Genomic DNA, 58996 nt, shown 5'->3' with positions numbered 1-58996 from the left:
TCATACTTTACCCTCTAAAATATAAATTTAAAATTTAGAGGATCCAAATTTAAAAGGGTTAAGCATTTAAAGTGAATCAGCAAAAATTGTAGTTACCAATCAGTAGTATTTTGATTTAAAGTATGCGAATTGTAATTGAATCTAATTTCGGCTTGTGAGAGAGGGCCACAGAGTCACTACCTACCTAACTAATGCTTTTTCATAAGGTAGTTAACTTGATCTATTAATAAATCTTAATTTGAGCAAAAACAAGATAGTAATGATGTCTTATCTGAAAAACACATGATGCTTTAATTTGCATATAAAAACAAGACGCTCTTAGAAAAAAAAAAGGGGTTAAGTTTTTACGCTTTGTTTGATTCAAAAGAATTTGTAAAGAAAGATAAGAGGAGAAAAAAAAAGATAAAAAATTCAAATTTTCTCTCTTTGGATTAGCAGTAAAATTGTATGAAGAACAAAAAAGTGTATGTGGAGTCGGTTTAATTTTTTCTCCCCAAAGATGCAAAGAAATCTGAGACTGAAATGTAAAGATGGGTAAAAGTACATATTTACCCTTTTTTAGTAATAGATTAAAATTTCTAATTCACTATTTGAAAAAATGAAAATACGTCTCTTCATCTTTTCTTTTCTGTTTTGCCGTCATCTTCAACAGCGTAACCGGAGCTTCCTAACGTCGTTGACATCGCTACAGCAATTTTGTTATCGTGGTGACAGCTCCACCGCGCATCTTCATTCCTGCATCTTCAAGCCAAATGTGTGTTCTTTTTTCGTTGTAGTCATATATTTTCCTAAAAATAAAATGGAAAAATAATCACGGTAAATATTTTGTATTCTTTTGTTTTTCAACTGAGATATTGTTTTGACTTTATGTTCTATATATGATTCTTATCTTTGTAGTGAAAAATTAATACATGCTTTCTTATCTATTTTCAAATGGGTCTCTCATCCTAAATGAAAAATCCAACCATATTCAACTTTATATTTTGCTGCCAGTTTATGTTTGGTCCAAAAAAATTTTTTAACGCATTAGAATTTGATGAAAAATATTAACTTAAAATATTAATTAATATTAATAAAAATATTAACCGTGTAATATTCTGCATCTTTTATTCAGTATTATAATTGGGTTTCATAATAACCCTCCATGCAACTGTCTCGTATATGAAATGTGCTAGTAATAACAGAGTAATAGAGATGTGGTAAGCATATCACAAAATGAAGATCATAAGGTCTTCTTTTTTATTTATGATTTATGATAATATTATACAATTAAAGTAACTAAGTCTGAGAATAGGGAAGGCTCTTATCCAATTCGGTTTTATGCTCTGATTGTTCGACTTTGAACTTGAGATTTTCTAAAAATTCCACAATAAGATTGTATATGGTTGTATATAAGAACCAAAAGGATTCCACAAACTTCACTTTAGTTCATGCATCATTTGCTTAGTGAATTACGTACTTGCTCTGTAGATGATTTTTTTTTATAAAACTAAAAAAAGATTTTTTTTAGATCAGTAGTGAAAAATTCGATAGGGAGTACAAAGTTCTAATGTCAAGTGATTAAATTTAATCCCCCTTTGTCATTGCCATCAAGGACCAAAATCAACTATAAAGTACAGATTAAACCATAGACGTAAAACTAATAAACAAGTACACAATACACACAGGACAAATCGTTCCTCAAACGTAATACATTGAATTGAATCTTTTTTTGTGTTCTTCCATCACGTGTACTCCATAAGAAGCCAATATACTCACTTTTTTCACTTTATCCATCTATAGTCTTCAATTATTGTCCTTGATTCTCACTCTTTTCTTCACTTATATTCACTTTCTCCTTTGAACTCCGCATTTGTGTTCTGAAATACATGTTTTAAAACTAAAAAAAAAAAGATAATTGGGATAAATTTTCCATTGCACATATTTAGAAAATTAACATGAGTCAGAATTAAATTAGTTTAATCAAAGATTGGTGGTGAATAAACCATGACAATTACAATTATTTTAGTTAGTAAGTATTAAATTGGAGATATCATAAAAATTGATTATAGTCTGTCTCTTGTATATGTCATAGAAAAAATTCCTATAATAATCCAAATAGCTTGGGGAGATAAAAAAAAGTATAGTATTCTCAACATAGACTAAACAGTTTGCAGAGTTCATAGAATATGTACACATGGTTTAGGCATTACTAATGTTTAAATAGCTAAGCCCACTAAATTTTGGTGCTAAACCAATGCATTAATTAATATATCATGTGATTTATATTTTTTGTTTATCATTTATGACATTGAGATTTGGAATCGAGTTTGGCATTTACGAGTTTGCGATAAGTGACTCATAACAAGGTATTTTTATATTGCGTAACGTGACACCATAATTTTATATAAAACTTTAGTTTCAGTTTTTTTTCTCACAATTAATGAATTGCTAAAACGTGACAACATATGTTACTTTCTAGTTACTTTTATTATTGAAATGTTCACTCAACAACTTATACTTTCATAGATGACTAGCGAAAACATCAAAGATGTGAATGTAGAAGACAAAACGAACGTCATACCTGACTCAGAATTTCAAGTAAATCAAGCCACTTCTACTGATCTGTATCATCCTGAACTAATACAAATCTTAACTCGTGTCAGGAAATATTTCGAAAATAGGCATCGCATTTGTGTCACATCTTTTTCATGTGTTACGGTGCATGTCTTTGGAATTTTTATCACAATATAGGCCTAGGCAAATTAATTACAAAAAATTGTAAAGAGAAAATAGGCGTACGCAGTTAATGACACAGTTACTAATGTCTGAAAAATGTCGAGAAGTTGTACATTTGGGCCCTGAAGCATTTAGGCAGTTATGTCAAAAGTTAAGAGGAGTTGGTAGAGTAAAGAATTCAATTCGCTCTACCGTTTAAGAGCAAATCGCTAAATTCCTACATATTATAGGCCATAATGTGAAAACTAGAACCATGTCTTTCTTCTTCCATCGCTCAGGGGAGACAATTAGTCGTCACTTTCACAATGTCATACATGCAATTCTATCGTTAGAGGAAGAGTTCTTCAAGCAACCATCTGGTGAGGACGTTCCTTATGAAATACATAATAATAGTTGATTATATCCGTGTTTTAAGGTATTAACTCTTTTAATTCAGTTAGTGACATTTATAAATTGTGGAATAATCATAAAACTGTTATGTTAATATGACAATATACTTTCCAAACAAGGACTGCATTTGAGACATAGATAGAACTCACAGTCGTGTGAAGGTATCAAGGGTGGAAGCCCCTCGTTTTCGGGGAAGAAAATATCACCCCAGAAAAAATGTTTTAGCTGCCTGTGGGTTTAATATGAAATTCACTTATGTCTTGTCTAATTGGGAAGGAACTGTCTCTTGACTCTAGAATTTTGAAAGATGCTTTAAGTAGGGAACATTCTCTTCGAATACCTGAAGGTCTATGATAGTGTTATTTATGAAATTGTATATATAAAGTTAAATTCATAGTCACAGTATGTAATACTTTAATTTGTTTGTGTAACTGGTGTAGGAAAATATTATTTAGGCGATGCTGGATTTATGCTAAAGCCTGGGATACTAACACTATATAGAGGTGTTCAGTATCACTTGAAAGAGTATTCAGTACGTGAGCCACAAAATTTTAAAGAATTATTCAACCACCGACATTCTTCATTAGGAAATGTTATCGAAAGATGTTTCGGAGTTCTAAAGAAAAGATTTCCAATTATAGCTGCGGCACTGAACCTTATTATTCATTTGAAACTATGAGAGACATTTTTTTGGCATGTTGTATACTGCATAACTTTTTGATGGGTGTCGATGTTGATGAATCTATAATTGATGCGGTTGATCGAGAATTGCTACAAGAACACAACATAGATAGATCACAATCAAATCAACCACGTGATGAGTAATATAGACATGCATCATTGTTAAGAGAAAATATTGCATTCGAAATGTGGAATGCATATCAAATATTTTGAGTGATTATATGTTTCACATATGTGAATATGTATATATATGTGTAGTTTACACTCAAAATTGTTTGATTGGATTTTTTAAGAGATTGTTACACGTTAGATAATGCTGAATAAGGAAAATAAAACAGCAGAAGCCAATCAACCTTTGAAAAACAATTTAAGATGGTCTGATGATATGGATGAAGTTTTGCTAAATGCATTAGCAGAGGAATCATCGAAAGGTAATAGTCACGATGGCTCGTGGACAACTGAAGCATATGCCATGTTGTGAAGACTTTGAGCATAGAAATAGGTCTGCACATAACAAAGAACCACATAAAGAATAGAATAAAGAGATTAAAATATTATTTTGCTGAGGCATACGACTTATTTCATCACTTAAGTGGATTTGCGTGGAATCCTGTTACTAGAAAGTTTGATGCTGAAGAAGAAGTATGGCAAGGCTTTATTAAGGTATCTTAAACTTTGCTTTTATTACTTATACTATTGATGAAGTTAGTTAAAAAATAATTTTTACATTTGTTTATGTAGGCGAAACCACAAGCAGAAAAATGAAAAAAATTGCAAATTAAGCATTATGATATTTTGAAGGAGTTGTTCAGAGCTGATAGAGCTACTAGTAAAGGGGCTGCTACTTCACGAGAAAGGACTCAAGAACTTGATAGAGATCACATTGATCTGAATGACTCGTTTGAAAATATTGAGTTTTCTGACATAGATGTTAATGTGGGACATGATATCCCAATATTTTCTGCTAATATAGATTCACCCAGTGCTCCGCATACTCAGCCAATTCAATTAGGAGGGACTTCAACTGCAAGAGGTACAAAGCGTAAGGCTCCAATGAATGATTTTTTGGAGGCACAATATGAAAAAGTTACTTTGGAAATTACTACCATGGTCGATGCTATAAAAGAGAGTAATAATATTTCTAGCAAGCTACATGACATAGCTGAGAAACAAGCTTCTATTGCTGAGAGGCAAGTTTCGGTTGCCGAAAAACAAGTCTCATTAATTGAAAGACAAGTTGCAATTGTTGAAAAAGAGTTAGCTATAATGCAACAAAGTTGGTCTCGCCTTTATAGCGAATCAGATGTATGGGATATTTTGACTGAATTGGGTTTGATAGGTTCATATCGGATGCAATGTTATCAACTCTTATGTGAAAATGAGCAAAAAAAATGCCAAATTTTTGGTATCCAACCTGAACTGCGACTAGATGCTTTTTTTCATTTCATGACTGCTGCTGGTATTCACCTAGGAGATATGGTATTTCCAAAAAATATTCACCATTACAGGTATGAAGGACTTAATTTATGTGAAATTTGTAGTTATTGTTTTCAACAATTGATTATTATATTTTTATTATCATAATCTATGAGTATATGTCCATGTGTTTGACCAAGATATCATTCTATGTTTTATTTATTTTAAGACATGGTTACAAATCACTATTCAGTGATATCATTCTTTGAATAGAAAAATGTTAAAAAAATAATTTATTATGATCCACTCTTTATGTTAAGTAATTTCTATTTGTTGTGTATACTTGTGTAGGGATCATAATACTTAAAGATGTTTGTGAACAAGTATACTACTTAGTACAAGCAGAAATAGATCATGTGTTAATATCTTTAACTAGAAAAAATATTCTTTTTGGAAGTAGATATGTACAAATGGCTCTAGCTATGTGGAATTAATTTTTTGGGAAGTAGGCATACGCTGGTAACTCTAAATATGAAGAATTACCCTTTTTAGAACTTGCGTGTAGTATTTAAATATTACTCTTCTGGAGTCCTGATCGTTATTATTCTTTGGTATTTTATTATATGGTTATAAGTAGGGCTAGGCAAAAAAAATCCAAATTTTGGATTTTAAACCAAATCCAAATCATTTAAAAAAATCAATTTTAAATAAAAAAAATCCAAGCCAAATTAGACCTCTTTTATAATTTGGTTTTCTAATCCAAATCACTTAAACAGTTTAAATCTAGATCCAAATCCATATCTAAATTAAAATCCAAAAATTTTAAAAATCCTAATCTAAGACCGAATAAAAAAACTGCATCCACTTTTTGCATACATATCACGAAGTGCATTTTTCACGCAGACAACAATGTGGATTCCAAGTTATAACATCATAAAATTTGGATCAGAGATAATGTTCTAACTCATTATAATTACCATTGGTTATCATCCCAATTATATTTCGATATTACAATGAAAATATTTGAATATAAATCTTTATAGTGTATGATTTATACGGTGACTACTATAATCTCAATTTGGTATTATTATTAGTTGATGCAACTTCTTTGTCATTCTTGTTATAATTCTGTTTTAAAGAAGATTGGCCTTTTATTTGTGTCTTATTTTTATTTTTGGTTAGAACTTAGTGTTCATGCTTCTGCAGACTTATGTAACGCTGGTTCTATTTTTCTTTGACCTTAGAATTTAGAACTTTTTGTCTTTATACCTCGGGAGAGGCATCACTATTAAGGTTGAAAAAGTTTTATTAATTTCTTATTTATTATAAAATATCTATAAGTTATTTTCATTGAAACATTTTTATTAAAAATTATTTCAATAGACTTGTATATACAAATAGTTAAATATATTGAGAACACATTTACATTAATACTTTAATTTAAGAATCTTAAAAAAAATTGGTCAACAAATTAAAGAAAGAAAACTTACATCTAACACATTTAGCTATATATCTATTTTTGGTCTATATGTTCCCTAGTTAAACCTCATGTTTTTATATAAACAAGTCCAAACTTCTCTAGTGTTGACCTTTATTTTAAGTATTATTATTTATGTTTTGAAAATAATTAAATGTCTTGTAAATTAACTATTGTCATTAGATTTATAAAGAACCAAATTCTAGTTGTAATGTACCTATGCACTTTAAAATGACTTTAATATTAATTTTACTTTAAAAAAAATTATGATTTGAAAATTGAATTTCTAAAAACTGGCTTTAAAAGTGAATTTTTTGTTAAAAAATCTGGTTTGGAAATTGGATTTTTAAAAACTAGTTTTAAAACTAGATTTTTGGTTGAAAAAACTGGTTTTAAAACTGAATTTTCAAAAATTGATTTAAAAAAACTGGATTTTTGGTTAAAAAATCTGATTTTAAAACTGAATTTTCAAAAAAAAAAAACAAATTTTAGATTTGGTTATTAAAAAATAGGATTTAAAATCGGTTTATAAATAAAACTGGATTTAAATTCTAAGACTACTTTAAAATTGGTTTTTGTTTTTTTAAACTAGTCTAAAACCGGTTTCTCTCTTCAATCCAGTTCCGGTTAGATTTTATGAACCACAAAACTGGTTTGGAAGTGGATCCAGTTTGGATTTTTAAAAATCCAAACCATGCCCAACCCTAGTTATAAAAATTGTATATGGTTTTTCGTCGCTTGTAGTAAGAAAGAAATGCTAGCAACTTTTAATGTTACTATTTTATTTTTTGGAAGATGATCTAGTGATATTTTCGTAGCAATATAATTAAAGAAATTAATGATGTAACCTATGAGTAATTTTTATTATTCTTTTACACAATTATTTATTTGTATGTGTTTGAAAAACAAAGATATATCTTTTCGTTTATGACATTTAAAATTTTGAAAATTCATTTGGATGATTTTTTTGTATTGGAAAAAATTTAAATACATTAATAAATTATAATATGTATATAATATATGTAAAGGTAATAAGGTAATTATACTCCATGATAATTTTCTCCCTTCTTACTTTTCTATATATCCAAACAAAAGAAAATTTTCTTCTTATTTTCTTTCCTTTCATTTTCTCTTCATCCAAACAACATACAAAGAAATTCACTTTTTCTTTTGTTTTCTTTCCTCTCATTTTCTTTTCTCTCATTTTTCATCGTACATCCAAACATAATGTTACACTTTGTTTGGTTCAAAAGAATTTGTAAGGAAAAAAAGGGGGGAAAAAAGGAGGGGAGAAGAAAATGGATGGAAATCTTAATTTTTCTCTGTTTGGATCAGCAGTGAAATTGCATAGAAAACAAAAAAAGTGTATGTGGGGTCCAATTTAATTTTTTCTCCCCAAAGATGCGAAGAAAACTGGGACTGAAATGTAAAGATGGGTAAAAGTACATATTTACCCTTTTTTAGTAACAAATCAAAATTTTCTAATTCACTCTTTGAAAAGATGAAAACACATCTCTTCTTCTTTTCCGTTTTGCCGTCATCTTCAACAGCGTAACCGGAGCTTTCTAACGTCGTTGGCATCGCTACAGCAGTTTCGTCATCGTGGTAACAGCTTCACCGCATCTTCATCCCTGCATCTTCAAGCCAAAGGTGCGTTTTTTTTTCGTTGTAGTAATATTTTTTCCCAAAAACGAAATGGAAAAATCATCACGGTACATATTTTGTATTCTGTTGTTTTTCAACTGAGATATTGTTCTGATTTTATGTTCTATGTATGATTCTTATCTTTGTAGTGAAAAATTAATCCATGCTTTCTTCTCTGTTTTCAAATGATTCTTTCATCCTAATTGAAAAATCCAACCATATTCAACCTTATATTTCACTGCCAATTTATGTTTGGTCAAAAAAAAAAGGATTTTTAACGCATTAGAATTTGATGAAAAATATTAACTTAAAATATTAATAAAAAATATTAACCGTATAATATTTCGTATCTTTTATTCAGTATTATAATTGGGTTTCATAATAATCCTCCATGCAACTGTCTCGCATATGAAGTGTGCTAGTAATAACAGAGTAAGAAAGATGTGATAAGCATATTACAAGATGAAGATCATAAGGTCTTCTTTTTTATTTATGATTTATGATAATATTATACAATTAAAGTAACTAAGTTCAAGGTTAGGGAAGGCTCTTATCCAATTCGGTTTTATGCTCTGATTGTTCGACTTTGAATATAAGGTTTTCTAAAAATTCCATAAAAAGATTGTGTATGGTTGAATATAAGAACCAAAAGCATTCCACAAACTCCACTTTAGTTCATGCATCATTTGCTTAGTATATTAGGTACTTGTTCTGTAGATGATTTTTTTTATAAAACTAAAAAAAGATTTTCTTTAGATCAGTAGTGAAAAACTCTACCCTTTTAGGGAGTACATAGTTCTAATGTCAAGTGATTAAATTTAATCTCCTTCGGCATTACCATCAAGGACCAAAATCAACCACAAAGTGCATATTAAACCATAAACGTAAAACTAATAAATAAATACACAATACACATAGGACCAAATCATTCGTCAAACGTAATACATTGAATTGAATATTTTTTGTTGTGTTTTAACATCACCTGTACCCCATAAGAAGCCAGTGTACTCACATTTTTCCACTTTATCTATCTGTAGTCTACAAATATTGTCCTTGATTTCCACTCTTTTCTTTACTTGTATTCACTTTCTCCTTTAAACTCTAGATTTGTATTCTAGAATACATATTTTAAAAAAAAGATAATTTGGATAAATTTTTCATTACACATATTTAGAAAATTAACATGAATTGGAATTAAATTAGTTTAATCGAAGATTGGTGGTGGATAAACCATTACAATTACAATTATTTTAGATAGTAAGTATTAAATTGGAGATATCATAAAAATTGATTCTATAATTTGTCTGTCTGTTGTATATATCATAGGAAAAATCCCTATAATAATCCAAATAGATTGGGGACATAAAAAAGGTATAGTGTTCTCAACATGGACTAAATAGTTTGCAGAGTTCATAGAATATGTACACATTGTTTAGGCATTACTCATGTTTAAATAGCTAAGCCCACTAAATTTTGGTGCTAAACCAATACATTGATTAATATATCATGTGGTTTACATTTTTTGTTTATCCTTTATGACAGTGAGCTTTGGAATCGAATTTGGCGTTTACGAGTTCGCGATAAGTGATTCATAACAAGGTATTTTTATATCGCGTAATGTGACATCATAATTTTATATAAAACTTTAGTTTTAGTTTTTTTTCTCACAATTAATGAATTGCTAAAACGTGACAACATATGTTACTTTCTAGTTACTTTTATTATTGAAATGTTCACTCAACAACTTATATTTTCATAGATGGCTAGCAAAAATATCGAAGATGCGAATGTAGAAGACAAAACGAACGTCATACCTGACTTAGGATTTCAAGTAAATCAAGTCACTTCTACTGACCTGTATCATCCTGAACCAATACAAATCTTAACTCGTGTTAGGAAAGATTTCAAAAATAGGAAACGTATTTGTGTCACATCTCTTTTATGTGTTATGGTGCATGCGTTATATTCAATGGAAATTTTTATCACAATATAGGCTTAGGCAAATTAATTACAAAAAATTGAAAAGAAAAAATAGGCATACGCAGTTAATAACATAGTTACTGATGTCTAAAAAATGCCAAGATGTCATACGTATGGATCCTGAAGCATTTAGGTAGTTATGTCAAAAGTTAAGAAGAACTGGTAGAGTAAAGGATTCAATTTGCTCTACCGTTGAAGAGCAAGTCGCTCTATTTCTACATATTATAGGCCATAATGTGAAAACTAGAACCATGTCTTTCTTCTTCCACCGCTCAGGAGAGACAATTAGTCGTCACATTCACAATATCCTACATGCTATTCTATCATTAGAGGTAGAGTTCTTTCAACAACCATCTAGTAAGGATGTTCCTTATGAAATACATAATAATAGTCAATTCTATCCGTTTTTTAAGGTACTAACTCTTTTAATTCAGTTAGTGACATTTATGAAATTGTGTATGAAATAATCATAAAACTGTTATGTTAATATGTCAATATACTTTGCAAACAAGGACTACATTGGAGCCATAGATGGAACTCATAGTCGTGTGAAGGTATCAAGGGTGGAAGCCCCTCGTTTTCGGGGAAGAAAAGATCACCCCACACAAAATGTTTTAACTGCTTGTGGGTTTGATATGAAATTAACTTATGTCTTGTCTGGTTTAGAAGGAACTGCCTCTGACTCTAGAATTTTGAGAGACGCTTTGAGTAGGAAACATCCACTTCGAATACCCGAAGGTCTGTGATAGTGTTATTTATAAAATTGTCTATATAAAGTTAAATTCATAGTCACAGTATGTAATACTTTAATTTGTATTTGTAACTGGTGTAGGAAAATATTATCTAGCCGATGCTGAATTTATGCTAAAGTCCCGGACACTAACACCATATACAGGTGTTCGGTATCACTTGAAAGAGTATTCAGTACGTGAGCCACAAAATTCCAAAGAATTATTCAACCACCAACATTCTTCATTAAGAAATGTCATCGAAAGATGTTTCGGAGTTCCAAAGAAAAGATTTCCAATTATAGCCGGCGACACTGAACCTTAATATTCATTTGAAACTATGAGAGACATTTTTTTGACATGTTATATTCTGCATAACTTTTTGATGGGTGTCGATGTTGATGAATTTATAATTGATGCGGTTGATCGAGAATTGCTACAAGAACACAGCATAGATAGATCATAATCAAATCAACCACGTGAAGAGAAATATAGACATGCATTATTGTTAAGAGATAACATTTCATTCAAAATGTGGAAAGTGTATCAAATATTATGAGTGATTATATGTTTCACATATGTGAATATGTATATATATGTGTAGTTTACAGTCATAATTGTTTGATTGGATTTTTTAAGAGATTATTACAAGTTAGATAGCCGAATAAGGGAAATAAAACAGTAGAAGCCAATCAACCTTCGCAAGACAATTTAAGATGGTCTGATGATATAGACAAAGTTTTGCTAAATGTATTAGCAGAGGAAGCATCGAAAGGTAATAGACACAATGACTCGTGGACAACTGAAGCATATGCCAATGTTGTGAAGACTTTGAGCATAGCAATAGGCCCACACATAATGAAGAACCACATAAAGAATAGGATGAAGACATTGAAAGATCATTTTGCTGAGGCATACGACTTATTTCTTCACTTAAGTGGATTTGCGTCGAATCCTATTACTAGAAAGTTTGAAGCTGAAGAAGTATGGCAAGACTTTATTAAGGTATCTTAAACTTCACTTTTATTACTTATACTATTGATGAAGTTAGTCAAAAAATAATTTTCACATTTGTTTACGTAGGAGAAACCACAAGCAGAAAAATGAAAAAAATACAAATTAAGCATTATGATACTTTGAAGGAGTTGTTCGGAGCTGATAGAGCTACTGGTAAAGGGGCTACTACTTCACGAGAAAAGATTCAAGAACTTGATAGAGATCACATTGACTTGAATGACTCGTTTGAAAATATTGGGTTTTCTGACATAGAAGTTAATGTGGGACATGATATCCCAATATTTTCTACTGATATAGATTCACCAAGTGCTCCGCATACTCAGCCAACTCAATTAGGAGGGACTTCAACTTCAAGAGGTACAAAACGTAAGGCTCCAATGAATATTTTTTGGAGGCACAATATGAAAAAGTTGCTTTGGGAATTACTACCATGGCCGATGCTATAAAAGAGGGTAATAATCTTTCTAGCAAGCTACATGACATGGCTGAGAAACAAGCTTCTATTGTTGAGAGGGAGGTTTCGGTTGTAAAACCCGGTCAAACCATAATTAATTAAATAGTAAATTAAATGTGAGCGAACATGGTTAGAAAATTTAGCAATCGGAATTCGATAATAATATGATATTTGGACTCAGTAGATTTTTCTGAGTCAGAAAACATAATTTTCTGGGTTAAAACGCGTACTGAAAATTTGACCGACAGTACCGGCTGAGATCTGTCCGGTACTGCAACTAAGAAAAGTAATTATAAGTGAATAAGGTTAAGAACTAAGAATTTATAATTTGGGAGGATATAAATATTTAAAATACGATTTTAAACTCTAACCTTAAAGGTTTTGGCCTAAAATTGGGCCAACGAGCTAAACCAAGTGCATTGGGTCCAATTGGTCCTAAGACCTAACATATATATAGCCTTATTAAGGCCATTCAGCAGCCACAGTTCCCCCATTTGTGAGAGAGATCCGAAAATAGAGAGGAGAGGGAAGAAGAGAAAATCCTAACCCCTCTTGATATTCAAACCACCATAACTTGAGCTATGGAGCTCCGATCGATGAGCTGTTTGCAACCACGCATATCTTCTCGTCCTCTTCAATTCTATATAGGTATTGTGGTGAGTATTTCATTCTTCTCTGACCAGTTTTGATTTTTTCCTCTAAAAATGTGATTGGTTATGGGTGTTAAGTGATTTTATGATTTTGGTTGTTTAGGAGTGCTCTAATATAAGCCATGGGTGATATTCATCACGAACTTCAGTGAGTTGAGATAAGAAATCACTAACCCTTGTAATTTACTAGATTTTGTTAAACCTAGGTTGATGTATGTATGATATTTGTTGTGTTAGAGTTGTTGGGTGAGATTTTGGTACTCTTGGAAACTTGAATTTGGCTTGCGGAACTCTTGTTGGAGTTTAAAGCTACGTGCTTGGTGGAAATTTACAAGGAATGATCAAATTATTGTGACTACAAGAGGTACGGTTTAAGTTTCATTTAAGTACTGTGTAGTGTGATGTGAATTCCTATGCTAGATGCCCCTAGGATTAGGTTTGAATTTTGTGTCTTGATTGGAATTGATGTATATAGATATTATGATGTGGAAATTAATGAATTGGAATGAGTTTTATATGAATGAGTGTGTTTGGTATGTTGTGGAATTGAGGAATTGGATAATGATTAATGGTTTGTGAAATGTGTATTGAATTATGAATTTGGGCCGGAGGCCGGAAAAAGGTAAGGACGGTAAGGGACGATTGAATTGTGTGATAATGTATGAGATTGAATGAAGGGTTGGTATGCATTGTATATAAATGTGATTAATTAATGAAATAGTGAAAAATGAGGTTTTTAAAATGTGAAATTAGGGGTGGCAAACAGGCCTAAATCCGCCGGGCCGGCCCGCGTAACCCGCAAAAAAAGGTGGGCTGGGCTGGAAAATTAGGACCGCCAAATAGAAAAAGCCCGCCTAACCCGCACCGCTTAAACCGTGGGCTTTGGCGGGACGGGGTGGGCTTCCCCGCCGGGCTTAGCATTTTTTTGCCAGGGGTATTTTTATAATTTTTTTGCCAAAATTCAACTTCCCCCAACCCAACTTATAAGAGAATGAAGATGAAAATTGAGTATTTTGGATTATGTTTATTTTGTTTTAGAGACAATATTTATAATTATGTTTATTTTTCTTTGGGAACAATATTTATAATTATGTTTTGGATGAAAACTTGGTTTATAATTATGTTTATTAGATATTTATAATTACAAAGACTTTAATGTTTGCGAATATAAAAATTATAATTTGTTTATACTTTTAGAAATTATAATAGTTAAAAGTAAAAAACAGAAGAGATTTTTTTTATACCTTAATATATATGTTTAATAGTTAAAAGTAAAAGAAAAAAGAGAAAATTTGGCGGGCTTAGCCTACCGGCCCGCCAACCCGCTGTTAGGCAGGGCGGGCTGGGATTTTGGGACCGCCTCACTAGGCGGGGCGGGCCAGCCCGCCAAAGGGCGGGCTTCTAGCGGCGCGGGGCGGGGCGGATTTCCCCGCTTGCCACCCCTATGTGGAATAGATGCAATTTAGGTGGAATGTGTAAAAGGAATAGGATGGGAATTGGTTGTGTGTAAATAGATAATTTGAGTTGGTCTAGGTTCATTTTGTTGGTTGAAAAATGATTGAGACTAGTGAATTATTGGAAAATTGGTAAATATGTGTTTTTGGTAAAAATGAGTTTTAGGCTAATTTTGACGGATCTTATTTGGAGCTGCCATTTTTGAAATTAGATGGATTTTATATCAAATTAAAGAATTTTCAAAGAGCTTTAAAACGGTATAGATTTTGTAGAAATCTGAATTTTGTAGAGAAAGATATGATCGTTGAAACTTGGTGTCAAAAAATCTAAATTCTGTCATGTTGCAGAATTTGTGATTTCTGGTTTGTGTGCACACGCACACCCTTTGTATTTTGAACTCATGCGGCGCACGCACTCACAGGGATATGTCTACTGTTGGGAGCGCTAGCATGCTCTGTGCGCATACACAACCTACGAAGTTTTGCAAGCTGTGCGCACGCACACGCGGGTAGGTGCACTTTGTTGAGGGCGTTCGCACGCATCGTGCGTATGAGCAGAATGAAAATTTGTACTTACTGTATATACGCACACCTCTATGCGTACACATACTTCTTGAAAATTCTTCTGGGCGTGCATACGCACAACCCTATGTGTACGCACACTGCCCTGTTTTTCAAAGAAAACTTTGCTTTTAACTGTTTTACCTTCCCGACAAGCTTGCAACCTTCTGTAACACTTACTTAAAACTTTTTTACCAGTTTTAGAGTATTTAATCAAGGGGAAGAATAGTAAAAGAATAAAAGGGATAATTGTGATTATGAGTTTAGAGGACGGTGACTTAAGCTTGGTAAGTTCTGTGGATGACATAAGAGAAGAATTAGTGATGAATCATGAAAATAATGATGATTATGAGATTGTTAGCGAGAGTGATGATGATGATGAGATGGTTGATGAGAATAATAATGATTAAGAGACTAATAGAGAGAATGATGATGATTATGAGATTGTTAATGAGAATGATAACGATTAAGAGATTGATATTAAATATGAACCTGATTGAGATATACCTGCCTGGGTAGATGCAGTGGAGTGATTCCACTTGCTCTGGGTTTGGTTTGAGACTCTTGAGGTAGATGCAGTGGTTAGCCTCCACTTGCTCCTAGTCGAGGTTGATTTAAGATTTGTGAAACTATCTGAGTTTCAAATTTTCTTGGGTAGATGCAGTGGGTCGGCTCCACTTGCTCCAGGTTGAGATCTGAGATTCTGTTGACCCTGCGTCGTAAGATGTGGCCGAACACTTAGACCTTTCTGGATGAGCTCTCCCCCATGGATATTTTATTTTATTGGTTATGACTTTGAGCTTGGGGATGCGCACTCGCAGGGACTGTCCAATGGTTAGCTACCAGGACATGTCAGGTTGGCTTTGTAACCGACAAATAATATCATCGGCCATAGGGCAGGCATTCATCATTTTGCATATATTTGATTTGTTTGGGTTTGCTTATTTGTATTGGTTTGCCTAATTGTATATGCCATACTATGTGATTATGTGCTATTTACCTTACATAAATCTACTTGTGTATTACTTGTTTGTATTGCTTGTGTTTGTACAACTGAGAGGTCCCTCATGCTGGTGTCGGTTGACGTTGAGGGATGTTCTTATTGAAATGAAATGATGAGATGATTGATTAACCATGATGAATATTAAATGAGATGATTTGAGCTCCCTGGGTAGATGCAGTGAAGTGATTTCACTTGCCCCATGTGAGGATATGAGGTATTGATATAGAATTGTTGAGACAGAATAGCTGGTGATGGTTTTGTTTATGATTCTGATTCTGATTTGTTGGAGAGTTAGAAAGCTGGGAAGCAAGAGGAAGATGAATTAGATTTAGCATTCCATTATGACAGTTGCCTATTTATGGATTAGCGAGAACATAGGATGAATATTTGGTGAAGTGAAGTTTAGGATGCTTAATGAATTTTTATTATAGTGCATTGTATTTATTTGGCACTTTTACCGTACTGGAATCCCATGAGTCGGGGATTCTCATTCTGTATATATCTCTTGTTTTTTAGATACAAGTCCAGATGCTTAGCAGTGAGTTGTGGTTTATTTGAAAGATGGCGAAGATCGTTGGACTCTACTTTACTTTGTTTAGAATCTCTCCAAACTTATTTTGAAAACCTTTTGTTATGTATTTATTTTCCTTTTGAAAACTTGTATATAGAGGCTTTGATGTATATAATGGGAGAGATATAAAAATTACTGTTGTCAACTGATTTTATTACTGTACCCTAGTCGGCGTAAGTTTCGTAGGTGGTGACTAGTGGCTATTATATTTATGTCTATATACATATATGTGCCCTATCCTTATTATATTCTTCCTTATCGTTATACCTTATTCTGGTTCGCTATCCGAATACGTTTTATCTTCTTTCCTTCGATACAGAGTGCTACCGAATGGATTTTATTTTTACTCTTTTCAGACTTCTCGATTAATACTCCTTTCAATTATACTTATAAGTTATGTATTAAAAATCCACCTTGAGAGTTGTACCACCTTATTATCATTGATTTATGACTCGAGCATAAGGGTTTGAAATATTAGGGTGTTACATCGGTTGCCGAAAAATAAGTCTCATTAATTGAAAGACAAGTTGTAATTACAGAAAAAGGGTTAGCTACAATGCAACAGAGTAGGCCTCTCCTTTATAGCGAATCAGATGTATGAGATATGTTAACTGAATTGGGTTTGATAGGTTCATATCAGATGCAATGTTATCAATTTTTATGTGAAAATGAGTAGAAAAAGTGCCAAATTTTTGGTATCCCACCTAAATTGTGTCTAAATGCTCTTTTTATTTCATGACTGCTACTGGTATTTGCCTATGAGATATGGTACTTCCAGAAAACATTCACCATTACAGGTATGAAGGACTTAATTTATGTGAAATTTGAGGTTATTATTTTTAACAATTGATTATTATATTTTTATTGCCGTAATTTATGAGTATATGTCCATGTGTTTGACCAAGATATCATTCTATATTTTATTTATTTTAAGACATGGTTACAAATCACTATTCAGTGATATCATTCTTTGAATAGAAAAAATGTCAAAAAAATCATTTATTATGATCCATTTTTTATGTTAAGTAATTTATATTTGTTGTGTATGCTTGTGCAGGAATCATAATACTTGAAGATATTTGTGAACAAGTATACTACTTACTACAAGCAGAAATAGATCATGTGTTAATATCTTTAACTAGAAAAAATATTCTTTTTTGGAAGTAGACATGGACAGATAGCTCTAACTATGTGGAATTAATTTTTTGGGAAGTATGCATACGCTGATGACTCTAAATATGAAGAATTACCCTTTTTGGAATTAGCGTGTGGTGTTTAAATATTACTCTCCTGGAGTCCTGGTCGTTGTTATTCTTTTGGTATTTTATTATATGGTTATAAGAATTGTATATGGTTTTTTGTCACTTGTAGTAAGAAAGAAATGCTAGCAACTTTTACTGTTACTATTTTATTTTTTGGAAGACGATCCAGAGACATTTTCGTTGTAATATAATAAAAGGAATTGATGACGTCTTATGAGTAATTTTTATCATTCTTTTACAAATTATTTATTTTTATGTGTTTGAAAAACAAAGATATATCTTTTCGTTTATGACATTTAAAATTTGGAAAAATAATTTGGTTGATTTTTTTGTATTGAAAAAATAATTTATATACACTAATAAATTATAATATGTATATAATATATGTAAGGGTAATAAGGTAATTTTACTCCGTGATAATTTTCTCTCTTCTTACTTTTCTTTATATCCAAACAAAAGAAAATTTTCTTCTTATTTTCTTTTCTTCTATTTTGTCTTCATCCGAACAACATAGAAATTCACTTTTTCTTTTATTTTCTTTCCTCTCATTTTCTTTCCATTTATTTTTTCTTCTCATTTTCCATCATACATCCAAACATAGTGTTACACTTTATTTGGTTTAAAAGAATTTGTAAGGAAAGAAAAGGGGAGAAAAAATGGGTGGAAAACTTAGTTTTCCTCTGTTAGGATCAGCAATAAAATTGCATGGAAAACAAAAAAGTGTATGTAGGCCAGTTTAATTTTTTCTCTCCAAATATGCGAAGAAATCTGGGATTAAAATGTAAAGATGGTAAAAGTACATATTTACCCTTTTTTAGTAACAGATCAAAATTTCTGAATCACTCTTTGAAAAAATGAAAACACGCCTCTTCTTCTTCTCCGTTTTGCCGTCATCTTCAACAGGGTAACCGGAGCTTCCTAACGTCGTTGGCATCGCTACAGCAACTTCGTCATCATAGTGACAGCTCCACTGCATCTTCATCCCTGCATCTTCAAGCCAAAGATGCGTTCTTTTTTTTTGTTGTAGTCATAGTTTTTTCCAAAAATGAAATGAAAAAATCATCATGGTATATATTTTGTATTTTTTGTTTTTCAACAGAGATATTATTCTAATTTTATGTTCTATTCTTATCTTTGTAGTGAAAAAATTAATCCATACTTTCTTCTCTATTTTCAAATGGGTCTTTCATCCTAATTGAAAAATCCAACCATATTCAACCTTATATTTCGCTGCCAGTTTATGTTTGGTCCAAAAAGAACGACGCATTAGAATTTGATGAAAAATATTAACTTAAAATATTAATTAATATTAATAAAAAATATTAACTATGTAATATTTCGCATCTTTTATTCGATATTATAATTGGGTTCATAATAACCCTCCATACAACTGTCTCGCATATGAAGTGTGCTCGTAATAACAGAATAATAGAGATGTGATAAGCATATCACAAGATGAAGATCATAAGGTCTTCTTTTTTATTTATAATTTATGATAATATTATACAATTAAAATAACTAAGTCCGAGATTAGGGGAGGCTCTTATCCAATTCGGTTTTATGCTTTGATGGTTCGACTTTGAATATAAGGTTTTCTAAAAATTCCACAAAAAGATTGTGTACGGTTGAATTTAAGAACCAAAAGCATTCCACAAACTCTACTTTAACTCATGCATCATTTGCTTGGTGTATTAGGTACTTGCTCTATAGATGATTTTATTTATAAAACTAAAAAAAAAAAATTTAGATCAGTAGTTAAAAATTCGACCCTTTTAGGGAGTACAGAGTTCTAATGTCAAGTGATTAAATTTAATTTCCTTCGGCATAAGGACCAAAATCAACTACAAAGTACAGATTAAACTATAAACATAAAACTAATAAACAAGTACATGATGCACATAGGATCAAATCATTCCTCAAACGTAATACATTGAATTGAATCTTTTTTGTTGTATTCTTCCATCATCTATACTCCATAAGAAGTCAATATACCCACCTTATCCACTTTATCCATCTATAGTCTTTAATTATTACCCTTGATTTTCGCTCTTTTTTTAACTTAGATTCACTTTTTTCTTTAAATTCCACATTTGTGTTATGAAATACATGTTTTAAAACACATTATCATTTATACAAACATAATAATATCTTTTTATAAATTAATTGCTCTTATTTTTACAATCAAATTTACTATCATTTTTATTTTTGGAGGAAAATATTAACCCATTCGCTCCTCTTTTTTTCTTAACTTTTTGTTTTAATAAACCAAATAAAATATAAGTATTCTCTAAGTTAGAAAGAGCCAAAGTTTATTTGAGGAATAATATAAATACGATTATTTAAATTGGTTTTGCACATCCATTTAAAATTTAAAATTATTAATTTTTAATTTAAAAACTTTATATCATTATTTTTTAAAACTTTATATTGTTATTTTAATTCATACTCTATATAATTAATAATTTTTTATGACATATTATTATCATTAATATAATTAATTTAACATAATAATTAATTTCTCATATCATATTAACATAATTAATAAAATTATTTTTAAAACTTTTTAATTTCTTAGATTATATTACTATAAATAATAAAATTACTAAAAAAATAACTAATTTCCTAAATCATATTACTAAAATCTATAAAATTATTTTAAAGAATTACTAATTTCATATAACATCTTATTATAATTAATAAAATTATTCTCCATATCATTTAACTATAGTTAATAAAATTAATGTAACAAAATTACTAATTTTTAATATATATATATATATATATAATTAATCAAGTTACTCTAAAAATTACTAATTTAGAATTTAGTGTTTAAAATTTAGGATTTATGATTTATGCCGTAAGGTTTAATATTTAAAGTTTAAGATTTAGTGTTTAGGATTTTAGGGTTTCTTTTCCTTCTTCTTATCCTTGGTATACGTTCATCCTTTCATTTAAACCTTAGAATTTACTACATATATATTTTTTTATTTTTGATTTATTCTCCAATTCAATCCTATCAATTTAACATTGTTCTAAAAACCGAATCGGACCGGCCGATTCGATCGGATTAACCGAGAATCGGTCATCTGGCCGATCCGGTTGACCCCCAAAATTTTTCTGCAAAAAAATGGTTAAAAACCGGTTGAACCGGTGGTTAACCGGTGACTGGACGAACCGGGTGAATTTTTTTGAAGTTTCGGTTTTTAAAATAGCCTAAAACGGGGTGGTTTTGTGACGCAAAAACAAAAAACAAAACAAAACCTACGACCCACTAACCTAACCCACTCCCAAATCATTTAGTACTCAGTTGTCACCACACGCCTCCCTCAACCCTACTTTCCTTTTCCTCCAACGAGCAGAGGGACTCCACAATCGATGCCGGCAGTGAGCCAGTGACCACCAACGGTTGCCACCCTCGTGGTTTGAAGCGTCTAGCATCATCGTCGTCTGGTCTTCAGAAGAACACACACGACACACCCCACAACACATCTGTCAGCAGTGTCATCGTCTTGAACTCTGAACACTGAAGCTTCTGGTGTCCCCGTCGTAGGCTTGTCATCGGCTTGTCGTCAACATCGTAGTCGACTAGTCGGGCATCTATTCTGCAGCCGTGAATCGCAGTGAGTTCTTGGGTTTTCAATTAGTTTTTTTATTTGGTTTTAATTAGCTGTATGAATTGCTGGTTGCTACAGTGAGGAATTTAGTTCTTATTCTGCTTTTCAATTTTTTTATTTTGTTAATTATATGAATTAATTGGTCTGATATAAGTTCAATTTTGGAACTCTAAATTTTGAATTTTGCTATATAAATTCAAAATTTTGCCCTATTGAATCAATCTTCGTCTTCTAATTGTGCAAAAACTATTCTCTTTCGTTGCTGTTATTGATGATTACTTTTCTCTTGATTATATTTGCCAAATGAGTTTTTATTGATTTTATTTTTAATTTTTCTTCCCCTTTTTTTTCGACCCAACTAAAAAAGTTGAAATCATTTCCAATATCCTTTTCCATTAGTTCATACATTTACCAGATTTGAATAAGAACACGTGTGAAATGAAAGATAATAGACTATAACAAATTCTATTGATATCGTAAAAAGAAATTTTGCATTAAAACAGTAGTGTGATGTTAATAATTAACTAGAAGCTAGCAAATTAGTCGCTAAGAGTACAAATTGTAAACACACAAAAACAATCAACAAAATACAGAAATTTGAGTAGTTAGCTAGACATTTTTCTTAATAACTAAAGAAATCTAGAATTATCCACTTGATTGAATATAATTTTTTATTTTGAATGCTGGATGAATTGATATAATCTTCTGGATTCTGAATTGTTATCGATTTGAATTTTGCTATAATTGTTGGATGTAATTTGTAATTTGGATTTTTAGATTTTGGATTTGGATTCGCTTCTGAAGCCATAACAAATTCCTCACCCAATTTAATCAATCATGACACTCACGGACATGTTCCTGTATTGAAGTATTTTTTCTTTTGTTAATCTCTCTGTATGTTGTGTTCTCTTTGGCAAGATAAAGTCACTCTTGGTATGGGAATGTAGTTTAGAGGGTTTTATTTTTATTGGTACCATTTGTTTCTAAATAATGGAGAGATCCTGTCTTAATTATTATGAATGTATTATCTCAAGTGTGTTTTTATTGAGCATCTTAATGTAGCCGGTATTAGTATTTTTAAGAAAACTATTAATGTCTAATTTTGAGGTATAACACCTTTTAGTCTCATGTTGAGGTATAACTTCAAAATTATTTTCATATTAAAATTTTTAGATTTAGAAATTATTAAATCTAAATATTGAAAATTATATATTAAATTTTTAATAATTTTATTTATATTTAATTAAATCGGTTGAACTCCGGTCGAACCAGTAAACCAGTTGCCTCACCGGTTCATTGACCGATCCGGTTCTTACAACCTTGCAATTTAATAAAATTAACCTAAAAAATACTAATTTTTCATAGCACTATAATTAATACTCTAAATAATTAATAATTTTTTTTGTAACATGTCACATTAATTAATAAAATTAACTTAACAATTATTAATTTTTCATATCATATTATTGTGATTAATAAAATTACTTTATAAATTTACTAATTAGTGTTTTATTTTTTTTAAAAATAAGATAAATATATTTTGTTACAGTCAAAACTAACATTTGAAATTTTTCATAAATGTTCCTCATAACTTTTTTATTTTATCAATTAAATTTTTTTTAATATTTTATATTTTTTTCTTACAAAATCTAATAAAAAAGACAAATTTAAAATCAATATAGAATATGTTATGGGCTTAATACATATACACTAATTGTGAGATAGATAAAGCATTTTTATAATATTTACGTTAAAAAAAATTCAGTTACAAAAATCTAGGGGTGGCAAAGTGGGCCGACCCACTCCAACCCGCCCCGTCCCGTCTAGGCTCGCCCAATAAACAGGGTAAATCGGTCTGTTCCGCTAACTAAAATGGGTTCAAAATGCTAGCCCGTCTCACTTTATGGTGGATTGGCGGGTCGGCGGGCTAGTCCGCTTGACTCTTTTTTTTTGAAAAATAAAATTTATTAAAATTTAACCAAAAAATAATAATTAAAAAATCAAATACAATAAAAAAATAGTCAAATTATAATATAATTTTTTATTATTTTTTTTTAATTTTTAACTTCAATACAATTGTTCAAAATAATATTTGTTAATAGAATCATCTTTATTTTAAAAAATAAGTCACATAATTTGAGCATATATACAAAATTGTAAAATAAAATAAATAAAATTAATAACTATAAGAAGAATAAAAACAAAAAATGAAAAAAAAAGTGTTTAAAAATTATATAATTATTAATTTTATACTAGTAATCACTTTTTTATTTAATAAAAAAAAATAAAAATCTTCGGCCTGGCGGACCGGCCCGCCCCGTCCCGCCAAAACCCGCCAATTTGGCGGTACGGGTTCGGCGGGTTTTTTAATTTGGCGGGCTCAAAATTCTAGCCCGACCCGCCTTTTTTAGCAGGTTTAGCGGATCGGCCTGACGGGTTCGACCCGTTTTGCCACCCCTACAAAAATTACCACCGAAGCCTCCATTTTATCCACCTGAAGCTAAGGGCACCCTTAATCCATCTCTCCCTCTCTCAATCGTCCTATGGACTCGATCTTTGACGCGATCAACACCTGTCTCCTTTCGACGCGCGACCTCTCCAATCCAACAATACTGCTTTCCATACTAAATCTCTGCCTCCTCATCTAGTGACTAATCACATTTCCTTCGGATCTGATCTAAGGTCCAATCCTACATCCTCTCCCACTGTGACAACTTCGAGTCACTCTTTTCTCTCGCCAATGGCGCCGTTTTCCAGTCCCAGCTTTTCTCTGACGATTTCGCCGGAGTCCTCAAGCTCATCTCTGACTAGATGATTAATGCCGAGGTGCGTGAGGTTGTGGCAAAAAAGAGGGAGCTGTTAAAGGTTTGTAAGGATTATTCTTGTGGCGAATAAAATATTGGAGAGTGTTAGGGAAGCATTGAGGAATGGACAATTGGTTCACTGCTGAAATGTTGAAGGAATTGAAGGTGGCACTTAACATAATAGGAGATATTTAACTCTAATTAATTTAATTTTACATATTCCTAATTTTTTTATATAAACCCACATATTTTTGGTATAACAACAATAACCATCAAGAAAATAATATTTTTAAAGCAACCTACTGATATAAAAGTTACAAAAAGATATTAAGTAACCAATTACATCAAACTACGGGTTAATAGCCAAATTCATTCCTGAAAGATCACCGATTCTTTAAATTAGTCCTAAAATAATTTTTTTTAGTCATATTAGTCATTGAAAGATAAACGTAAGTCAAATTGGTCCTTCCGTTAGTTAGATGATGACGTGTCACGTTAAGTGCAACGTGGCATGATGACGTGTCACGTTAAATGCCACGTGTCACCAGATGATCGGTTGACGTGTCAGGTCAGTGACACTTAGCACGCCATGTGTCACTTGACATGTATGAAAGATATTTATAATCAAAATAGTCCCTGAAAATCCAAACGTAAGTCATTTTTATCCTTAAAATTTTAAAAATTAATCAAATTAGTCCTTATATAATTTTTTATTTTTTTATAATATTAAATTTAAAATATTTTTTGATAATACTAATTTTAATATTATTTTTAGACTTTAATAAACAAAATTCTCTTTACATAAAATAATAAAAATAATAAAATTATTATAAAATTATTTTGTTATTTGTATTTTGAAATTTTATATTTTTAACTTGTAAATTTTTTATAGTAAATTTTTTTATTTAAATGAGTTTATCAAATTATTGTTGATTATATATTTAAAAATTTAATATTTTAAATTTTATTAAATAATATAAAATTTATTTTAAAATTTAAATCTTTAAAATTTTTTAAAATTTTAATTTATATTATTGTTTAATTTATATGATAGAAATCATATAATTTAAAAACTAATTTATATGATAGAACTCAATCTGTTTAAAACGTATTTTGTATTTTCTGTAGGCCATCCTAAGGTATATAGTAGTGAAATGAAAATCTTTAGTTTTCTGTTGCTTTTAACTAGTAGAGTAGGGATAAATTTCTTCCCAGTGATAATTATGAAACCAGAAGTTAGTTGTGAAACTAGTTTTTTATTTGTTTCTCATATTGTATGCACCATGTATTCCTTTTGTTCATGTAATCATTACTAATTAGAGGCCAAATAGCTCATCCTAAATTATGAAAAATTATTGAGATTTATCATATAAATTAAATAATAATATAAATTATAATTTTAAAAAATTTAAAAGATTTAAATTTTAAAATAACTACTATATTATTTAGTGAAATTTAAAATATTAAACTTTTAAATATATAATCAACAATAATTTGATAAACTTATTTAAATAAAAAATTTTACTATAAAAAAACTTACAATTTAAAAAAGTAAAACTTTAAAATACAAATGATAAAATAATTTTATAATAATTTAATTATTTTTATTATTTTATGTAATGAGAATTTTATTTATTAAGATTTAAAAATAATATTAAAATTAGTACTATAAAAAATATTTTAAATTTAATATTATAAAAAAATTAAAAAAATTATATAAAGACTAATTTGATTAATTTTTAAAATTTTAAGGATAAAAATGACTTACGTTTGGACTTTTAGAGACTATTTTGATTATAAATATCTTTCTTACATGTCAAATGACACGTGGCGTGCTAAGTGTCACTAACCTGACATGTCAACTAATCACCTAGTGACACGTGGCACTTAACGTCATACGTCATCATGCCACGTGACATTTAACGTGACACATCATCATCTAACTAACGGAAAAATCAGTTTGACTTACGTTTTATCTTTTAAGGACTAATATGACTAAAAAAATAATTTGAGGACTAATTTAAAAAATCAGTGATCTTTCAAGGATAAATTTAGCTATTAACCCATCAAACTACATTTAGGATGATATTCACCGTTGAGCTAAAAAATATAAAAGATCTAATAACTTCCTATTAAAAACGCACACCAATAAGTCAAATAAGTTTTTGGCGTTTCGGTGCTCAAAAGAGACCGGCGTACCAAATTCGTGCCCTAGTTTCTTTTGCTTTGGTGTTGGAGGGGATTTGTTTAAGGATAATTCTCTGGGCATGATATGCTTTTAAGGTGTGTCATAATGAGAAGGTGACGTGTGGAAAGTAGCTTGGTACGTTGGTACGTGGGTCACAGTTAGGTGTTGGTTAAGGATAGGTGAATTTTGGGCATTTTTTTCTTATGAACTCGATGATAATATTTATTGTTTTTCAATACAAAATAGATATGATTAGAGGTCGAGAATGCAAGAAAATATTTTTTAAAAATAATGAAAAATAAAAAATTTTGAGCATTTAGTTTTTACTGTCACTACCTTAGGTGTATTTTTGAATCAAAATTTGGAGTAGTAATGATCTAATAGGTGAGAGAAAAAATAAAAAAAATTATTCTTTATAATAAAAATATATTTATGGTTAGCTGATTCTTTCTCATATAAATAGAATGTTCTTAGCACTGTCAGTTAATAAATTTGCGAGTTATAATAACAGTTTTAGTGGCTAATGTGCTGATTAGAAGTGGGTGCTATGTGTATTTTGCTGAATTTTATGTTGTAATTAGATTATATTTGATGTTAATAAAGTATTATGTATTGCAATTTATGTGCCAATTCTCTAACGTCATAAGAAGTCATATGAAAATAGATTGCGGTGAAATTTTTTTTTGAAAATTAAGTTTGAAAATTTAAAATTAAAATGTACCACGAAAGATTCAATAAATTTAAAAATATTTGAGATTAGAGTTGAAATATGTTAAATCTCCCTTAACTTTGTTAACAAATTAATTAAAAAAAGATTGGTTAAGCACAAGTATTAGTAGACGGTGGTAGAAAAAATTTTAAAGATATTAGGATTTAAAATTCAAATTAAAGTAATAGAAATACAATGAAATAAATATTTTGAGAATAAGGTTGAAAATATTTAAATTTCATAAATATAGTTAATAAATAAATTAAAAAAATGATTAAATATGACCCACGTACCAATAATCACCTTTCATACGTCACCTTCTCACTATGACATACTTTAAAAATATAAATATTAAATAAAATAAATTATGATTATTTTTGTCTAATTTTCTTTGATTATCAAACATTTTCGCGTCAGCACACCAGGAAACTTCCCTTTATTCAAAACTCAAAAGCAAGCTTTTGCTATATTTCTCTGCACAATTAATTTCTAGAGAAAAGGACAAATCCGTCCCTGACCTTTTTTTAGAAGACATTTTTGTCCTTGATGATTGCAAAATACAATGATGTCCCTGACCCTTCAAAATTTTGGACAAATTTATCCCCCCGTTAATCTCAGCCCGTTAGTCCCGTCGGAAAGTGCTGAGTTGGCTGCCGTGGCTCTGACGTGGATATAACAGGGGGACACGTTAGCATGACTTTCTGAAAATGAGACACATTAATCCCCAGCCCCCTTAAACGACGCCGTTTCTCCCCTACCCCTCCAAACACATTTTAATTCCCATATGCAATACCCATAACACCCATTCTTTCTACTCTGAATTACTGAAAACCATAGAAGAGCAACGATCAAAGTTCCCCCCCACCCCTGTTTCTCCCTCCAAAAATTGCACTACGTGGAAGAGCAATCGGTCCGTCGTGGAGTTGCTGTGGGAGGCCAACAAGGAGGGTTTCGTTGAGGGCGTAGTTGCTGTCTTCCTTAGAAGGTAAGATCGTGACCCTCTTTGTTTAAGTTTTAGTTATTGTGTGGGAAGAAAGGGTGAATGCAGTGTGTGTGCATATTGAGAGTGTGGGAAACAGGGGTATAATGTGGTGGTTTATTTCTTTTGAAAACGTTGTGTGTATGATCAGTAGGGGGAACTTGTTCGGGCAAAGGGGTTTCGTTCAAAATTTTGGTAACTGTTTATGGACTGAGACGTTGTTGGTCATTGGTTAATTTCAGATGGTAGACGTTTTTGTGGTGCCGGTTTTTCACCATGGAGGGAAGTTTGTCAGAGGGACTGATGGAGCCCTGGTTTATGAAAATGGGAAGGAAGAGAGGTTCCCTGAGATGGACCTGGACTTTGTGAACTTTGGAGACCTTGTTACGTTGTTCAAGGGTTTGGGATACCAGTCATACAGGGAAGTATACTGGTATGATCCCACAAGTAGCGACATTGAGTTGGGATTGAACAAGCTAACTGGGGATGCTGGGATAAATGCAATGCGAGAAAACATATCGAAGAACCAGAACTCTGTTGAATTTCATATATACTTTGATCATGGAGTAGATGTTCCTGAGGTTGTTGAGGATGCTAGAAGGGATGCTGATGGGGCAGCCGATGTGGAGGTGGATGTGGATGAGATATTAGAGGAACTGAAGACATCCTCTTCATTAGATGACGGGTATGAAAGTACGGAGGATGTGTTGTGCAAACCTCCACCAGCTGGAGTGGAGACCTCTAGTTCTGAGAGTGAAAAAAAAGCCAGTTGCAAGAGAAAAAGACCAACACAGGGTAGAAAAAAGATTGTCACCCCCAAGAAGCCAGCTGCAAGGGGGCAAGGGTCAAAGGGAAAGGCTAAGGTTGAACAAAGGAAGGTTCATAAAAGGGCTAGGGTGAATGCTAGGGGAGAAAATAGTTCAAGGGTTAATACTGGTGGTCAGGGGGCTGCTCGGCCGAATGATGAAGGAGGAGGCAGTGGTAATCCTCGTGTTGAGCCGAACAATGCAGGGGTTAGGGGTTTCTACATTAGTGAGTTGCCATCAGAAATGGAAGAAATCGTATTTGAGTATGAATCCGAGGAGTTGCATACACCCATTTCATCTGATGATGAAGGTAGCAGCAGGAAATTTCCTGAATTCGATGATGACTATGCTCACGGTGAGGGGAGGTTTGAGTTGGGAACCAGATTTGCTACTGTTGAAAGGTTTAAGGAGGTGGTGAAGGATTTCTTCATAGCTGAAGGGAGGGAGCTGAAGTGGATAAAGAATGACAAGGAGAGGGTAAGGGTGGGTTGCAAGGATGAGGAGTGTCCATTCCTGGTTCATTTGTCCTATAACAAAACCCTGCAGTGCTATCAAGTAAAGACATATGTGCAAGAACATACTTGTGCAAGGGATTTAGGGAGCAATGCAGCTAACCAGCATTGACTTAGCAAGAAGATTGAAAAGAGGTTGGCAACCCAACCCCACATGAACACGAAGGAGGCAACTGACTTTCTAAGAGAGGATTTTTCATTATGTCCCCACCCTAAGATGGTGTACAGAGCAGTAGTTGAGGCCAGGGAAAAGATCATGGGCAATGAGAGGGACCAATACAAACGGAGCAGAGACTATTGTGAGCAGATTCTGTTAAGCAATCCAAGTTCGACGGCCAGGTTGGAGCTTATGCCAATTCCAGAATCACCTCCCATATTTGATAAGTTATACATCTGCTTGGATGCCTGTAAGAAAGGGTTCAAGGATGGGTGCAGACCTTTGTTGCACCTTGATGGTTGTTTCTTGAAGACCTACTACATGGGCTGGCTTCTAGCAGCAGTTGCCCAAGATGCCAACAATCAGTTCTACGTTGTTGCATATGGAGTTGTTAGGGGTGAGACCAAAGATGCTTGGAAATGGTTCCTGACTAATCTCCAGGAAGACATTGGTGACAGTGCCAGCCATGGATGGACCTTCATATCAGACCAACAAAAAGTAAGCTTTAATTATGATTAGTCAATTAGTTTAGTTTCAGATATCTACTGTTTAATTTCAACTAACATTCCTTAATGTCCTTTTTATGGTGCAGGGTTTACTGCCTGCGCTAAAGGAGGTTATGCCACATGCAAAACTCCGCAATTGTGTGATGCACATGTGGAAGAATTTCATCAATTGCTTCAAAGACTTGTACATTAGGAAGGTTGTGTGGGAGTGTGCTAGATGCACAACCATTGCAGAATTCAAGGAATGTATGGATAAGCTGAAGCAAGTTAACCATGGGGCTTGGGAATATCTCAGCAGGTTTCCACCAGAAAGTTGGGTTAAGACATATTTCTCTCATGCACCAAAGATTGATAACCTCACAAATAATATGTGTGAGGTTTTCAATGCAAAAATAGTTACTTATCGTACGAAGCCCATACTCACCATGTGTGAAGAAATCAGATGTTATCTGATGAGGAGGATGGTGAATCACAAACGGGTCCTTGATAACCACACTGAAAAGCTAGCACCAGTATAGCAGAAGAGGATGGAGAGGTTACTCAGTCTCAGTACTAAGTGGATGGCCGAATGGGTTGGTGACAACGAGAGGAAAAGGTTTGAGGTGAGCCGGAAGGCAAGCAAGGTTGATGTGGATCTAATTAAATACACTTGCTCGTGCAACAAATGGCAACTTACTAGTAACCTATGTCTCTCTGCAGTATGAATGATTGTTAGATTCTTTTGTTATTTTGCATAATTTTAAAACTGTTTCCCTTGTCAACTCAGGCATGCCTTGCATACATGCACTTGCTGCCATTAGGAAGAGACGGGACCAGCCACAAGACTACGTGCACCCTTGGCTGTGTATGGAGTCAATCAGGAGGACTTATGCACACTGCATTCAACCAGTGCCAAGTTCAGAGTTCTAGGCCAGAACTGAATTCACACAGCCAATGATGCAAGGGGGTAAGTTGAAGAAGTCGTTCTCTGTGTCTTGCAACAAGTGTGGTGAGAAGGGCCATAATTACAAAACTTGCAAAGGAGCACCATCGAACCCGAATTGGAAACCGAAGACCAAAAAGCCTAAGAAGAAGAAAGAAAGCACCTCCCAAGCACTTGTATGTCTCCCTTTGTCATAGTCTGCTCCACCACCAGAGGTAAAATCATTTGGTTAATAATGGTATATTTGCTTATAAGATCCAGCAATTACTGTGTCCCTAGTGATTGTAGTTCAGACTTTAAAATGTCTTAGTACTTTATACCTCAGGGATTCGTATGTCTTAGATGGTGAATCTTGAAGGATTGATTTGTATTAGTATATGAATCCTGAGGGATTTATATGTCCTAACATTAAATTGTCAACTAATTTACCCTTCATATCCAGGAACCTTCACACAGCCAACCACCCAGCTCAACACCACAGCAGCAACAACCTACTGTAACTGTTTAATTTTTGTACTTTATAAGCTGCTTAGTATATGCTCTGAGTACATACTGCTTGATTATGTTGGCATCTTATATGGCAGGTTCCGAGCGGAGCTGGTCCAACTGCGACGAATGTTGCCCCTGCTCCAACAAGAGTTACAAGATCAACAATTGTATTAGGACCACCTGCCCCAACGGGTTCCAGTGTCAGGCCATCCACCCCAAATTTAAACCAGCCCTTCATACCCCCAGGAAATGCTCCATGCATGGTCACCAGCATAGCTTGCCCTAAACAGCTAAAGTTCAAACCAAAACAGAAGATTTTCAGGCCACCTGCTCCACTTGCTCAAGGGCCACCACCTTCTAGCACACAGCACCAAGAAGCAGTTTACCAAGCCCCATCTAGCACGCAGGCAGCTGCACAGCCTCAGCAGGCCCCACCGCCACAAGCAGATAAACCAACTGTCTCAGCGTCGAAGGAGTCCAACAAATGAAGCAACTCATGTCTTATGTTATTTTGTGGCAAATATGTCCTGCTGTAAACGTTTTTTGTTTTACCTAGATATAACTATCTTTTTGTTGGGTATTAGCCAGTTTTTTTTGGTTACATGTTTCTGGTTAAGTAAAAACTTGTCACTGGCTAGATGCCATACATGTGCAGACATTACTAGCCAAGTAGTTGTCCTTTTTTTTTTGGATTGTCAGTTACAATGAACAATGTTTGAGTTCAAAGGTTTAATGCCAGTTACTCAGTGTTTAATTACCTGTGATATTGCCAGCTTTCATTTTCTGCATTACATTGCAATATACAGGGTACAAGATTCATACATTTCTAGAAAGAATATGTTCAAAATTTTCCAGGCAACACGTAACAAAATTTATCATATTCAACCATCACTCAGATCTTACAACGTAAAATACCAGCAATCAGGACAATTATAATCACATACATACACCATCTAACTGGATTTTTTTTTGGATTCTAAAGCTACAATCCTCTTCTCTAAACAATTGATCTTTTTCTCCATGTCATGCTTCCATTCATCCTCTTCAACGTCACCTAATTCCTTCTCTGCCTGGAACCTTGAATCACTCAACCCAAACCTTCCAATGTGCTCATCTAACCACAAAAAAAACTTGCAATGGGGTTGTCTCACCTGCACATATTCATTCCACAGATATCACCATGAAAACCTGGGTTACCCAAAATCCTAACACTAACAGATTCCCACAGTTATACATACCTTATAAAATGGACATCCGAGAAATAATCTGTTGGGGTTGCTGCTCGTCTTCGACATGAACATGATGGCGTGTTCTCCACAGAAGCACTTCGGTGACACCCCATCTTTGCCATCCTTCCCCTTAGGACCAGAACCTTCCGCGAATTGCTCTTCTCTTCCTACACCTCCACTCCTTCGGGAGCAAGATGATACCCCATCCAATGCCATGCTCCCTTTCTTCGTTCACCACCTTCGCCTTTTCTGTGCAGACGAGGAAATATGGTTCAAGATTTTGAAGGATTGGGGGTAGGGGAGAAACGGCATTGTTTAAGGGGGCTGGGGATTAATCTGTCTCATTTTCAGAAAGTCATGCCAACGTGTTTCCCCGTTACATCCACGTCAGAGCCACGACAACCAACTCAGCACTTTCTGACGGGGCTAACGGGCTGAGATTAACAGGAGGATAAATTTGTCCAAAAATTTGAAGGGTCAGGGACATCATTATATTTTGCAATCATCAAGGACAAAAATGTCTTCTAAAAAAAAAGTCAGAAATAAATTTGTCCTTTTCTCTAATTTCTAATAGGAACAAGACATGCACTCACTATATACTCTCTGTTTTTTCATTATTCTTTTATCTTGTTATTAATATTAATTATTATTTTCATTGTGACGTGTAATTCTATTGCAGAAGTCAATATTACACCAAAATATTAGTTATTCAAAACACTAATAATATAATATTATCCGTTATTTTATTGGTAGAAAAAAAAAAAGAGACAAATTACCCTTCCTTCGAAGAGGTTATTGATTTTAAAAGTGCGAATATTAATTTTCGTTACCATGTGTAACATTTTACTCGGAATCTTAGTTGGAACAAGTAGTTAAATCTACCGATCCAGTCTAACAGAGAACTAGGTAACTGTACTATGAAACATGAATGTGGCTTCCAGGGTGGGGTGCGCCATAACCAGGACCAGAACTGCACCTAATCTATCATTCTTTCACTCTCTTCTCCAGAACGACAACGCCACGTGTCCTCTTGTCATCTTTCGTCAACTCCTAGATGCTAATGCCAACCCCAACGATCTCACTTTCTCATTGCTCATCAAATCGTGCGTCTCTTCTTCTTCTTCTTCACATTCTTACGCTCTATCTTCTGCGAGACTTCAAGTAACACAGATTCAAAGTCAGTTCCTCAAACGGGGTATCAACCATTTTGTCTATGTATATACTGCTCTTATTGATTTCTGCATGAAATTTGGGTTTACCACTCATGCACACCAACTGTTTGAGGATATGACTTACCGAGATGTTGTTTCTTGGAACGTATTGATTTGTGGGTATTCACAAAATGGCCATCCTTATGATGCTCTGCAATTCTTTATACACATGATTAGACATGGTTTCACACCTAATCAAACCACCATGGCTAGTTTGCTACCTTCTTGTGGTCACAATGGGCTAATTCTTCAGGGGAGATCCATTCATGGGTTTGGAATCAAAGCTGGCCTTGCTTCGGACCCTCAATTGAGTAATGCCCTTACCTCAATGTATGCTAAATGTGATGATTTGGGAGCATCCCAACTCTTGTTTGAAGAAATGGGCGAGAGAAACGTTGTCTCTTGGAATACCATGATTGGTGCCTATGGCCAAAATGGTTTCTCTGACAAGGCACTCTTTTGCTTCAAAGAGATGCTAAAGGAAGGTTTGAATCCCAGCCCAGTGACTATGATGAATCTTCTTTCAGCAAATGTTGATCCTGAAACTTTCCATTGTTATATTACCAAATGTGGCTTAATCAATAATGATTCTGTCGTTACCTCGCTGGTTTGTCTATACGCAAAACAAGGGTTCACAGATATAGCGAAATTGCTTTACAAGTGCTTTCCCTCAAAACGCCTGATTTGCTTAACTGCTATAGTCTCTAGCTATTCTGAAAAAGGTGATATTGACTCCGCTGTTGAGTGTTTTATACAAACTCTGCAGTTAGACATAAAACCAGATGCAGTTGCCTTGATTACTGTCCTTCATGGAGTTAATAATCCTTCTCATTTTGCTATTGGGTGTGCTTTCCATGGTTATGCTTTGAAAAGTGGGCTGACCACCGACTCTTTAGTTGCAAACGGGCTGATAAGCATGTATTCTAAATTCGATGAGATAGAAGCTGCGTTGTCGTTGTTTACTGATATGAGTGAAAAACCGCTGATCACTTGGAATTCTGTGATATCCGGCTGTGTGCAGGCCGGAAAATCAAGTGATGCCATGCTGTTGTTCTGCAAAATGAACGCATGTCGACAAAAATCAGATGCAATTACTATAGCTAGTTTACTATCCGGGTGTTGCCAGCTCGGGGATCTTCGAATTGGTGAGACACTGCATGGCTATGTTCTGAGGAACGATGTGGAATTGGAAGAGTTTACAGGAACTGCTCTGATAGATATGTATACTAAGTGTGGAAGATTAGACTACGCTGAAAAGGTATTTCATAGCATAAATGATCCATGTTTGGCAACATGGAACTCTATTATATCAGGTTATAGTTTATATGGACTTGAACATAAATCTTTCAGTTGTTATTCTAAACTGCAAGAGCAAGGCCTAAAACCGGATAAGATAACCTTCTTGGGAGTTTTGGCAGCATGCATCCATGGGGGACTTGTTTGTGAAGGAATAGAATACTTCCGTATCATGACAGAAGAGCATAAATTGATGCCAGGCTTGCAACATTATGCTTGCATTGTTGGTCTACTGGGGCGAGCAAGCTTCTTTGAGGAAGCAATTGAGTTCATCAACAATATGAAAATCCGGCCTGATTCTGCTGTCTGGGGAGCCTTGTTAAGTGCTTGTTGCATCCAACAAGAGATTCGGCTTGGAGAATGTTTGGCTAAAAAACTATTTTTCTTGAATAACAAAAATGGTGGATTTTATGTATTGATGTCAAATCTTTATGCAATTGTTGGGAGGTGGGGTGATGTAGCAAGGGTGAGGGATATGATGAGAGACAGTGGAGGAGATGGCTGTTCAGGAGTTAGTGTTATTGAAGTGGCATCCCTCCATCACATGAATAACAACTTAGTGCTAAATGAAGCCTATTTGAATACAAGTAACTGGCAACATTTATGTCTATATTAAATTGGTTATTGATACTTTTTTAATGGACAAAAAAAAAAGGAAAAAGAAATTGCAGTTTGTTCACTGTTCCAATTGAAGTAAGCTTGGAAATATGCATTACTGATTTCATCTGGAAATGCAGAAGTAAAAACGAGAGGGTAAAAGAAGAGATGAGTATTTTTGTTGGTTTTATACTAGATTGCATGATTTTTATAATTTAACCAATTATTTAATCACACTAATTTTTTTTTGGTAAAATCAGTCTAATTTTTATTACTTCCAGTCAGTATATTTTTTATTAAAAAATCATGCGTTGAAGAAAAGAATTATCATTAGGCCATCATCAGGCCACGTAATTAACTATTATTATTATTATTTTACAAATTTAGCTAATATAAACTTTGGTATATATATATATATATATATATATATATATATATATATATATATATATATATATATATTAGTTTTTTTAAATTCTTATATTATTTATCATTCACTTGCTCTCTCTAACATATATAGAATAAATGTTTTTTTAAAAAATCAGTCATGTGGGTGGTGAGTCCGGCTAATTTTTTTAGAAATGGAAAAAAATGATGTGTAATCTAGTATCATAGTTAATTGGTGTATTTTTTTTATATGAATTTAAATTTTTTTATTTTAATTTAAATAATAAATCGGACTCTCAGATTTGATATATCAAAGAGTCAGATTTTCATAATGCACAAATTGAATAGAATTTTCTTCGTTTTTAAATAAATTGAAAGGTCCGATTTGTAAGTTTAAAATTTTTTTCAACACTAACATGCAAATCTGACCCTCAAATTTGTGGTATTAAAAAAAAATAAAAGTCACAGATCGGACCCTCAGATTTTTAACATCTATATAAAAAAAACACATTAACTTTTCACATTATTTAAAAACACCATCAAAATCTCAATAATAAAAATAAAAGGTGGGTGAGTCCATCTTTATTTTTTTAATTTTTTTAATAGTAAAGTGACAAATAAATATCTAAGAATTTACATTTCGAATCTCTAAAGAAACATATATAAAAAAATCTATAGCATAACTATTAATACATTATCTTTAAATTAGTCTCTATGATTAAGATAGAAGGTTTTAATTTGAACTAACTTATCTATATTTGTTATTCTAAAGGATTTTATTGATATTTTTTTAGAAACCTATCCAAAATATAAATAATCGGAGGTTTATTTGTCACTTTAGAGCATTTCGAATGGCGTGTTTTTAAAGTATCACTTTTATATTTTCAAAAAGTGAATTGATTTAAAATTAAAATCTGCATTATAGTTGATATATGAAATAAAACCGTATCGCTTTAGAGATATAATATTACTTTGATGAAAAACCAATAAAATTTCGCTATTTGTATAATTATCTTAATAAAATAATTAAAAATAATATAAAATTTTAAATGAACTAAGATTAAATATTAGAGGAATAAATTTTACTTTGAATTTTAAACTATTATTTATAATATATGGTCTCATAAATATTATTATAGAATTTAAAATAAAATAAAAATTAAAATTAATATTGGTGATGCTCTTATCTCTTTTTTAAGAATAATACTATATATTTAAATTTTTTTGTTAATTTAGTATAATTAAATTAAACAATAAGATTTAGAATAATATTAGTCATAACTAATTTTTATTATGTTAGACTAAGTTAAATAATAAGTTTTAGAATAATATTAGTTATAACTGATTTTTGTTATATTAGACTAATTTAATTAAATTTAATTAACAAAAAAAATTAAATGAGTAATAATTTTTTTTTAATATCGAGTGGCTGTATATCTTAGTGTATTCTATATACAAACTTTAATTTATAAGTGAATGTCCTATTTTAAAACTATCACATCAATTTTCTTCTCGCGACATGCGAGATTTTTATCTTTTATAATTTTAAAAAATGTTATATTAAACCTCTCTTTTTGATTACCAGTGGTAAAGAAATTTTTTACAAAAAAAATTGTCACTCTTCCATTGTTTTTGCGAAAAAAATTTTGCTTCTTACTGAGTGGGAGAAGTTGCAGCTAGCTCATATTCGCGCATAATTCCACCCAACTTTATTTTGAGAATTATATCTTTTGTAGAGGTGGCAAAAAAATTGGCACTCATACAGATCGTGACGGAAAGATTAATGAGAATTTGAAAATTTTTATAACGGAGACCTGTTTCCACGGATAAATGAAGAAGGAGGTAAAAATTAATGTACTTATTCTACAAAATTCTGTAAAATTCTCATGAAAAAATTACTTAAATATTTTTATACAAGTATATGTTTAATAGTCTTTGTTTTTATTTTTCAAAGTTTTATAAAAAAAAAACAAATTATGTGTATAATATTTGAATTTATAATAGTTAATTATTTAAATTTGTGTCATTTTATTTTAATTTACTGTTAAATATTTTGTGTATATATTAATTACGTTAATTTTGTGTTTGATTGTATTTTAGTTTGATATATTTAATTGAATTATATTAAATTTTATTATAATTGCATTAACCTTTTAAAAATAAAATAGAACTAAATATTTATAGATATCCACAAATTTGCTTTCTAATCCAAAAAAAAAATGAAAACTCATGATAAAAGCAAGATAAAAATAAAAGATATTTTATTAAATAAAAACAAAGAATAGAAAAGAGATCTCCACCAAAGAGTCCATTGCTATTCCTAATCTTCAACATCTAATATTAAAAATTGAAAAAGTATAAGAGGTAGTACTTTTATTAAGATTTGACTAGTATTTAACTAATAATAATAAAAAAAAATAAGTAATTCTATATCATTAAATAAAATTTTACACCATTAAAAATACTAATAATATCTAATTAATGATTATAAATCACAAAATTTACTATTCCTAATACTCTTTTTCAAAATTTTCATTCTTGATTTGGATTATTAGGTATGAACGAATGGAAGTTGGAGGTGATTTACATTAATTCTCCTTCTCTCAAGATGTGAAAAAGTCCCACATTAACATGTCATTTTTTTTATTTTGATACTGGAATAGGAGTGGTGTATAGCACGTTTATTGGAGTGCAGAGTATATGACCAAGATGTGACGGTGCTGATTAACAAATCAGACGGTATGATTAGGAGGAGAATAATCAGACGGTCCGATTACACGCATCGCAAGCACACAAATTAGACCGTTCAATTTGCACACTATATGTCACGCGTCAAACATGCACCGCACCGTTCTCCAGTCTTACTTGTATCTCTGCTAAACAAATCGGACCATCCCTTCTACTCTCACTTTCACTTGTGTCTCACTTCTTCTCAACCCCACTTTTTCTTCTCTTCTCTTGTCCCATTGTTGATGCAGAATCAGACCTGGAGGAAAAATTGGATCACCATCATAAACTTTTCTTCAACAATGCAAAGGAAGTAGAAAATAAAAAATGTCAATCGTTCGAAGTTTTACATTATTAATTATCTTAATCATTTTAGTTATGTAAGTTTTTATTATCAAATATTTTAATTTAATAAAAATAATAATGATAATGTTAGAGATTAGAAATTAGTAGAAATATTATAGTAATAATTATTAAGATTATCGGTATGATAAAATAATTATTATTAATTGCTAGAAATAGTAAATAAAATAAATTAAATTTAGAAGATATTTAAAAAATTATTGAATTAATTATTATTATTATTATTATTATTATTATTATTATTATTATTATGAATATATTATTTAGATATTTAATTATGGATTAATGACTTGTTGTGTGTTTTTAGAATAGTTACTTAAAGAATGTGTGTTTATTATGTTGTAAGTGAAAATTTTAAAATTGTTTAAATATAATAATTATTGGGGAAATTAATTAAGGATTAATAACTTGTCGTGTGTTGTTAGAATAGTTACTTGAGAATGTTTGTTTATTTATGTTGGAAGCGAAAATTTTAAAATTGTTTAAATATAATAATTGTTGGAAGTGATAATTAAGCAAGGTATATTTTTTATTATTGTTATAGTACCATGAAGAATGGAAACCGAATAAATTTAATGTAATTTAAGTAATGAATTATATTAATAATTTTAAATTTTAAATATGAATTTAATAAATTATTTATGATTGTTGGTAAATTTGGTGATATAAAATATATATGTATAATAATAATTTAATTGAGGTGTTTAATGCTTTTAAAAATTATTCTGGTTATATAAATAGAAAATAAGGAATAAGAATTATTATTATAAAATAAATAGGTTTTAGATATTAAAAAATATAGTTTTAATGTATCTAATAATAATTAAATTTATATTTAAGATTTATTTAAGGTTTATTGATAATTATGAAAATTTAATAAATATAAATGGACTTTTTTATTTAAATAAATAAAGAAAATAGATTAATTCTTTAAATACGTATGGATAAAAACAGTTATCAAAATACGCATAACTATTTCAGCAGCTATAGCACACACAAAATGAATTATGCCTCTAATTCAAGCTTAACACCCACAAAATAGTGCAAGAAATTTATGCTGGTGCCCACAAAATGGACAATACAAGGATGGCAAATTTCAATTATGATAAATATCATATCAATCCTTGTTTATACTTGTTGCTCATAGTATCCGATTAAATTTGTATTAGATAGCAATATTCTGAAAATTGAACCGGTCATTGAACCGCTTTAGATACTAGTTTACTAGTTTATAGGTTCAATTGGTTCGACCGTTGTTGAACCGAAAAAACCGTTTTATAATAAGCAAGGAGTGACATATGTAGAAAACAAGAGGAAGATGCAGTCATTGATGATGAAATAAGAAATTGTGCATAAAAGCATATATTAGGAAAACAAGTCATCAACAATGTCATGGTCACTGAATGGGCAATAAGTGGTGTTGCAAAAAGTTAAAATGCACTTAGTGTAACAAAAGCAAGTTAAGAACCAAGTGAAATGAAAAGGTTTAGACAAATGAAATCCACCAATCATTGTGAAAGAGTGAGCCATATGAAAGGTGCAAAGCATATCACGGGAAACATAAGAAACACGGCAATGCTGACCCAAGTAACCAAAGAATTGAGCTCGGTCAAAGTCAAGTGAAACGCAATTCCAAAATAGTCAAGTTCAACTCTAAGTAGCAAGTTTAAAACCAAGACAATTTCTAAAAATTTGGGCAACATTCCGGCAATAAATCGGACGTTCTCGGGTAGCAAAAAGCAGCAAAAATTACATATGAGGCATGAAAGCATAAGTTCAGGCAGCAGCAAGTACAATTTTACAAGTAAAGTGCAGCAAGGCAGCATGGAGAAAGCAGCATAGCAGGAACAAAAATAACACAGAACATCACCACACAACAACCAAATAACTAGCAAGCAAAAAGTAAATAGGAACAGAGCACTTATCAAGCCTAGAATCCTGTAACCACAACCTAGCTACCTAACAGCATGCAAGGTAACTATCCTAGCAACCAAAATTAATCGACTAACTGACTAAGAACAACAAACATAATTAATCGAAAAGAAAGGAAACAGAGCACTGGAGGCAGGGGAACCTGGAACAGGGCAGAAGAGATTGGTGTTGGAAAATGAAAAGGGAGGAAGACAGTGGCGCCGCCTAGTAGCGGTGGTGGCGACGAGCCTCGCGGTGGAGCAGAGGGTGGCACAGGCAGGGGGCAGTGGTGCCGAGCGAGCGGGAAGCGGGGCGCAAGGTGGAGAGGAAGGGTCGCGACTGGGGGAAACAGACTGGGGTTGGTGGTGATGTGTGCAGGCTGCCGATGACAATGGGGTCGCAGCGGTGGTTCGGTGGAGGCAGGGGTGTTGAGGGGGGAGTGAAGAGAGAGGAGGCGAAGGGAGAAAGGGAGGAGAAAAGAAGGTTGGTTGCGGCGGCAAGGTCGGCGCCGGACGGTGGTGAAAGCGGCGGTTGCAGAGTTCAGGAGGGTGGCAATGGCGTTCAGGCGTTCTCTATGTCTCTCACTCTCTCTGACCCTTGATGAGAGTGGAGCTGAAGTGCTGAACTGTGGGTGTGGGACATGAAAGTGTGAACTGTGAAACGAAAGTGCGAAGGACAAAGAAAATTAGGGTTCACAAAACGCAAAACGGCAGCGTTTTGCTGCACAGCTAAAAAACCGGCCGGGTCTCGGTTCGGTTCGACCGACCGGTTCGTCGGTTCAATATCGGTTTCCTAATTTTACGGTTTTTTTATTGTCCGAACCGCTTTATTGTCCTGTTCACGGTTCGACCGGTCAGTTCGAACCGATTTTCAAAACATTGTTAGATAGATCCAATCACTTTAGTAACATGTTTCCCAAAGCCTATATAACAATTCAGTTTATGGATCTTACTCTACGTATCAATGAGACGCCCATGAACTTTTAAAAGCTGAAATGGTAACCTAGAATATTTTGAGCAAGTTTAATAGCCAATAATAAACCTGAGGATATAATACGAGTCCATCCAACTTGTGCATGTGAATTTGTAATACCTAACCAAGTGAGGCTTCGTGAGGTTTCTAATACACATTTCGCGTCTACCACTCTTATATTGTCTATTTCGTGGGCCCGCCAGCAGCAGCATGGATCCTTAGCACCATTTCGTGGGTGCCAGATTTGAATTAGAGACATAATTCATTTTGCAGGTGCTACAGCTGAAATGGTTATACGTATTTTGATAACAGTTTTTAGTTCTGCATATTTAGGAAATTAATCCATTTTTTATTTATTTAAATAAAAAAATCATATAAATATAAATTTTTTATAAAATAGATTTAATATATTTTGAATAGTTAATAATATAGTTGTTAATATGATTATGTTTTACTGATTATGTGATCATGAAAATTTGATTTTGTTAAATTTGATTTGTTAATTAAATATGGTTATCTTTGTTTAATGTGATATATGGCTACATTTTGTAGGGTTTACGGATGTTGCAATGTAACCACTTGATGCTGTCAAATCTGTACAATCAAATTGTGGAGGAGCATTTATGGAAGACTGGCTTTTATCACATTTTCTAAATTGGAGTTGTCCAATATCAATCGGCATTGGTTAATGCTCTGATTGAGAGATGGCGCCTTGAGAATCACACATTTCATTTTTTTGGCTGGTGAGTGTGCTGTGACATTAAAGGACGTAGCGATAATTCTTAGTCTTCCGACGAATAGTCTGCCAGTTACTGGACCGACCCTCAGTAGTTATGAGGTCTTAGAGGCCAAATGCTTGGATCAGTTTGGTGTTGCACCTAGAAAGATAGACTGTAGATGAAATTTCATAAAGTTGACGTGGTTTCGAGGACTGAAAGATCGTTTAGTGTTGGCTGATGATATTTACATTTAGAGGTATGTCAAGTGTCACATAATGTTATTATTTGGAACCATTATGTTTGGAGACAAATTTGGGGCAGGAGTGCACTGAAAGTTTCTGCCGTTGTTCCATAAAAATTCGCTATATTTTACCCTATATTTTACTTATTTACTTGATAAATAAACATTAAATAGGTAATTATACCCTATATTTTATCTATTTACATAATCCTTAAATATTTGGCTCAAACATCAAAATCTATGTATAAATCATAAAATAAAATTATTACTGTTTTATCGATTTTTAGCAAATCGAAAGTGGTTCGTTATCTAATAGTTTAGAAGCGAAACTTACTCCTCTTTGTGACTACCAGTTCTTTTAAAAGTGCATCAAAGGACTTTTCGAATGAACAAAAATAAAAAGAAAATCTGAAAAACAAAGCAGTTTCGAAAATAAATTGACTAAAACTGAAATAAATTACAATGAATTTAAATAAAGTAGTAAATTGCCTTCGACAAGATCAAAGGACTTTGGAATTGAAAAAAAAATAAAGTGTTGAATCTTAAATAAAACAGGAAAAGTAAATGATACTTGAAAAGTAAATTTGCAAAGAAAGTAAAATTTACGAAAATTATAAATGATAATGTAAAAATAATGAAAGGAACCCTACAGAAAAGTAACTCAAGGCAAACTCAAAAAGTCTCTGGGATGTGAGTGTATTTGAGTGTTTTTCTGAAAAGATTCCAAACCTTTTTCCTTCGAATCTTCTCATATTTATAAGAGTCTTTAGCCAATTAGAATAAGGTGTAACTTCCATGTTCATTAACTTTTAAACAAATGTTCTCGCTCCTTTTGCTTAACACAAATAACTGCTAGGAATAACCTTCGACTTCTTGAACTCTTCGTTTCGAACATATCAGCCAGCACCCTCGACTCAATCCCTCAACTGACTCTTGCTTTAGATTCCCTTTCATAAACTTTCTCGATATAGACCTTCATTTTAAAACTTAAGCTTACTAAATCTCGAATTCAACATTTTTTCGAAATATAATATTTTCGATTAACAATTACATACCTGCATTTATATATTGAGGAAACTTCGGTGCATGCATGGCCTCCAAATCCAACGACCGCATGAAAGTCAACTCCTCAAGCGGATGCTGGTTCGTTAGTGCATTTGCCACATCTGCCGCCGCAATGTCGTCAGCTTGATCTTTGTCGACACCCGGATCAATGGCCTCATAGTTACTTTCAAAGTTTTCCTGACTATTACTGTTATAATCTTCTAATTCAATATATCGATCCATTGCAGATTGCTCGAACTCAATATGCAGCTCGATGAACGAATTCGGGACCGACTTTTAAGATATACTGAAAACATTTATTGCATGCTTGCTTCATCGGTAACGTATTTCGTTTGAAATTGAACGAACTCACCAAACACAGATATAGGATATCTATACAAAATACACGACACTCTCCTAGATATTTGAGAATTCATCTTCTCACAAATCACACATTTTAGTTCTTCAAATGATAGTATGAATGAAATAATAATATCTAATAAATTTTCACATACAAATTTTACTCCTTTAGATGTTTGTAATAAAATCTATCCATGATAATATACTTTAAACATAACTCTATCATCCATGATAATATACTCACATTAAACACTCTCAACTTTGGTATTAATTTTTTTAAAACACCAAAGAAAAAAAAAGAGGAGGAAAAGAGAGGAGTTTCAGTAGATTTGAAGAATGTGAGAAGAAGAATATGAAGTAGAGAGCTTGGTTAGGGGGTTGTGTATATATAAACATTGAAATTGGACCGTTCGACCGCCTTTTTAAGGATTTCAAATTTTTGGAGAACCTAAATCGGACAATTTGATTAGAGTCACGTCGTAGTAAAAAGATTTGCATGCATAAAATCGATGGATCCAATTTTTTTAGCTATGTTTTGCATGCATGAATCGGTGAATTCAATTTCCTAGTCAAAAAATGTTTGTTCAAATGTTCCTCTCTCTTCTAAAAAAAATCGGACCATCCGATTTTTTTTCCGTCATTTCATCGCCATTACAACAGTAGATAACTCCCTAATGTCTATAATCATGCGTTACACGCACCTAAATTTCATATAAAAAAAAATTAGCTTTAACATGTGTGTAAATTTTTTGAAAAGAACTTATCACAATTTACAAAAAAAAAATTCCTGCAAAATACAAAAATTAGTAAAAAAAAATCTCACAAATTAAAAAAAATCTTAATCCTATGATTTGGTATTTTGTTCACAAATTCAGTTTAAAATATTACATCAAATTTAAATTCTTCTATAATTTTTTATTTTTTAATAATTTATAATATAAAATATTTTACAACAAACATTCAATAATATAACATTATCTCAATGGAAATAATTAATTTTTCATGAAAAAATATAATTAAATAATTAAATGATTCTATTTTAGAGTTTTACATAGTCATTACTCATTACTATTTAGAGTCTATTTGGGAAGTAGTAAAAACTACTTTTTTTACTTTTGGATTATGAAAAGTCACAATCTACATATTTGGCATTCTTTTAAAAAAAAAACTTTTAACTCTTCAAAAAGTTAATTTACAGCTTTTTGAAGAAGTAGAAATATATGGCTTTCTGCTTCTTGATAAGTCATTCTACCACTTTATTAAAAAAAAATTTTAATTACAAACCAAAAAAATTTATTTTCCTTTTTGACTCTATGAAAAATACTGACCCTTCACCATCATTTTCACACAAGGTCTGCTAGAAGTACTTGCCTTCCACCATCATTCTCACGCAATGTTCCAAACCTTACCATTTTTGCGTAATGATTCATCTTATGAAATTATTGATCCTCTACCACCATTTTCGTTTTCAGACAATATTGCATCTGAACAACCTACTGCATATATTCCTTCTAAATATTTTTTTATCATTTTATCACTATATTTTTTATTATTAAATTTGTATTTAACTGTGGTATGAAATTTCAGTTTTAATTTTATTTTTTTCACATGTGATTTTATAGCTTGCTATTATTTTCATAGTTAATTATAACAAGTTCTTGACCTCAATAAAGGAGAAGGGAGTTCTAATAGGAGTAAAAAATAAAATAAAAAATATCAACAAAATATATATTGACACACATTTTATATTTATTTTTTATTTTCACCTACCATATCATATACAATATTAGTGATTAGGTTATGTAAAATCAACATTTAATATTGGAAAGTATTTATTATCATCGTTATTTTAATATTCATTTTCTTTTGTAAAAAAAATTTATTTTTTGAATTATTTATCCAAACGCTACAACTTTAAAATAAGTACTTTTATAATTAAAAATCCAAACATAAAATAACTTATTTATAAGTTACTATTAATAAAAATTCTTTTAATTTAAATTCTTTCTTCAAAAAAATTTATTTAAATTATTTAAATAAATTGGAGTTTAGTGACTTCATTAATCACATGGGCATTAGGTGGGCCTATGCATTTTCAAAGAAGAAGGGACAAGAAATCAAGAACCCTAGCCAGTAGCCACTACCCACTAGCCAGCCAGCACAATATAGCGGAAACACAAACCGCTCCGTTTTCGAATTTCGAATTTGGCGCCTACTCATCTCTTCTCCGAACCGACCAAACAACCAGCAATGGGTGCCAATCACAGCCGCGATGAGCTTCTAGATTCTTCCGACGAGGAAGAAGAAGAAGTAAACTACGAAGATGCCACTGAAGGAGGAGGTGGAGACTCGAGTTCAGAGCGCAGAATCAAAAGCCCATCATCGCTCGATGAGGTTGAGGCAAAGCTCAAAGCCCTCAAGCTCAAGTACTCATCAGCCACCCCCAACGCCGTCAAGCTCTACCTCCACGTCGGCGGTAACACCCCACAAGCCAAATGGGTAACTGCCGACAAACTCACATCTTACTCTTTCGTTAGGGCCCGGCGACTCGGAGAAGAACAAGACGAAGAGGAAGAAGACGACGAGGATGACGATGAGCAGGAAGGCGGAGAGTCATGGTGGTTCTTGAAGGTTGGTTCGAAGATCCGATCCAAGGTGGGTTTGGAGATGCAGTTGAAAGCCTTCGCCAGCCAGCGGCGCGTGGACTTCGTTTCACGCGCCGTTTGGGCCATGAAGTTCTTCACGGAGCAAGACTACAATACATTCATCACGCGCTTCCAGGATTGCATGTTTGAAAACACGCACGGCGTTGAGGCTACAGAGCAGAACAAGCTCAAAGTGTACGGCAAGGATTTCATCGGTTGGGCGAATCCCGATGCCGCCGACGATTCCATGTGGGAAGACGCAGAGGACGCGTTCGCCAAGAGCCCCGCCTCCGCCACTCCGGTTAGGGCTACTCAGGATTTGAGGGAAGAGTTCGAAGAAGCCGCGAATGGCGGGATTCAGAGCTTGGCGTTGGGGGCATTGGACAATAGCTTCTTGGTTGGCGATACCGGAATCCAGGTGGTGAAGAATTTCGCTCATGGAATCCATGGGAAGGGTGCTTTTGTGCATTTCGGACAAGGATACCAAAGGGATAGGGTTTGTGCTTCTTTTTTGGAGTATTGCACTCCGAAGAAGACGCTCCTGATGAAGGCGGAGACAAACATGCTTCTCATGAGTCCAGTGGGCGGTGGAAAGCTTCACTCCACCGGGCTTCATCAGCTTGATATCGAGACTGGGAAGGTTGTGACTGAGTGGAAGTTTGGTAAAGATGGCACTGATATCACAATGAGGGACATCACTAATGATAGTAAAGGTGCTCAATTGGATCCTACAGGTTCAACTTTTCTAGGTTTGGATGATAACAGGCTTTGTAGGTGGGACATGCGCGATCGCAATGGGATTGTTCAGAACATTGCTGATGCTAGCACCCCAGTGTTGAATTGGGCGCAGGGCCACCAGTTTTCAAGAGGGACTAATTTCCAGTGCTTTGCTACCACTGGTGATGGTTCCATTGTTGTTGGGTCTCTGGATGGGAAGATTCGCCTCTATTCGATCAACTCTATGAGGCAGGCCAAGACGGCTTTTCCTGGCCTCGGTTCGCCTATTACTCATGTTGATGTTACCTACGATGGGAAGTGGATTGTGGGCACAACGGATACATATTTGATTGTCATTTGTGCTGTGTTTACTGATAAGGATGGAAAGACAAAAACTGGTTTTTCTGGTCGCATGGGGAATAAGATTGCTGCTCCTAGGTTGTTGAAGCTGAATCCTCTGGATTCTCATTCAGCTGGAACCAATAACAAGTTCCGCAATGCTCAGTTTTCGTGGGTATATACAAACTTCTTTCCTTCTTGCTTCTGGCTGTTCCTCTGTTCTCACTGTTGTTTTGGCACATTACGGATAATGATGTCTTTGTTGTTGGATTCAGCAGATTCTATAGAACTTTGAAATGCTATTATTATTTGATTATTTGATATTTGATATTCTTTTCTTCAATGTTTGTTGACTAACTGTCTTGCAGAAAAAATATCAGATGGTAACGGTAGTAAGAACTGATAGCTTGGAATATGGTTGAGTTAATATTTAATAACAGTTGAATTGGATATTACCTTATAAACTGTGCTCATGTTTATATGCTTTTATTTCATTTTTTGAACCGATGCACTGGCCTTATTATACATTGAAAGGAAGCTTCTAAATTGGCATCTCGTTTGATAGACTCTTCTATGTTAACTTTTAATTTAACTCTTTAAGATTGTGTCCAGTGTTAAGATTTGAAAATTCTTGACAGTGTTTATTAATTGTCTATTGGTTTTCAAGTGAATTTCATGTTTGCAGAAACTTATGGGGTTGGTTTAGCATTGCTTGACCCTGAAGTTGATCATGACCATTCTCTTCACACACTTGTTGAATTGTGACCTATGTTTCCCTTGTGTCCCATTTTTTTGTGGAAATATATAATTTGACTTTAAGTCTTTGCTTAGGTGACTGAAAATGGGAAGCAGGAGCGCCATGTAGTAGCCACAGTGGGGAAATTCAGTGTGATATGGAATTTCCAACAAGTCAAGGATGGTTCTCATGTGTGCTACGAGAATCAACAGGGTCTAAAGAGTTGTTACTGCTACAAGATAGTCCTCAGGGATGATTCCATTGTTGATAGCCGATTTATGCATGACAAGTTTGCAGTTACTGATTCTCCTGAGGCTCCATTGGTGATTGCTACCCCAATGAAAGTTAGCTCTTTCAGCATATCCAGCAAGCGATGATACTCTAGATCTAGATGCAGCCACTAGTCTAAGTCAACTTTATATGCTTTATTAGTCATGCTTAGAATGTTAACTCTAATACTTTTAATACTTTTCAATTGTACTTAGAATGTTTAAGATGTTGAAGTGGAAATCACGCATTATTGTCAAATTGTACCACTACTCAGTATTACTTTTAAGGTAATATTGGCTGCTAGCAGAATTCTATCTTTTTCAGTGATTTGAGGGGCTTCTCGGCCTGCACTTTAGTTTTTCTTCATCTTTCTATATATATATATATATATATGAATAGCAAATTGGTCTGATGAAACTATATGAATGCTGAATTAACATTGTGGAGATCATATTTCTGTATTGGTTGGAGGAAGCTGTTACTATGTTAATGCCTTAGAAGCAGACATTTCTTATCCAACTATTATCTCCAGGGATAAGTGGGCCCACATTCCCTTTTGTTATCTTTTTCCTCTTAAAAATAAAATAAAAAATAACTAAAACCAAATCATATGCAATATGTGGTGGCTGTAAAAGTGACATGTTTTAGCACCAGATTTGTAGTCCTCCAGTAGGAACACATAATCGGAAGAAAACAATGGCTGTGGCAATAGGAAGAAACTTCAATTTTCAGCCATGCTCTCCCTTCAAAAGTAAGACCATCTTCATACATAAACCTTCACCAGGAATAACATACTTGTGGCTCCACCCTGCTGCAGGAGCCAGAGTCGCTAATGGACGCAGTAGGCAAATTTGTGCGGCAGAGCAACAGCGAGCAACATGGCTCCCAGGGCTCGATCCCCCGTCCTATCTTGACGGAACGTGAGCCCTTTTAAGAGAACTGAATATTTTAACCCTTGGATCATGTTATTCTAGTGCTTGATGGTTTCTGTTCTTTCAAAATTTTAACATTCCCGTATTAGTACAGTTTGGCTGGAGATTTCGGGTTTGACCCTCTTGGACTTGGAGAGGATCCTGAAAGCTTGAGATGGTATGTGCAAGCAGAACTAGTCCACTGTCGCTTTGCCATGCTTGGAGTCCTGGGAATTCTTGTCACAGATGTGAGTCAAACATACATTGTAGTTAATTACATGTTCATACCAAGATTTCAGAAGTTGAGGCATTTTTGGACTATGCAGTTACTCCGTGTCACAGGACTTAGTAAGATACCAGTTTGGTTTGAAGCGGGTGCAGCGAAATATGACATTGCCAACACACAGACCCTTTTAGTTGTTCAACTAATCTTGATGGGGTACCATGATTTGAATTTGAATGAAGTAAGTTAAGGTTTTGTGTTTTCATAATTTCACCATATGCTTTGATTTCATCACAGGTTTGTTGAAACAAAAAGGTACATGGATTTTGTTAGCCCTGGATCTCAAGGTAAAGCCTCCTTCTTTGGAATAGAAGATTCATTTGAAGGCTTGGAGCCAGGCTATCCTGGGGGACCTATATTAAATCCCCTTGGCCTAGCCAAAGACATAAAAAATGCTCATGACTGGAAGCTTAAAGAGATCAAGAATGGTATACTTTTCTTTTTCTTTTTCTTTTTCGTGTTCTTTAATATTTATCATTTGATATATCAGTTAGTTAATTCTGGTAACAGGGCGACTCGCAATGGTGGCAATGCTTGGGATTTTTGTGCAAGCTTCGGTGACACATGTTGGACCAATTGATAACCTTGTGGAGCATCTCTCCAATCCATGGCATAAGACTATTATTCAGACCCTTGCCAATTCTTAGTTCTCTCATATGTCTTCATTATTATGTAACATGGATCTACAAACATTATTGTATGTTAAGCATGGGGAAACAAACCATAATTTGATGCTCAATCACCCAATATAAGAACTCATTTGCAACTTCCATGTGATGCTAACCACAAGGACACAATTCTGAAAACAAAGATCGTATTATGTAGTGAATAATTCATTGAAGAGTTAATACTCGGATTGGTCTTTGAAGTTATATTTGTGCCTCAATCTGGTTTCCAAAATTTTAATTTATTCAATTTGATCTCCCAAATTCACATTTTGTGACTCAAATTAGTTCTTATCCCTGTTTTCATCATAGAACCGGTAATGAGATGGACTAATAGTTGTCATACTGATCCGCTTAATGGCTATCTGGTGTGATAAATGAAAATTTTTATCTCAATTTGTTCCTAAAAAATTCTTTAAAATCTTTAAGTGAAATGATTCATAAAGAGAAAATTGAGTTAAAAAAGTTTCAATTGTCACGTCAAATAAGTTTCTATGACAAAAATAAAAGGTTCTGTGACAAAAATAAAGTTGGGAAACCAAATTGAGTAAATTGAAACTTTGAAAACTAAATTGAGGTCCGGGTATAATTTAGAGACCAATATGAGTATTTGAAAGGAGTAAAAGTTAAAAAACCTAAAATTGAATGTTGTATAATGAAATTTTGTTATTTAGAAGGAAGTATGCTTATATCTTTTAAAACAAGTGGGCGTGAATAGTTAATGGCTCAAGATTTAACGAATGCCCCATAAAGAAATAAGTTACTTGGAAGGATAATTTAATATCATGATATGGTACATTTCATGGGAGTATCACGTTCTTCAATGGCCTCCACTATAAACGCACCATGCCATTCATAGTGCTTCAAACGTCAAACCGAGAAAATCTCCTTTCATTTATCAATCTCAAGCAAATCTTTACAGAAACCTTGGTTCAATATATCAGAAGCCTATAACACTTATACACAACACAATACCATTTTATTTTCTGATTTCCCATGGAAGAAATTCTTGTCCTCAAACAGCGCTGAGCAGGCGAGAGGACACGCCTTGGGTTCAGCGAGACAGTATAATCCTATCAAACCATACATACAGCAATAGAAAACATGTACATGTTCTGTATATTGTTGAATAGTTCAGCATTTCATGTCACAGTGAGATCTCCAAAGGGATAAGCGGTAAGATAACTGCAGCCTAGAAATTCAATTCAATTCCCTGACTTGTGCACTTTCCTCTTAGCAAAGAACATCAAAACCCGGGGAAACAATGACTTCTTCTTCTTTTTATCATGTTTTGATTCTGGGGAAGTTCCACCTTCATCATGCTCTACATGCACCAAAGACTTTGGACTAGACAAATTATCTGCAGTGTGGGCTTCCTTCCTTCCTTCAAAACTACCCCTAGGACTTTTAGTCTGGTTTACACCTCCTTGACCAGATTCACTGGCCTTTCTTCGTTGCACATGTTCAGCCCTCCATTTTCGTAATTGCTGTTCTACACCTAATTTTGCTTCCCTTGCCTTCTCAGCTCTTTCCATTGCCAACTTCAAAGCTTCCCTTCTAGCAGCTATCTCTCTATTCACATCATCCAACATCTCGAAGGACTTCAATTCAGACTCCTTAGCCTTCTCAATTTCAGCATTAGCAGCTGCTACCCTCGCATTGGCTCTCTCTTCTGCCTCATGCGCTCGTCTGCTGAGCTCATAATACTCCTCCAAAGAAAGTGTCACCCCAGTGGATGGATCCACTTCATTTTTGCTTCTAGTTAATTCACTCTCTTGCAATGCTTTAATTGCTGCTATTGCCAGCTTTTCAGAAGCCTTAGCTGCCTCGATCTCTTTTTGAGCTGCAAGTAATCTACTTTCCATAGTACTTACGCCAGCCTTAGCTTGCTCTACTTCTGCCTTTACTTTTTGCAGTTTATCACGAGCTGCTTGAGCAAGCAAGTTGGCCTGATTAGCCTCTTCAGCAGTTTGTTGTAGTTTCTTGGGTAATTCAGTCATCATCTCCTTGGCTTCTTTCTCCCTCATTTGAACTAACGCTATTTCTGATCTAGTCCTATCCAATTCAGCTTCAAGAGATGCAACTGCAATGGATGCCATTCCCTCTCTCTGCCTTATGGAAGCTAGAGTAGATTTCTCTTGTTCAAGTTCTGATTTTAATGATGTAGCAGCTACCTTCAAGCAACTAACCTCAGCAGTTGCCTTCTCTGTGTTAAGCTTTATTTCATCAAGTTCCTTTCTTGCTAATTCAGCTGCTGCTTGCATATCAATGTGTGTCTTCTTCTCTGCTCCCTCATCACCTTCCTGCTTTATTTTCGACTCCATATAAGCAGTTAATTCAGCTTTCAAATCAAGTAATAAAGCAGAGGCTGTTTCTAGTTTAGATTTGAGATCCTTTGCAGACAAAATCTGCTCATTGAGTCTCTGAAGCTCTTCTTCCGTATGTTCGAGTTCCTTCTCCCAATCGAGAGAATCCTGGTCTCTTACCATGACGGAGCCTATTCTTTGTTCCTCTGCTTCCAAGTGTGCAGCATGTGCAATCTCTAATGACTCCTTTAGAGAAATTAACTCAATAGTTAAATCTTCCACTGTCTTCTCTACTTCTTTCGATGCAGCAACTGCCTCCTCAGCTTTCTTAATAGCTTGATCTTTGTCTGTCACTAAAGAAGCATATTCCTTACGCAAACCTTCGAGCTCCTCTTTTACAGATGCTAAATCTGTAATAGCTGCTTTTAACCTGGCTTTAGCAACCTCAAGTTGTGCCTTGGCTGCAACACTTGATTCATCTGCGATACCCTGCTCCATCTCTTCCACTCTGAGCTTTGCAAGTTCCGAGTCCTGTCTTGCTTGATGCTCTTCTGTTTGTGCTCGCTCTAGGTTAAGTTTTAGCTCTTCTATTAGTCTCTTAGTACTGTCGAGCTCCTGAAGAACTTTGACTTTTGCCTTTTCTGCAGCCTCTGCTTGTTTTTTGTACTCTGGAATCTGCACTTGTGCCTTCTCAAGTTCTTGTTCTACTAGAGTACGTCGCTGCACATCATGAAAAAAAGGTAGAGTTATGGCAGAATAACATATTTGAGCATAAGCTTAGATACTGTGTTCCACATGGCAGTAAGTAATCAATGAAGAATTATCATCAACGTCTCTTGCATCAAGAAAGGAATAAATTGTGCCAAAAGAGTACCTATAATTCATTCCCTATTATTTTCCCTTTTGTGTCTATATTAACAAACAAGGAAACCCTAAATACTTGCATATAAAATCCAAGCAATGCAGTTGCTTTATATTGGAAGCAGATTTCATATGCCCCATACAGGGCACTATTTCCCTGTAATGTTGTGACTTCAGACAATAGAGAATGAATTTCAGTGTTATTAAAAACAGCCATCAACAAGATCACATCAATATTCAAGCCTCACAGGCATTTTTGTCATGTGTTAAGGAGCAAACAGAACTGCCAAATGAGTTCTATACTTGAAAATAAATACTAGCAATAGAAATTGGAATTCTAATGCACACATGTGAAGGATGTAAATTGGAAGTAATAGTCATTCCGAACTATAGGGAAAAAAAAATGAAGCAGTACAGGTATACCTCCACAGTCCGTTCTCTGTGAGCCTTCCAATCCACAATTCCTCCAAACTTGGAAACAGCTTCCTTGACAGATTCAAAAGGAGTTGTGGTGTCAATAAGACCTCTTTTTGCATCAACATTCTTATCATGAGTGGTTGAGCCAATTGATGCTCTGGTAACATGGGCATCATTGATTTCAGGTGAATCTAGCTCACTGTGATCATTCTGCAAATCTTTTCTTTCAGAAAAGGAAGCCAAGGCTATATTCTCTTTATCAGGGTCACCATCAGCAGTTACATCTACCCGCAATTCATGCTTGCCAGAGGTGTCTTCAACCAAGGTTCCCGGATGGCTTCTTTCTGTTACATCAACTGTTTCATCTTCTGGCAATTCATGGTTGCCAGAGGTATCTTCTACAGCCCTTGGTTCAGAATCTTCAACCAAGGTTCCCTGGCGGCTTCTTTCTGTTAAATCAACTGTTGCATCTTCTGCCAATTCATGGTTGCCAGAGCTATCTTCTACAGCCCCTGATTCAGAATCTTCAAGCAAGTTTCCCTGGCTGCTCCTTGCTGATAAATCAACAGCTATATTTTGGGTTGAAGCTGAATTACCAGTTGAATGGTCTTCATCTTGTATTACAGTTTGAGCATTAGAAGCATGTGGCATTGTTGCTAATTCAGAGGCCTCAGTGTCTGGAAAATGAGCATCAGATTCCATTTTTCCATTACTAATGGGGTTGGCTGGAGACTCAGTGGAAGATTCATTAGTATCTTGTCCAGAGGACTCTGCCAGTGGCACCTCTTCAGCAGTTGTCGCAGACAAGTATGAAGGTTGCTTGTCTTCGACATGTTCCACCGGTAGCATCTTTTCATCAATTTTTGAAGAGGAGTCAGAGGGCAGCTTGTCTTCAACACCCTCCATTGAAAGGAGCAGTTGAGGGTGCCAATTATGTCTAACTCTTAAAAACAAGTAAATAAGAAAATAATTTCAATGAAAAAAGTAGTGTGTACAGACAGAGTAGTACATAGTCATCAATAATTTGATACACAGATCTCCTTTTAAAGGTTCATTTATTTCAAAATCTACGCAATTAACTGCACTTACTAGTTACCTATAGTTGTTGATGATCGATCACCTCAAAAAAGTAGTCACAGTCATATATGATATAATACATTAAATCCGGGTGGAGGCAGAGTGTATCTTACAACAGAAGCTAGTAATTCAAGTAATAACTACAACGAGAAAAGAATAATCCACATCCCTATTTTAGAACCGGATAATTTTTTCCCCTTTTCCGTGAACAAATTTAAGCCTAAAAGATATAGGTGAAGGGAAATAAAATTCTGGAAAATGATTATCTAGAAGTATTGAAAAACAAAGGCGAATCAAAACTTGCAAACCACAAAAGCTATCGTATAGTTATATGATCATAACACATAAGAATGAAATGAATAAATAAAAGAATTAAGGGATAAATTAGGAGGAGGAAAGGAGATTAAGGAGTAAGCAGAAGCAGAAGAAGAACATACCAGATTAGGATATTAGGAGTAGTCAGCAGAAAAATTGGAAGAAGAGAATGGATTTTTTGGTATCGGAAAATTCTGAGGAGGAAAGGGTGGGGACTGGGAAAAAAACAAAATCAAAATTGGGTTGCTGCAGAAAAGAAATGTAAGGTTCGAGAAAGAGTGGAGCTAAAATTAGAATACAGAAAAATACGGAGACAGATACACAGCCAGTGGAGCCTATCTCATCACGCATACTAGATCCATCGGTACTCTTTTTCTTTTTCGTTTTCTTTTTTAATCTTTTCCCCTATCACATCTGAATTTTTTGCTGTGTGCCGTTATCGATTAGTTAGTAATCACTTCTATCTAGCTGTGATTTTGTTCCTACTTCGTATTTACTGCCGGAATCTACGGTTCTCTTGGCTCCTACGGTCCTACCCTCCCTCTCGTATTTGAATTGTTTATTCATCTCAAAGCTTTGACTCTTTAAGCTCTCTTAGTTTTTACTTTTTACCATACTCTTATCTTTGGTTCACACAGTATTATCCATGCTATACATTATACATCATTTTTTATATATTATTTGAATTTACATCTTTTTTATTTTCTAGGGCTACATACGTACGAATACGATACAAGAACAAGACAAAGTCGTTTTGTGACCAACATGGCTGGTCACCTTGCAAGCTGAGGTGGTCCAGTTTCTCTCTTTCATATTTTGTTGTTTTTTCTGGTCAGAGTTTTTCTCTTTTTGGCCTTTGTGTTTATGAACAACTTCCTATTTTTAGCTTATTGTTATCATTTTAAGATAATATTTGCTCAAAGGCCAAAATAATCTTGAAAAAAGAAAATGTATTTGCTTAAGGAAATACTTAGCATAAAGATGTGGTCACTTTAGAAATTACAACATGATGCCGAAAATGGTTTAAAATTCAAAGGTGATGAATAAAGTCATGGCCGATAGTAAATGTAGATTCGGGCATCGCATAGCTTGTAAATGAAGAATTACGTTACAGCCCACATGATATCCATGATAATGTACCACCCACACTAATGCTCCATTTATTATTATTATTATTATTATTAGCAATTAATTAATTAATTAAAAGTACTCTACAATTATTAATTTGAGCCCATATATTAACAAAACAAACAAACAATGGTAGTAATAATTAATTTGAGCTCTTTACAGCTTTATCAATTGCTTCATTGATTGGCGGGGTTTGCACTGCATCAGGATGTAAATTTGGGGTTGCGTTGGTTAAAAAAGTCAAAGTCATATGGGAGACGTCCTCGTCCGTTGGATGCTGCAGCATAGTGGTCCCATAAGGAGTAATTGCCGCAGGAAATATAAAACCCGGTTCAGAGTGATTGTGATTTGTGTGATTTTAAAGCTTCGGCCAAATGCCTTGGGGTCTTCATCGGGAAACAATCAGCATGAGGTGGTATGAAAGCAATAAAGGAGAAACCAATTAGGTCACAAAATAGTTAAATCATTTTTTTATTGGTTTTTGATTTAGTTAATTTCTAAGCTTGAAAATGACAAAAAGTTAAAAGAGTATATACTCATTTTGGTCCTCAGAGAATTTTGGACCAGATATTTTAATTTCTAACCAAAATTAATTATTCAATTGGTTCTTAACAATTAATTCTGTCAGTTACTTAGGTTCTTGGCACTATCAATTCTAACGGAAGACAAAATGATTCATAACAATTCTAACAGGGGACAAACTAATTCCTGACAATTCTAACAAAGAACAAAATGATTCCTGACCCTTTTATTCAAAAACGACATTGTTCTTCTTCAATTTTTATCATATCTCACATAACCCTAATATTCATACTCTCCTTCTTCACCTTCACAGTCTTCTTTTCCATCTTTTTCTTCTTCTTCTTTAGCTCCAAGATTAAGCGATAGTGTAATTGTCACACGTGTCGCACCTACCTCATGTTATAGACCACACACTTTCTAATTCTCAGTGACTGGTACATCCACGTCCTCTGCACTTCACCTGCTAGAAGCATCCATTTCCACGTTCTCGATAACATCACCTCCAACCCTGACAACGTCCACGATATCTTCAAGACCAAGTTACATAACTACCCCAAGGGTACGCCTTTCTCCACTCTTCGACAAGTAATATAGATTGTTGGACATTAGGACACATGAGAAGATTATTCTTTGACATCATATGCAAATTCTCATTTGAAATAGATACTGAGTACTTCATTCCTTCTTTTCCAGAGTCCAAGTTGGCAGATAGTTTCGACCTCGCATCCAAGCTATCAGTACAACGAGCAATATCGCCGTTGCCGCTCATATAGAAACTGAAGCGATTACTGAACATTGGTCGGAGAAGAAGCTGAAGGAAGCGATCGGAGTGGTGGACAATGTGGTCATGGAGATGATAGGGCAGAGGTGGAGGGAGATGGCAACGACGACGACGGGTCTTGACAAATCAGACTTGCTGTCTAGATTCATGGGATTCATCGAAGACGACAAGTAGTTGGGAGACATAGTCATTAGTTTCCTAAGTATGAATTGGTTGAGAACAAGTTGAGAATTTTTTTTCTTATGAACATTGAAGTTGTAGAGTGTACATTGTG

At 33.6% G+C, this 58996-nt stretch overlaps 5 protein-coding genes and 1 long non-coding RNA gene across 7 annotated transcripts; 4 read left to right on the top strand and 2 right to left on the bottom strand.

The window, feature by feature from the left end:
- The first annotated feature begins 29835 nt into the window (after window positions 1-29835).
- Window positions 29836-31218, top strand: LOC140174633 (uncharacterized). Its single transcript, XM_072200115.1, has 3 exons — window positions 29836-30273; window positions 30368-30793; window positions 31048-31218. Exons 1-3 carry the CDS (start codon window positions 29836-29838, stop codon window positions 31216-31218), a joined length of 1035 nt encoding a protein of 344 aa, XP_072056216.1.
- A 2532-nt stretch (window positions 31219-33750) lies between these two features.
- LOC112705846 (pentatricopeptide repeat-containing protein At2g04860) lies at window positions 33751-36121 on the top strand. The gene has a single exon (XM_025756819.3). The coding sequence runs from the start codon at window positions 33846-33848 to the stop codon at window positions 36042-36044; it is 2199 nt and encodes a 732-aa protein (XP_025612604.1). The 5' UTR covers window positions 33751-33845; the 3' UTR covers window positions 36045-36121.
- Window positions 36122-38968: 2847 nt separating this feature from the next.
- On the bottom strand, window positions 38969-42068 carry LOC112705845 (uncharacterized). Its single transcript, XR_003155594.3, has 2 exons — window positions 41577-42068; window positions 38969-39398 (listed from the first exon to the last, which is right to left on the bottom strand). It is a non-coding gene; the product is annotated as an uncharacterized lncRNA (long non-coding RNA).
- A 4768-nt stretch (window positions 42069-46836) lies between these two features.
- On the top strand, window positions 46837-49822 carry LOC112705842 (protein CYPRO4). The gene is made up of 2 exons (XM_025756816.3): window positions 46837-48625; window positions 49282-49822. Exons 1-2 carry the CDS (start codon window positions 47000-47002, stop codon window positions 49561-49563), a joined length of 1908 nt encoding a protein of 635 aa, XP_025612601.1. The 5' UTR covers window positions 46837-46999; the 3' UTR covers window positions 49564-49822.
- A 49-nt stretch (window positions 49823-49871) lies between these two features.
- On the top strand, window positions 49872-51416 carry LOC112705843 (photosystem I chlorophyll a/b-binding protein 5, chloroplastic). The gene is made up of 5 exons (XM_025756818.3): window positions 49872-50376; window positions 50483-50615; window positions 50694-50806; window positions 50888-51078; window positions 51161-51416. Exons 1-5 carry the CDS (start codon window positions 50153-50155, stop codon window positions 51295-51297), a joined length of 798 nt encoding a protein of 265 aa, XP_025612603.1. The 5' UTR covers window positions 49872-50152; the 3' UTR covers window positions 51298-51416.
- A 772-nt stretch (window positions 51417-52188) lies between these two features.
- Window positions 52189-56848, bottom strand: LOC112705840 (protein WEAK CHLOROPLAST MOVEMENT UNDER BLUE LIGHT 1). Of its 2 annotated transcripts, none has more exons than XM_025756813.3 (3): window positions 56414-56848; window positions 54906-55842; window positions 52189-54341 (listed from the first exon to the last, which is right to left on the bottom strand). In XM_025756813.3, the coding sequence occupies exons 2-3, from the start codon at window positions 55803-55805 to the stop codon at window positions 52521-52523; spliced, it is 2721 nt and encodes a 906-aa protein (XP_025612598.1). In that variant the 5' UTR covers window positions 55806-55842; window positions 56414-56848; the 3' UTR covers window positions 52189-52520. The 2 variants fall into 2 exon arrangements, with proteins under 2 accessions (XP_025612598.1, XP_025612599.1); XM_025756814.3 differs by having other exon boundaries at window positions 54906-55836; window positions 56414-56732.
- Between the last annotated feature and the right edge of the window lie 2148 nt (window positions 56849-58996).

Source organism: Arachis hypogaea, chromosome 8, assembly GCF_003086295.3.
Source record: "Arachis hypogaea cultivar Tifrunner chromosome 8, arahy.Tifrunner.gnm2.J5K5, whole genome shotgun sequence".
In the NCBI taxonomy this organism is placed as follows: domain Eukaryota; kingdom Viridiplantae; phylum Streptophyta; class Magnoliopsida; order Fabales; family Fabaceae; genus Arachis; species Arachis hypogaea.
Note: the sequence above shows the minus strand (reverse complement) of the source record. Positions and strands in the feature narration are given on the sequence as shown.

Coding starts and splice junctions, on each gene's coding strand:
- LOC112705842 (XM_025756816.3), top strand. CDS start 47,000: ATGGGTGCCAATCACAGCCGCGATGAGCTTCTAGATTCTTCCGACGAG. Junction 48,626..49,281: donor GCAATGCTCAGTTTTCGTGG/GTATATACAAAC, acceptor GTCTTTGCTTAG/GTGACTGAAAATGGGAAGCA.
- LOC140174633 (XM_072200115.1), top strand. CDS start 29,836: ATGGTGTACAGAGCAGTAGTTGAGGCCAGGGAAAAGATCATGGGCAAT. Junction 30,274..30,367: donor TCATATCAGACCAACAAAAA/GTAAGCTTTAAT, acceptor TTTATGGTGCAG/GGTTTACTGCCTGCGCTAAA. Junction 30,794..31,047: donor ACACTGAAAAGCTAGCACCA/GTATAGCAGAAG, acceptor TTGTCAACTCAG/GCATGCCTTGCATACATGCA.
- LOC112705843 (XM_025756818.3), top strand. CDS start 50,153: ATGGCTGTGGCAATAGGAAGAAACTTCAATTTTCAGCCATGCTCTCCC. Junction 50,377..50,482: donor CCGTCCTATCTTGACGGAAC/GTGAGCCCTTTT, acceptor GTATTAGTACAG/TTTGGCTGGAGATTTCGGGT. Junction 51,079..51,160: donor GCTTAAAGAGATCAAGAATG/GTATACTTTTCT, acceptor TTCTGGTAACAG/GGCGACTCGCAATGGTGGCA.
- LOC112705846 (XM_025756819.3), top strand. CDS start 33,846: ATGAATGTGGCTTCCAGGGTGGGGTGCGCCATAACCAGGACCAGAACT.
- LOC112705840 (XM_025756813.3), bottom strand. CDS start 55,805: ATGGAGGGTGTTGAAGACAAGCTGCCCTCTGACTCCTCTTCAAAAATT. Junction 54,342..54,905: donor ACAGAGAACGGACTGTGGAG/GTATACCTGTAC, acceptor CATGATGTGCAG/CGACGTACTCTAGTAGAACA.